This window comes from Mytilus californianus, unplaced genomic scaffold, assembly GCF_021869535.1.
Source record: "Mytilus californianus isolate M0D057914Y unplaced genomic scaffold, xbMytCali1.0.p SCAF_4, whole genome shotgun sequence".
In the NCBI taxonomy this organism is placed as follows: Eukaryota; Metazoa; Mollusca; class Bivalvia; order Mytilida; family Mytilidae; genus Mytilus; species Mytilus californianus.
In genome coordinates, this window is record NW_026262690.1 from 56,627,199 (window position 1) to 56,699,287 (window position 72,089).

The 72,089-nt window shown below is 32.9% G+C and overlaps 1 protein-coding gene and 1 long non-coding RNA gene across 3 annotated transcripts; one reads left to right on the plus strand and one right to left on the minus strand.

Annotated features, from left to right (window-relative positions):
- Positions 1-303: 303 nt before the first annotated feature.
- LOC127698455 (uncharacterized) lies at positions 304-53,593 on the minus strand. Of its 2 annotated transcripts, none has more exons than XM_052201908.1 (11): positions 53,555-53,593; positions 41,836-43,105; positions 40,429-40,573; positions 35,285-35,388; positions 24,725-24,872; positions 17,314-17,645; positions 16,687-16,807; positions 14,585-14,860; positions 10,979-11,059; positions 9,175-9,344; positions 304-7,018 (listed from the first exon to the last, which is right to left on the minus strand). In XM_052201908.1, the coding sequence occupies exons 2-10, from the start codon at positions 43,057-43,059 to the stop codon at positions 9,181-9,183; spliced, it is 2,595 nt and encodes an 864-aa protein (XP_052057868.1). In that variant the 5' UTR covers positions 43,060-43,105; positions 53,555-53,593; the 3' UTR covers positions 304-7,018; positions 9,175-9,180. The 2 variants fall into 2 exon arrangements, with proteins under 2 accessions (XP_052057868.1, XP_052057867.1); XM_052201907.1 differs by having other exon boundaries at positions 53,443-53,589.
- LOC127698545 (uncharacterized) lies at positions 30,164-46,399 on the plus strand. Its single transcript, XR_007980884.1, has 2 exons — positions 30,164-30,362; positions 45,212-46,399. It is a non-coding gene; the product is annotated as an uncharacterized LOC127698545 (long non-coding RNA).
- Positions 53,594-72,089: the final 18,496 nt, after the last annotated feature.

A 72,089-nucleotide genomic window follows, 5' to 3' on the forward strand; every position in this document is an offset into this window, starting at 1 on the left:
AATTCTTTGCTAGATGTGAATCACACTACATCAGTCATTGAAAAACACAGTTTGAAGTAATAAAATAATTTAAATCATTTCTGCAAAGAAATCTAACAAATACTGTGATAAATTGCCTAATAATCTTCCTGCAAACTATAGAACCAATACATACATTTGAACTTCAACATGTTCTTACGGTTATCCAATATGTTTAAAGGTTACTGTCTCCTTGTTGAATACCCCCACACATATTTTATGGTTCTCAAAACTATCAAGTGTTATCATGCAAAGACCAAAACTGATTAAAAACTAAAGAACAAATGTATTGAGAAGTCATTTAATATAACAACAAGTATATTTAACAATGCTGATAGAAGGATTAAGTAACACATAATGTATTACTGTCAGTCATAATAGATTCTACATCAGCACTATCATTCTATAAAACATACATCCATACTAATAAAATGGATCAATGGATTAGAAAGAATTGTCTTTTTTTTTATTTCTTATATATCAGAACATATATATTAAATCAGAAAGATTCAATATTATCAATTAATCAACTGAATGATTGAACATGATTTATATAAAAAAAAAAATCAGTTTTAAGGGTTTATGAAACAGGACTTTTAGTTTCTAAACATCTTTTATTTTCTTTGTTTAATAACTGAAAAATAATTTGCACATTCAATGTGTCTACTGAATTTTCACACAGGAACACAAATTTTGAGCTGATTGTAAAAAGCATTTTCAAGTAAATGTTAAACATGTATAAATGAAAGAAAAGCAATAAACATTAAATAATAAATAAAACATATATTAAAAGCTTTTAATTATCTGTGACATTATTTTTTTTATTAAGTTCTAGGTAAATACAGATAAATAAAATCACTGTTGCTTCTATACTAACTTTACATTTATTTTCTTGATTCATGTCCAGAAAATAGAATAATTTTAAAAATTAATGTGCATTAAGTTCTGTTAACATTATGTTGTACTCCATTAGACCTAACTAACTTGAAAACTATTATAATCTACTCTTTTCTGAAGAATTGCCACTTTTCTCAAATACATTTTATTGAAAGAATGCATTAACATGACGTCACATTGAACCTGCTGTTAAGATGTGCCTTCCCTTATAGGGTATGTGTTTGAAGTCCTACAAAATGGCATACTATGGATAGATATATGTATGAGGATTTATCAAAATTTTAGACTTTGTGCTCTTATCTAAATACTCACTGATATTACAAAACTAAATGTGTTATGGCTTCTAATGTTGAGGAATATGAACAAACTCTAAACATATTGTCATCACCAACAAAACAATCATATACTGGAATATCTGTTTTGATAAATGTGAAATTACTAGTACAGGAACAACAAACAATTCTTAAGATCAAAATTCTCATGTTCAAAATTCAATGTAATAGCATGAAAAGCATTCCCAAATTTTCTTGCAAGGATTTAATGAAACTGACTTTTGTCATTAGCTATTTAAGAAGTCCAGTTGTTCAACCCTAATGACCCAGATACAACTCAAATACATTAAAGCTAAAGTCACTTCAGTCAAGATGTTTCACCTAAGCAAATTTCATCGGAAACAAATAGACCAAAACACACCCATTCTGTTACAAGGCCAAGAATATATTTTGACTATATTTTCCAGTTTAGTGAAAAACGGATCGGCTATTAAAGCTAGTCAGATTAAAAAAAGCGTAATTAAGCAGATTAAGACATGATCAACTATCAATCATTATGAGCAGTTATTCATAAATATATGTTACACTGGCCTAATTTGAGTACATACAAAGAAATATCCAGGGTATACTTGTCTGTCTACAGTAAGTTCATTAAATTTAATGTACTGCATTTCTAAGGATATTTTAAGGATGTTCGCTCCTCTGTTTTAAAATAACAAGCTTTTTTAAAAACTGTTATAAATTGATAGTATATAAATAATCAAACACAAAAAGCAGAAAAAAAATGAAAATTTGGCAGAAAATGATTCTTTCTAGACTTTTCATTAACTTAACATTGGCACCTTTTTCCTATGAAAAAATAACAATGATTTTATAAGATTTTCAAAATTGGCTTTTTTAACTATATGTAATATAATTATGAAAAGAAAAACTAGGGGTAAGCAGGCAAAATTTTGATTGGCACTACATAGATAAAACTAGTAATTCCGAATATCTGACAAAAAGTCAAAAAGAAGTGTAGTGAACATCCTTTACAGAACATATGATTATGTATTTTATAAACAGATGAGCTATGTATATGTACATAAAATTACAAGGGTGATCCTTTCTAAAGAATTATACAATTTCATCGCTCATTTAAAAAATATGTTAAACCTATTGATAACAATCTTACCAATCAATAGGAATATACAACAACAATAATTGCACTTTTATTCTATTTTCATAACCTTTTAAATATATATGTAAATTAAATATAATACTATTATACATTTAGGGATTTTCCAAAATTTGCACCACAACTATGTATCTAGCACTAAGAAATTTAAGGATTGCTCATTGCCCAGCACTTTACAGTATCAAGCTTTTCTTACCAGTTTCTCACTTACTTGTTATGTCTTATACTTGAATCTAGTACTATAATTTTACCAGTTCCTAACTTATTTGTTATGTCTTATACTTAAATCTAGTACTATGATTAGAACAAAAATTCATTAAAATCCAATCAAATAGAAGATTCTATGAGTTCTGATATTTGGTCCCCATGGATTACTTGTATATCTGTAGCCACAGGAAATACTTTAATTATATTAAATTTAATGAGGGTAAAGATTGCATTTATTTTACAGTAAGCACTAAAAATTAAACATTACATTGAACTAAGCATTGGAAGGTTCAACTACAATAATGGACAAAGGAAGATACGGTGACTGCAATTTTAAATAGTACTTTAACATGACATCATTGATACTTTTAGAACAGATACTAGATTCATCCGCCATGCACACATTATGTAATTTTCTTAACAAGTATGGTTATACACATACACATCATTTTATAACTTGCATATCTGAGTATATATTTCATTGATAAATTTCTAATCATGTTCATGGATAGGATGTTGTGCTCAATGCACTATGTTTTTTTATCTCACAAGTAGTGATAAAATCTGGAAAATTGATTACTATCAAGTCAGCCACATAAAGGAATTGAATGCAATCTTTACCCCAAAAACTGTTAGGTGCAAGAAATAAAATAAATCTATATAAAAATAATCATGTTTGTGAAATGTTATAGGTGATAACCATGCAAACACACACACAACTACACAAAGCTACACATTATATATATGACTCAATTTATTGAGCGTTATTATTTACAAAGATTGTCCAAGTGTTAAGAATATAATTAGATATAGCACATTCCTATGGTAAAGCTAAGCATTAAATAAAGAAAATTCTACTATAAACTCTAAATCATCAAATTATAGTAACATCAATATAAAAATTACAAGAAGGTTATAATGGGTTTGAAATACAAGTAAATAGTATGTAACTCCTGATAAAAAGAATGGACTAGAAAGATGATCTTTTTGAAAATGGAAAAGATTTTAAAAAGTTACAAATATATGTAGTATTTCTATGATTTTCATTGACATTTTAATATAAACACAGAATGCACAATTTCTGGATAAAGCTAAGAGTGATGAAATATATAGTAATACCATCTGAGACCAAGTTAGAAAATCATTTAAAATATGTCATTGTTTTTTTCTATTACTTCAATTTTTTAAAGAATGATCACAGATTTGGAGAGGAATGAACATTTAACATTGTAATGATAAGGCACTAATTATTCCAGAAAAATGCCTTAATAGTGTCAAATTAGGAACATCTATTGAAAGTTCACAATTTTTAGCTTATGAAAGGGGTAGGGCAAATTTCCCATATATTTGTTTAACTCACAGGAAAAAAAATCTAAAAGTTGTCAAATCCTACTGGAAATCAAATAACAAGGAGTCTAAAAAAACTTTTTTCATAATTTTACATATTTCCAGAAAATCAAAATCTTATTCAATGCTGCATGTTGCTTTTTAAGGCATTTTGATGAGAAAAAAAAACAAATTTGTGAGAGTAGCATCATCTACATTATATGACGCTTAATTCCTTGATTTAACTACTGATAAAAAAGGCTTAAACTTACTTCTACCAAAATACTTAAAATTGAAGAATATCAATAATAATTCTTTGTAAATAAAGGCTTATTTCAAATTGAATAAACTCATCACTAATTTTCTAAGATGATGTAATTCTGCTTAAAACTTTAAAAAATAACAAAACCTTTCATGTGTTGTCAAATGTTAATATATTTCACACTCAGTTTATAAACCGGTATCAACAGTAACAAAAAAGAAAACAATGTATATATAGAGTCCAGGATAAAATTGTCAACAATAAATAGTAACAAGTTTATCACATATACTTTTACAATAATTTGAAATATTAACAATGTATACTTCTCTCTATTGCGTAAATCTACCAGTGAATATACATATTATCATATGTGTACACTTATTTAAACCTAGAATTATCCCTATAATATTTTCATTCCAATTTTTCTCACTAACCTAAATGAAAAGAATTTTCAGCTTATAAAAATCCTATGAAAATAAGTCTAATTTTAAAGTGGTATCGCAAAAGGTACCAACAAAAACAGACACCCCACTTGAGCAAACTTCTTTTTTAAAGAGAAAGTTTTCTTTGATGAATAAATCAGAAACTGATTAATGGATTATTTTTTTCAAGTATCATCAATCAGGAAATAGAAAAAAATGGGGTATCCGTTCTTGTTTTTTTTTTTTTATATATATCTTACAAAATGAAGTAAAGCTGGTAGGATCCCCCGGATACCGGATCAATTTAAATAGGGTGCAACTATTAATCCACCATTTTGCCTCTGAGGAAGGACTATGAAGGACTAAACCTGTCAGGCTATGGATCATCACCAGGTGCTAAAATTATGTGTTTTGGCATATTCTATATTTTTTAAAGCTGGCAGTTTACTGTTTGACAGTTCTATTTAGTTCCTTATCTCCCCTGAATTGGACATTTTGTTTCTTATCTCCCCTGAGTAAGTGATATATACTTTACTTCGCAAAAAGGTATTATTTTTAGTATAAAGAATATAATACTATGATCTTCTTTTTATTTACTTTTTAAAAAATGATCATAAATTCTCAGATTCATGTGAATGTATGCAAATTAAACAACAAACAAACAAACAAATAAGCAGCATATTTAAAATGACTGGCAACATGGTTACACAATTATTTAGCATTTACAAAACTAAAAAGAATATGCAACAGCTGAAAGAACTGATTTCATGATATTCTGCTTTGGACTTTTACATATGTATGCAAATGCAGTTATATACAACTACTAATTATCTATCAAAAAGACCTAGGTTAACATTGCTGTTAGATTAGGATGTAATTTCCAGTATAATAACACTTGTGTTATGTTTTTTTCAATACTGATCAAATCCAACTATAAAGAAACAAATATATTAATCACTATTTACCAATTACTCCATTTGGAGCAAATCATTTTTGTGTAAAGAATTCCAAGTACAGTATGAATTTTGAAAACCTTATAACAACAAAATTTCCAAAACCTTAATTTTTACCTTGCAACCATCTTGTGCACTGCTTAACAATCTAGATATAAGTAAAATCGATCTTAACTGATAAAAACCTAAATTCAAAGTTGTTTTTCATGACAACTTCCAGTGTGGACTATGTAATTAACATAATACTGCTCAGAAACTAACATGAGACAAAATTTATTATGTATCTATAATCACACAAGTACACAAAATCTTATATGATCTTTGATCTATAATCAGTGTAAAAAGGACTGACATGTTGGTTATTATAACATGTTGATTTAATTTGGGCTGGCAATAACAACCAACAGAATCAAATATATCATTACACACATCATTGTAAGTTTAAAGTGTTGGAGAAATAATATCAAATTTAACCATAGGTATTGAAGCATGAAATGTATGCAAGGATGGCTTACCGGTACTTTTATTTGGAGGTAGTTATGCTTCTACGGACCCCACATCTGTTTTATGGGTTAGTGTTAGATAAAAGATCAATTTGTATCCTAAAACTAAATTCGGAGGTTAAAGTTATCAAACTCAATAAGTTGTGAAAAGTAAGAAAGACCTGTCTTTTCAAATAGACAATGTATAAACATCACAATTATTAATAATAATCATAACTTTTCCAATGCCAGAGTGACTTACTTTTTGGTGGACTTCTACTATACACCACTATATGCATCCTTACAAAGATCACTTCTGAAAACTAAACTTAGGCATAAAAAGTATGTCAGGTGACTTATTGTATGTTAGAAGGCTATTTTACTCCCTTATACCATGTTATAAAACTGTGGGTCATTACTTCAAAGTTGAACTAAGTCATAAAGGTAAAGCCAATTATGTGTTAAATGCTGTTATACTGCCCTAGATGCACAACAGTACCTAATTACATTATGGAAGGTCAATGTATCTCACAACTGATTTTTTGTTTATTACTTAAAAGTCAGTTAAATAAGAGTAATGTGACATATAAAGTGTATATACCTATGCAGACCTAACCAGAGTGTTCTCACAAGGCCCCTTCAAATTTGCTGTGAAAAACTAAATAAAACTGTCATCAAAAATGGTTTATAAAGGCAAATAATCTTAATCTGTCAAATTGTATTTTCAGAAAATCAACGTCTGCTTTTTCCAAAATAATATTTTTGACAACCAAGAAAGTACAGAAGTTTTTGACCTTATAAGTCAAGCAGAAAGAAATCAAGTTTTTAAAACTTCTTAAAAAAATGTTCAACAGTAAATATTATAACATCAGTCTTAACAAATAAATACATCAGTAAATCTGTCATCAATCACAACTTCCTGTAGGATGATGGGTAATAATATCTTGTGGTTACTGTGAAAACCCGTAACTTCTGATATGTGTTTGATTCCAGTGAAAAGATCTGAAATAAATGTCATTACATCAATAATTCATGTGTAATATCTAAACATCATAATGCAAAAGAATTGCCAGATATATTCAAAAATCTAAAGATGTTCTTTGAAAGTCACAGATGCCCTTCACTCCAGTCCACAAAAACATGGATTGCTGCAATAATGACTTAAAAGAATAATAAAAATGTAGGTCATGGTGACTAACATGCTCTAAAGCTATATTTAGTGCATATAAGAAGATTGAAGTGTTTTACAAAGTTTAAATTTAATATTCATAAAATAACTGATTGAATGTCAAAGATTTTTTTTAATAATATGCAGACACTTTTGTTAAAATAAATACTCCTTTATCATCCAAGTAACTAAAATAGTTCTTCACCTTGCGTTTAATAAAGGTAATATGCATTATGTCATCACTCATGAAACCTGTGGGGAGAACTGTTGTTTCTGATTTTTTTTATCTTTTGTTTCTTGTCTTTTGATATTCAACTGACAGCTGTGGATACCTATGCTAGTATTCTGTAGAAGAGTGCATACTTTGACATTTCTTTCCGAATAATGTGGCATCTTTTATTTCCTTATTTAAGTTACTGGTCATCCTGTTGGTAGCTTGACTGTGCAGGTTTTTATTGAGTGTTTAACTTTTTATGACATATGGCAAAAGGGGAGGTTTTTGGGCACATACAATTGGTTGAACCCCACCCCATTAAGGCTATCAGGACCATCAGTTGTTTGTCCTTGTTTGTCTTTATAGCTGTCTATTTCCTCTGAGCAGGCAGATGTTGGAGGTTGGTGTGGACTGTTGTAATGTCTAGTATTTTTGGTAGTTCCTGTTATCCTTTCATGTATTATCAATATCCTAAATAAGCAACAATGTGGTTTAGTTTTGTTTAGATTTTTCTTTGATTGAAGGTGTGGTCATTGCATGAACATTGCTCAGTATTGGTCAAGTTTGACATAATCTGGAAGCATCTCAATTACCTCCCTTTTTCAGGCAAGATACCACAATGAAAAATGAGACGAGCAAGGAACTTTAGTGAGATTGAATTTACTAAAATGATATTGGATAAATATAACAAGAGTGCACAGGTTGAAATGTTTCACCTGTGTTACTTATGATTGAAAGTATGTTGAAAGCCTGTAATATGAAGTTTTTACTACAAGTATCACATACACTTAACTGCATCAACGAGCCATGAAAATGAGGTCAAGGTCAAATGAACCATGCCAGACAGACATGTATACCTTACAATCAATCCATACACCAAATATACAGGTCCTTTTGCTTTCTGTACCTGAGAAACAGACCAAAACACAAATTACTTATCACTGACCAATGAACCATGAAAATAAGGTCAAGATCAGGTAAACCCTGCCAGACAGACATGTACACCTTACAATCAATCTATACACCAAATATAATTGACTTTTGCTTATGATTGATTAATGATTGCTTTACGCCACATCAGTGCAAAACGGTTTTATTACGGCTAGCTTATTGTTTATAGTATCGGATAAACTGACAAAACCATGAAAACTTAACATTGAACAAAGAACCATGAAAATGTGGTCAAGGTTATATGAAACCTGCCAGACAGACATGTACACCTTACAATCATTCCATACACCAAATATAATTGACCTATTGCTTATAGTATCTGTGAAACTGACAAAACCATGAAAACTTAACATTGACCAATGAACCATGAAAATGACGTTAAGGTCATGTGAACCCTGTCTGATGGATATGTAGACGTTGCAAGGATCCCATTTACCAAATATGGTTATCCTATTACTCATAATATGTGAGCATTTCACATAACAAAAAAAACAATACATGTTTTAGAGGCAGTCACTGATCTATGAAAATAAGGTCAAGGACAATGAACATATGACAGACGGAAACTTGGCAACATAAGGTATCTGCATACAAGGTATGAAGCATCCAGGTCTTCCACCTTCTGAAATAGAAAGCTTTATACAAATAGTTTACAACATCGTCACAGGTGAGACAAAAAATCAGGTTCAGCAGGACTCGCCATATGTATGTTATAATTCATGATAAAGTATCAGTGTTACAGCAAATTAAGCTATTCTAAAGTAAACATGTAGCGTATCTAAAATAATTAGTAGTCCAGTGCAATCAGGCAACAAATAAACTTACCTTTATTTAAACATTGATAAACATCTCCCTGTATAACTGTGGCATACTAAGGAAAGGATAAACCCGTAACATCTCTCGGATACCTTCCAAATGTTGGAAAGCATAAAAATTTAATTCACTGAGTCTCACTAACACCAAACCATATCTAGAGGGCTGATCAGGATAGGTAACTGAAAATATAAATAAAATTCTTACAAAGTGGAATTTGTGGCAAATCAATATAGTTTTAGTGACCTGTTAATTGTTTACTTTTAAATCTGTGTAGCTAAATTGTTTTCAACTGCTTACTAGTCCATGTCAATTTCTTTGATTCTACAAGTGTGACTGCATGCATGGTACAATGTCACCATACCTAAAGATATCAGGCAAAAAAACAATTGATTGTGAATTAGCTGAATAATATGTTCATATTTGACCATCTGTAACCAATTAAGAATAAGGTGAACACAAAATATAACTTTGGATAAGAATTTAAAATCATCTTGATCCATTTTTTTTTTTATCTTTGCAGTGGAATCAGTCCAACTTTTGTTCTTGGGGTTGTTAAATGCTTTTTTTCGGGGGGAAGGGAGGGGGTGTGGTTATCAGAATCTTTCATTCTAGGGTTGTATCAATATCTATTGTTCTTTGGGTTGTATGGTTGTATCATTATCTTTTGTTCTTGGAATTGCATCAGTATTTTTTTGTTATTGGGGTTGTATCAATATCTTTTGTTCTTGGAGTTGTATCAATATCTTTTGTTCTTGGAGTTGTATCAATATCTTTTGTTTTTTGGGTTGTTTCAGTACTATCTTTCGTTCTTGGGAATGTATAAATATCTATTGTTCTTGGGAATGTATCAATATCTATTGTTCTTGGGAATGTATCAATATCTATTGTTCTTGGGAATGTATCAATATCTTTTGTTCTTGGGGTTGTATCAATATCTTTTGTTCTTGGGGTTGTATCAATATTTTTTTTTGTTCTTGGGTTTGTATCAGTATATTTTGTTCTTGGGGTTGTATCAATATCTACTTAAACTTTGCAATAAAATCTGAATGTTCCTATCTCCCAGAAACAGCATTCTTTTAAGTCAACACAGAAAATGAGTGCATGCTTCAACAACTAAATGTTTATTCTCCTATGCACAGGTAGATTCAGGGAAATGTCTTGACCCCTTGACTTTTCAACTAGTTTTGAATAATTTCTACAGAGAAACAAACTGACCTATATATGATTATACAGTGTACCTATAGATTGATACACACATTATCTCCATGGATGCATAGAAAAAACTTCTCAAGAACACATAAAACAACATGAAGATTGAATATTTCTATGCATTTAAAAAAATATAGTACATGTATATGCCAAAACACATTATTAACAGCGCCTGGTTAGGATCCATAGCCTGACCGGATTCAGTCCTCAGAGGCAGAATGGTGGATTAATAGTTGCACCCTATTTATATAGATCCAGTATCCGGCAGATAAGAGTTAAAGTTTATCCTAACAAAGGAAAATTCTAGAGTAAAGAAATAATACTTTAAACTATGTTATGATAAGCATATCCCAACTCATTATAAGAAATTGCTGAAAATTTCCTAGCTAAGTGGGTATAATGAAAATACAAAGTATCATCAGATGGGAAGCGACTGTTATGTAGATAAAAAAATCCTTAAGAAATTACAATTAAACATTATAAAATTCTAAACCAAATATCATTTTATTTCTTCATACACAAGCTGAGTAATATGTAACTTATGTTAGACAGATAAACAGACACACTCTATGAGTGTGTGTATATTAAATAAGTATATACTAACTTGATAGATAATATTCTAAAAAGTCTAACAGTTCTGCTTGAAGCTGTCTAACTTTTTCTTTGTCTATAAGACCAGGCACATCTGAAATAAGTACATTTATATCTGAACAATAATATAAATACAACAGAATTTTTTTATTTCTGTAAAGAGGTAGGGCCATTTTCCTGTGATTTTTTTTCATTTAATTAGACAGGTAAATTATGTTTTAAATAGATGCTAATTATAGTACACATCATCATTTTTCATACCTTGAAAGGTATTTCTACAATAAACAAGGCCAAGACTATTGTTTTTTTATTTATCATTTTTAAACCGATATCTATTGTCTAATAACGACCCTGAGGGGAATGAAAAATTCAAAATTAGTTGTTTATAAAAAAAAACATGTTGCTTAAGTTAGCTTTAGTTATCTCTGTAGCGATGTAATGCATTGGCTTTATGAAAATAAAGATATATATCAGTTAATTTTGGTAGGTGATTTGTAGCGTACATGTATTTTATAGCTTTGTTTTATAACTTAAAACTAGCAAACCGATAAAAAAACGGGGGTTAAATATAAGTACAAAACACATCTAATAATCTAATTATCTGAAATATACTAATCTGATTCAAGATCGGTCTATAATATCGGACGCATTTAACTGGGGTGTTGTTTTCCTCGATCTGGATGTATCTATCTCTGTCCCGGTTTTTTAGGTTTAACCATTTAAATGAACAGTGCAACATCTTACACCAGTTGGTACAAGAAAACTTTGTGTTACAAACACATGTAATCTGGCCTTTTCTAGCATTGTAAGAAATGGACCCTTTTTGTGTTACAGATGCAACACTATCTTGATGTTTTACCTACAGTCACGCTTGGTAGTGTAATTGATTTTTTTTTGTGTTGTTGTTTTATTTTCTGATGACCTTAGTCCGTTGCAGGGACGGTGGTAACAATGTCAGTAATAGTATCTACACAGTTGGTGGATTGGCAATAAAATTGCTGTCTTCATTTGTTACATATGATACCATTTTCAAAAACGTGCTTGTTCAAGGTTTCGATAAATTGTTTTTGTTGTTTTGAAATTTTTCTGCTATGGCCTTTTTTCTTTGTGTGTATATTACACACACAACCTCCGGCCTTCTTTGTTATATATAATCAATTCTCGTGTTATTGGTTATGTACAAGCATCTACTTCAGCTTGACGGCAATTGTTCCTTGCATATGCTATACTAAATGTAGCAGAAATAGGAAGTAAGTTTAGAGTTTGGATAGTTATAGGAACACACACAATAAGCAACACACTATTTTTTTTCTTTAATGAAATGATATATAGTCAAATTGATCCATAATGACTCTATGAAGTAAACAAACATCCGAAAAAATATGAGAGAAACATTGCAAATTAATATTTCAACACAAAAAATGCGAAAATCTGCGTGAGATTTGAACCCATTCTTAAAAAACAATCAGTCATTAAGAGATCTATGCGCTACCGTTGGAGCTAACGGCAACTCATGGAGACAATAGTTTTATTAAGCACTTATATAGATACAATTTAGTGATGTTCCACTTTTTTATTAAAAAAGTAGTTTTTTAGGTGCAATAGAAGATTTCTTCTTGAAACTTTTCAAAATTCGAAATTTGAAAAATTCTGAAAAAAAAATATGAATCCTTTAAAAAAATTGTAAACAAAAAATCCCCCCACCCCCAACTTATTTAAACCCCCCTTGGAGCAATAACCCAAAAACTCAATTCCAGCCCTTCCTTTGTAGTATGGAATCTTGTTGTATAATTTCAGAGAAATCCACACACTTACACAAGTTATTGTCTTGAAACTAGAAAAATGCTTCTTTTTGGCCCTTTTTTGGCCCCTAATTCCTACATGTTTGGGACAATTAACCCCAAACTCAATCCCAGCCTTCCCTTTGTTATATGGAACCTTGTGGTACAATGTCTGAGAGATCCACTTACACACAAGTTATTGTCCGGAAACTAGAAAAATACTTGTTTTTGGCCCCTTTTTGGCCCTTTATTCCTAAACTGTTTGCCCCATAACCCTTAAAATAAATCCCAACCTTCTACTTGTGGTATTAAACATTGTGGTACAATTTCAGAGCAATTGAAATACTTATACACAAGTTATTGTCCTGAAACTAGATAAATGCTTGTTTTGGGCCCCTTTTGGGCCCCTTATTCCTAAACGGTTGGAACCATCATCCCTAAAATCAATCCCAACTTTCCTTTTGTGGTATTGAACCTTCTAAAAAATTTCATAGAGATCCATTCACTTAAACTAAAGATATTGTCCAGAAACAAATTTGTCTTCGGACGATGATGCAGACGACGAAGACGACGACATCACACCATTATATGATCCCAAAAAATTTTTTGCGGTTGTATAAAAATGGAAACAAGCAATCATTTTTCAGTTGTAATTTTGGGGAATTGTGTAATACAGATGTTGTGTAATCACTCAGCTGGTTTATTTTATTCTCATTTATCATGAGTAGACCAGTTGTACTCTTTGGTAGGATGAAGGGTTGATGGGAATTCAATCTGATTATAATACAATTCATGTGTCCATGCTTTGATTGTAAGTATCTGTATTTCAATCACATTGGTTTGGGATTTACTACGGCTTTCTTGCTTTCTTGCATTTAAATTTGAAATATGAAAATTATGTACCTACCAGTTGAGAGATAATTTGATTGCAAGTACAACACACGATAATAATGCATGATCAGCTGATCATTGTCATTTTGTATCACAAAACATTTGGTTTATATGCAAGACAATTAAAAACTTTCTTTGATAAATAAATTGCTGTTTTTAGGTTAATTAAGTGATAGACAGTTGTCTTGGCTGACATTTGTCAGATTCTCAAGTTACAACTGGAAAACTGTTCCTTCAATAAGATTTTACAAAATTAGGACAAATTGTGGGAATTAAAGAACTAAATCATCCACAAATAACAGATCAACAGAAACGTATACCCTATGATGCTGTCCTTAAATTTCTTGTCATGAATTATAGTCTTAATTCTAACAATTAACGCACACACCTAAAACACAATTCTCCCCTACTATAGTAGGCAGGGCAAGAAAATAATAAGATATGGCAAAGAATTACAGTCCAGATATGATCATGTCAAAAAATTAAAAAGCACTATCTTGTGTAGTTGGGTGGAATTATCTGGCTAGCTAGAAATACTTACTTTTTTTTAATCTTTATTCTATTACTGAATCATCAACAACTTAAGATAATGTGAGATAATAAATTTGTTCCCAGTATTTTAATCAAAATTAAAAATGTGAGTTTTAATTGTTGCAATATTAATCCTGTTACATTAACTTTGGCCAAGGAGGGTATTAAAAGACAAATGTTCATTTTTTTTTATAAAAAGAAATGATTATAAAACATAAAAAGTGAAATGAAAAATGTTGCTGTACTAAATTACAAGTCCACGTATTGCTATTCATAATCTTCTGTGATAGACAAACCAAAAGTACACAAACTACATGTCTACCTGCAGAAAGTGGAAGAAACTATTGCTTCCTAGCATGAACAATTATGATCATTAAATATATGTGCAATTAAAAATGTTTTATTTCATAACTCACCTGGATTGAGCAAAACAAGAGTTGAAAGAATTGTAAATTCATCATCATCTAAACCAAGTAACTTCACATTATCACCGGTATTTTCAAAATGTTCCCCGAGAATACGATAAAAAGGGAAATATTTCCAAATATGTTCCCTCTCTACCACTGACCATCCAAAATAGGAATATTGTTTTGTTTCCAAAATGTAATATCTACAGTGGTTCAATATACTTATTGGATAAAGGGCCTGCTGTAGCATCCGGACTTGATCTTCCAGTGCAAGTTTACGGAATGCTGAAAAAGTACAATATCATTTAATGCCTTCTACCATAACTACAACATTAAGATGAATAAATTGTGAATATGTCTATGGGACACAGATGATGCCCCCGCTTGCATATAACGATATAAAGGGACATAACTCAAAGTGACGCTACCCAAAATTTGTAGTTGATCTGAGTTTTGTGGTAATAAGCATTGTTTATAAGTTTCATAACATTTAGTTGAGGTAAACTTAAGTTAGAGAACAGAAACGAATATTTCAGCAATTTTTCCATTTGTAAAGGGGCATAACTCTATAACAGTTAAAGTGACGCCACCAAAATTTGTACTTGATCTGTGTTTTGTGGTAATAAGCATTGTGTATAAGTACAAGGGTACTATAAACATAATACATTTGGATGGAAAGTTGAAGAAAAAATACTTAAAAAGGCAATTTCTTCAGCACACAAGTTACATTTACGAAAAAATTTTGTCGACTAAAAACCTCCTGATCCGAGTCCTTATCTCCTTACCAAAATTTCCCAATCTCTTGATCTGAGTTTCACAGTCCATCACATGTATGTTAATGACCCCTCCACTATGGCAGGGGCATAATAAAATAGCAGTTCATATTCGTTGAAAAAGTGAGGTTAGGACCATTTGTAATTCTGGATACCAAATTGCTTGAGTAAATTCTGGATACCAAATTACTTGAGTAAAAGTCCAATAAATTGAGAATATTATATGGCTTTTCCAATAGCACACATATATAAACCTGAGACACCAATGTAATCCAAAAAGCTCTGCTGGAGGGATAATATTGGTTGATGCGTGATTTTGAAATAGGCATATCATACATGTCATACTCACTTTGTTATATACTTACAGCTCTTCTATAAAAGCATGCAAAGCAAACCTTTGATCAACTTGCTTGCTAGGTTTGCTTGGATGTTTGTAAACAATAGGTAGGCGGAGTGTCAGTCTGTTTTGTATATACTGGAATTTGATTAGACAATAAAAATTGACATGCAATGAAGTTAATGTTTATTGTCCAATCAAATTTCAGTATATAATAAACAGACTGAAACAGACTACCTACCTTTTGTTTACAAACATCCAAACAAACATAGCAAGCAAGTTGATCAAAGGTTTGCTTTGCATGCTCTTATAGAAGAGCTGTAAAACAGATGTTTTATTCACATGACATGACTTCATAATGATTTTTGGGTTTAACAAAGCTTTAGCAACTGTGACTGATATCAGTATCATCACAGATGGCTGATATAGAACAATTGTCATTGATTGTATTACACATAAATTTTTTTGTATTTACTTCTATAAAAGTAAATAATAAATACCAGTATGTATTTTGCTTATTCATTTTCAATAATATACAGCTTCATTATTTTCAATAATACACAGCATTAAATTATTGTGAAGCAGTTAATTTTGATTGTTGTTTCCAAAAAATACTCTATCCCCTCAAACATTTCTAAGCTAAATTTTTGGCCCTTTTTAATCTTTATTTGGATTCAATTAATAATTTTTCTTAACCATGTTGGGTAACACCATTCAGTTTTAAAAGTTTCGTTACATAACATATAGGAATTCAAAGAGAAAAGGTTTGAGATAACTGTTGTTGAATAGTACAGACATCAACTACAAATCATTTGGACTTTACTTCCACCTCCAATCCTAAATATTTTTTTTATTTAAATTTTTTTCTGTTAAAATTGAAAACCAAAAAAAATGTAGTCCTTGATTTCAATATATTTATCTGTGTTTTTTAAATAAATAAGAAGGTTTTTGCACAGAAAAAAATCAAAATATTACAAAGTAATATTTCCTTATCGACTTACGTTGACATTTTTTGGCAAATTTGATAATAACAGAAGAATGGTAGTAAAATGGTTTGACAATTTCTTCCCAAATCTCTGCCACATCTGTTATAATTAAAATATTCTTCTCACTATCCCTCTTCTGAAAAAAAAGTTGAGATTAAGTGATGTCAATTTTTTTATCAACTTAAATTGTTATTTTGTCAGCAAGATTAGTCTCTGGATCAAATTCATTTATAACATCCAATTTTTCTTGGTTTCCTCTGATTGTGCTATTGAGACTTCAAAAAAAGGCAACAACGTTTTGCAGCAAAAAAAAGCAATGCTTATGCTCTTGGTCAAGAAGTTCTTGATAAAACAAATCATCACAGACATACTAGAAGTAAGTTTTCTTTACTTTTTTAAACAAGAATCCATGTTCTTTTTTATGCATTTTCATTTCTCAGAAACTTGTGGGGATAAACATGTAATATGACACAAATACAATTATCTTGTACTATCAAATTGAATTGAAATGTCAGACTTAAATTATGACTCACCACTGGCCCATGAAAATGCCTTTTTTAACCTGGAGCAGGATATATATACAGGTGGATATCCACAGTCATTCAATCGTATAAAATTTTGTGCATTTAACAATTGACTTACAGTTATCTGAATACTTTTCAAATCTTTATCACAATCTTCAATCCATTTTATTGTCTCCTCATAATCTGCTCTACACACAGGTTTAAACACAGACATCTGCTTGGCTATCTTCTGTGGGGAAGAGCCATCTTCTTCATTACTTTTATTATGTGGTCTCTTGATCTGAACAGATTCAGGAGAATCTATTTCAGTTTTCACTACAGAATTACTACTCAAGTCTTCTAATGAAAACCCTACTCTGTCATCCCCTTCTGTTCTTGTCCCTGATTGGTTTTTAACTTCTAATGAGATCGCATATTTGACTGCATTTGGCTGTCTTCCAATTCTACTTCCTTCAAATAAAAAAGAAAAGTAATCAAGAGTCACAGATATCCAGTTGAAATCATACTATAGAATAGCTCTTTGATACAGAAGGTAATAAAATGCTTCGCTGGGGCGCAGCTTGATACGACCGCAGAGGTCGAACCCTGAACAGTTGGGGCAAGTATGGACACAACATTCAAGCTTGATACAGCTCTGAATTTGGATTGTTATTAAATATTTGACACAGCATAGGTTTCTGACACAGAAAGAATGTGGTCTAAGAACTTGAATTTTTTTAATTTACCTATTATGGTCCAATGTCCAAAATCAAAATACATGGTTAGATTCAGCATATCAAAGAATCCAAAGAATTCAATTTTTGATGAAATCAAACAAATTTTAATTTTGGACCCTTTTGACCTCAATATGAACCAATTTGATGACGGGGCCCAAAAATCAAAATACATGGTTAGATTCAGCTTATCAAAGAATCCAAAGAATTCAATTTTTGATGAAATCAAACAAAGTTTAATTTTGGACCCTTTCGACCTCAATGTGGACCAATTTGATGACGGGGCCCAAAAATCAAAATACATATTTAGATTCAGCATATCAAAGAATCCAAAGAATTTAATTTTTGATGAAATCAAACAAAGTTTAATTTTGGACCCTTTTGACCTCAATATGAACCAATTTGATAGCGGGGCCCACAAATAAAAAATCTAAATTCATGGTTAGATTCAGCATATCAAAGAACCCCATATATTCAATTTTTGTTGAAATAAAAAAAAGTTTAATTTTGGACCCCGACTTGGACAAACTTGAAAACTGGGCCCATAATCAAAAATCTAAACACATGTTTAGATTCAGCAAATCAAAGAACCCCAAGAATTCAATTTTTGCTAAAATCAAACTAAGTTTAATTTTGGACCCTTTGGACCTTAATGTAGACCAATTTAAAAGACGGGACTTAAAATTAAAAATCTAAATACACGGTTAGATTTGGAATATCAAAGAACCCCAATAATTCAATTTTTGATGAAATCAAACAAAGTTTAATTTGGTCCCTTTTGACCTCAATATGAACCAATTTGATAGCGGGTCCCACAAATAAAAAATCTAAATACATGGTTAGATTCAGCATATCAAAGAACCTCATATATTCAATTTTTGTTGAAATCAAACAAAGTTTAATTTTGGACCCCAATTTGGACCAACTTGAAAACTGGGCCCATAATCAAAAATCTAAATACATGTTTAGATTCAGCATATCAAAGAACCCCATATATTCAATTTTTGTTGAAATCAAACAAAGTTTAAATACTGGACCCTATCTTGGACCAACTTGAAAACTGGGCCCATAATCAAAAATCTAAACACATGTTTAGATTCAGCATATCAAAGAACCCCAAGAATTCAATTTTTGTAAAAATCAAACTAAGTTTAATTTTGGACCCTTTGGACCTTAATGTAGACCAAATTAAATAAAATGCTCCGCAGGGCGCAGCTTGATACGACCGCAGAGGTCGAACCCTGAACAGTTGGGGCAAGTATGGACACAACATTCAAGCTTGATACAGCTTTGCATTTGGATTGTGATTAAATATTTGACACAGCATAGGTTTCTGACACAGAATGAATGTGGTCTAAGAACTTAAAAATTTTAAATTGGACATTCACCTATTATGGTCCAATATCCAAAATCTAAATACATGGTTAGATTCAGCATATCAAAGAACCCCAATATATTCAATTTTTGTTGAAATCAAACAAAGTTTAATTTTGGACCCCGATTTGGACCAACTTCAAAACTGGGCCCATAATCAAAAAACTAAATACATGTTAAGATTCAGCATATCAAAGAACCCTAAGAATTCAATTTCTGTTAAAATCAAACTAAGTTTAATTTTGGACCCTTTGGACCTTAATGTAGACCAATTTGAAAACGGAACCAAAAATTAAGAATCTAAATACACGGTTAGATTCGGCATATCAAAGAACCCCAATAATTCAATTTTTGATGAAATCAAACAAAGTTTAATTTTGGACCCTTTGGACCTCAATGTGGACCAATTTAAAAACGGGGCCCAAAATCCAAAAACTAAATACACGGTTAGATTCAGCATATTAAAGAACCCCAAGAATTCAATTTTTGATGAAATCAAACAAAGTTTAATTTTGGTCCCTTTTGACCTCAATATGAACCAATTTGATAGCGGGTCCCACAAATAAAAAATCTAAATACATGGTTAGATTCAGCATATCAAAGAACCTCATATATTCAATTTTTGTTGAAATCAAACAAAGTTTAATTTTGGACCCCAATTTGGACCAACTTGAAAACTGGGCCCATAATCAAAAATCTAAATACATGTTTAGATTCAGCATATCAAAGAACCCCATATATTCAATTTTTGTTGAAATCAAACAAAGTTTAAATACTGGACCCTATCTTGGACCAACTTGAAAACTGGGCCCATAATCAAAAATCTAAACACATGTTTAGATTCAGCATATCAAAGAACCCCAAGAATTCAATTTTTGTTAAAATCAAACTAAGTTTAATTTTGGACCCTTTGGACCTTAATGTAGACCAAATTAAATAAAATGCTCCGCAGGGCGCAGCTTGATACGACCGCAGAGGTCGAACCCTGAACAGTTGGGGCAAGTATGGACACAACATTCAAGCTTGATACAGCTTTGCATTTGGATTGTGATTAAATATTTGACACAGCATAGGTTTCTGACACAGAATGAAAGTTTAATTTTGGACCCCAATTTGGACCAACTTGAAAACTGGGCCCATAATCAAAAATCTAAATACATGTTTAGATTCAGCATATCAAAGAACCCCATATATTCAATTTCTGTTGAAATCAAACAAAGTTTAAATACTGGACCCTATCTTGGACCAACTTGAAAACTGGGCCCATAATCAAAAATCTAAACACATGTTTAGATTCAGCATATCAAAGAACCCCAAGAATTCAATTTTTGTTAAAATCAAGCTAAGTTTAATTTTGGACCCTTTGGACCTTAATGTAGACCAAATTAAATAAAATGCTCCGCAGGGCGCAGCTTGATACAACCGCAGAGGTCGAACCCTGAACAGTTGGGGCAAGTATGGACACAACATTCAAGCTTGATACAGCTTTGCATTTGGATTGTGATTAAATATTTGACACAGCATAGGTTTCTGACACAGAATGAATGTGGTCTAAGAACTTAAAAATTTTAAATTGGACATTCACCTATTATGGTCCAATATCCAAAATCTAAATACATGGTTAGATTCAGCATATCAAAGAACCCCAAGAATTCAATTTTTGATGAAATCAAACAAAGTTTAATTTTGGACCCTTTTGACCTCAATGTGGACAAATTTGATAACGGGGCCCAAAAATCAAAAATCTAAATACATGGTTAGATTCAGCATATCAAAGAACCCCATATATTCAATTTTTGTTGAAATCAAACAAAGTTTAATTTTGGACCCCGATTTGGACCAACTTCAAAACTGGGCCCATAATCAAAAAACTAAATACATGTTAAGATTCAGCATATCAAAGAACCCTAAGAATTCAATTTCTGTTAAAATCAAACTAAGTTTAATTTTGGACCCTTTGGACCTTAATGTAGACCAATTTGAAAACGGAACCAAAAATTAAGAATCTAAATACACGGTTAGATTCGGCATATCAAAGAACCCCAATAATTCAATTTTTGATGAAATCAAACAAAGTTTAATTTTGGACCCTTTGGACCTCAATGTGGACCAATTTAAAAACGGGGCCCAAAATCCAAAAACTAAATACACGGTTAGATTCAGCATATTAAAGAACCCCAAGAATTCAAGAATAAAACCCCATTGAAATTGGTCAAGAAATAAGCAATTTATACGAAGTATCTTCTTTTGCACAATACTGTGCAATTAAATATTTCTTGCTATTGCGCAATACTGTACAATTGACAATTTCTTGCTATTGCGCAATATTGTGCTATTGGATATTTCTTGCTATTGCGCAATACTGTGCAATTGAAGATTTCTTGCTATTGCGCAATACTGTGCAATTGAAGATTTCTTGCTATTGTGCAATACTGTGCAATTGAAAATTTCTTGCTATTGCACAATACTTATTATATAATAATTTACACATCCTGTTTGGTGTGTATCTCCTACCATATCATTATTATTTGCTTTTAAATATAAATCAGAAATAACCAACTTAAAATGGAAAATTTTAAGAGAAAAAAAAAGGAAAAAAAGAAAAAAAAGGAAAAAAAAAAAAAAAATCCCCCCCCCCAAATTTTTTGAACCCCCTTATGATTCATCATCCCCAAACTCAATCCCAGCCTTCCCTTTGTGGTATGGTACCTTGCAGTACAATTTCAGAGAGATCCATACACTTGAACACAAGTTATTGTCTGGAAACTAGAAAAATGCTTATTTTTGGCCCCTTTTTGGCCCCAAATTCCTAAACAATTAGGGCAATTACCCCCAAACTCAAACCCAGCTTTCCCTTTGTGATATGGAACCTTGTAGTACAATATCAGAAAGATCCATACACTTACACACAAGTTATTGTCCTGAAACTAGAAAAATGCTTGTTTTTTGCCCCTTTTTGGCCCCTAATTCCTAAAATATTGAGGCAATTACCCCCATCATCAATCCCAGCCTTCCCTTTGTGGCATGGTACCTTGCAGTACAATTTCAGAGAGATCCATACACTTGAACACAAGTTATTGTCTGGAAACTAGAAAAATGCTTATTTTTGGCCCCTTTTTGGCCCCCAATTCTTAAACGTTTCAGCAATTACCCCCAAACTCAATTCCAGCTTTTCCTTTGTGATATGGAACCTTGTAGTACAATTTCAGAAAGATCAATGCACTTACACACAAGTTATTGTCATGAAACTAGAAAAATGCTTGTTTTTTTGCCCCTTTTTTTGCCCCTAATTCCTAACATTTTGAGGCAATTACCCCCAAAATCAATCCCAGCATTCCTTTTGTGATATGGAACCTTGTGGTACAATGTCAGAGAGATCCATACACTAACACACAAGTTATGTCTGGAAGTTACAAAAATGCTTATTTTTGGCCCCTTTTTGGCCCCTAATTCCTTTACTGTTGGTACCATAACCCCCAATTCAATCCCAACCTTCCTTTTGTGGTATTGAACCTTGTAGTAAAATTTCATAGAGATCCATTCACTTAAACTAAAGTTAGAGTGCGAAAACCAATGTGTCTTCGGACGACGCCGGACGACACCAGACGACGACGACGACGACGACGACGACGACGACGACGCCAACGTCATACCAATATACGACCACAAAAATTTTTTTGCGGTCGTATAAAAACGGGACCCAAAATTAAAAATCTAAATACACGGTTAGATTTGGAATATCAAAGAACCCCAATAATTCAATTTTAGATGAAATCAAACAAAGTTTAATTTTGGACCCTTTTGACCTCAATATGAACCAATTTGATAGCAGGGCCCACAAATAAAAAATCTAAATACATGGTTAGATTCAGCATATCAAAGAACCCCATATATTCAATTTTTGTTGAAATCAAACAAAGTTTAATTTTGGACCCCAATTCGGACCAACTTGAAAACAGGGCCAAAAATCAAAAATCTAAATACATGTTTAGATTCAGCATATCAAAGAACCTCATATATTCAATTTTTGCTAAAATCAAACAAAGTTTAATTTTGGACCCTTTGGACCTTAATGTAGACCAATTTGAAAACTGGACCCAAAATTAAAAATCTAAATACACTGTTAGATTCGGCATAACAAATAAATAAATGTGATCAAAGATTTTACAAATCTAATGCGCCATACTGTGCAATTAAAGATTACTTCTTGAAATTTTTCAATATTTGAAATTTGAAAAAAAAAATAATATTTGAAGAATAATTCTTTTTAATTTCTGAAATCTGAAATGAGAAAAAATTGACCCCCCACAATTTTTTTTTATTCCCCCCCCCCCCCCCACCCCACCTTTTTTCCCCCAAAAAATTCTTTCCCTCAAGATATGGTCATAATCTCAATTCAAATTTCCAATGGAGTTGGCAACCATAATTACCCATTTAAATTTACCATAGTGCTAACTTTATCTATTATATGGATTTTTTTGTAAAAAAAAAAGATGCAACATTTGCAGATATTTTTACTGGTCTTCCTTTATAAATATGCATTTCTTTAAACATAATTTAAAAGCAGTGTAAGGGAAGTAACCAAAGCGTTGTATTTGGATTACCTCCCTTACACTGTTTTAAATTATCTTTATTGTTCATTAACCATTACTTTATACATAATTTAAAAGCAGTGTAAGGGAGATAATTTCAATGATGTATTTGATTTATCTCCCTTACACTGCTTTAAATTATGTTTTGTACTAAAGTATTTGTTCATTAACCAGGACAACCTTGTTTTTCCCCCTTTTTTGCCCTTAATTCCTAAACGGTTTGAGCCATAACCCCCCAAAGCAAATCCTAACCATCCCTTTGTGGTATGGAAACTTGTAGTATAATTTCAGAGAGATCCATACACTGTTGCACAGTTATTGTCTGGAAACTAGAAAATGCTTATTTTTGGCCCCTTTTTGGCCCCTAATTCCTTAACTGTTGGTACCATAACCCCCAAAATCAATCCCAACCTTCCTTTTGTGATATTTAACCTTATGGTCAAATTTCAAAAAGATCCATTCACTTAAACTAAAGTTAGAGTGCGAAAACCAATGTGTCTTCGGACGATGACGCCGGACGACGACGACGACGACGACGACGCCAACGTCATACCAATATATATTTTCTATAAAAATGATCAAAATGGAATATTTGGATACAGAAATAATCTATTCCCATAGCCATAAAAAATTTATTGTAGCAAAAAAATTTTAATTTGATTTCATGTTATATATAAATTATAGTATAATGACCACAAACATAATGAATTATTTCAAACAAAGAAATTATAGTAATATAAAAATTTGGTTGGTTCAAACATCTTTATACATGTATCTTGAAGATACATACTCCTGAAACATGTTTGTGAGCACCCTACCCTCCCCTAGCCTCATAAAGAATATAAATTACCTTCTATAGACATGCCAGCATCAACACATTTCTTATATCTACAACTTTTACACAGATTTCTGGTGGAGGTATTAATTTCACATGACCCTGTTTTTGAACATCTGTATTTACCAAGCTCCCTCTCCTTTGCCATTCTTCTAAAGAATCCCTGAAAATATATACAGTAAGTGTGAATGCTCTTACACGCGCAACTCTCATTCTAACATGACGTTCTTCAAACGCTTTGAGTACACACCCGTGGTAAAATATGAATATATTGTTTGGGCTGTTCTGAACGTACTCCCGCGTCATATGCTTTTTTATGAATGAGCTACCTGACGTCATAGAACGATGACGTAAGAATATAAGCATTTTACGGGAAAATACACGCTTGTGAAACCGAAAATCATCACAACAAGGAAATGTAAACAAACGATGCTAAAATGTGTTATATAAGCCATTTTTTGTATACATATAAGACATATAAGTACAATTATCATTTAGATTCATCCAAACCTATCTAAATATGTTATTGTAAAAAGTTTAAGCATGTCATTTATTCAGTTTGCTTGGTCTTTTACATCAATTTAATAGTGCGTTTACTTATGGGAACGGCAAATAATGCCTTCATCTAGAGCGCTTCGATCCAAAACAATTGCCTTATTTGTCCTATTAGAATCGAAATAATTCATGGGGGCTTGAATATATCGTGATTTTACCACGGGCTGTCCCTTTATGCCGATATTTTACCCCTCGCTATCGCTCATGGTAAAATATTTGTCATAAAGGGCCAACCCTTGGTAAAATCACGATATATTCAAGCCCCCGTGAATTATTTCTTAATTATATTCTAAACAGCTGATGCATTTTTTCTTTTAACACCTTCATTCAGTTCTACAGGAATTTCTCCAAAGGCCTCAAATCAAATTTTATTTTATGATTAAAGAATTTAGTAAACACGCTCACATAACTCAAATACCCACATCAATAGATAAAAGTCCTGCCTTCAAGAAATAATTTCTCATTTCTTATAAGGCCAACTAAATCAATTACCGGTAGTAGATTTTCATCCAACTTGTAGAAAAAATTGAGGCGGGTGGTAGGGTTTATTTTTTTATTTTTATTTCCTCTAAAACCTTTTTGAAATGAGTTCTTCCTGTGTTAGGGTAATAAAATTATCTTATATAAAGAATTCTGCATACTTTATCAACTATTTCCAAATTCTGAAATAATAATTCTGATTGGCAACCACTATTCTAATTGCTCAAGAAACCAATTTTCAGTCAGTAGCAAAAATGTGGAAGAATACTATCTTCTAGACTACTTGCATCAATTTTCTTTGGCTTTCTGAGCTATGTTTGTAGTGCCCATAAAATGAAGCAGTGTTTCAGGAACATCAAGGGTCTGATTGTTTGAAGTGCTAACCATCCACATCAGATTGATAAACCCCCATGAATGATATTGAAAGAGCAAGAATGACGACACAAATTAGTATGAAAAACAAGTATATTGAGTACAGAGGGAATATAGATGAAAACCAAATATGTGTTGAAAATACTAGAGCTGATGCTTTGCAGATTCTTATGCAAGATGCATCAACTGCCTAAAAACAAGAAGTGATTCAAAAGAAGTTGTTAAATGACTTTCTTGAGTGGCCTGGGTTAGAGGGTATTAAGAGGGTTTTTATCAACAAATATAATTTGGAAGTAAATCTAGTTATACATTGGCTGATGTCTGTACTCCAAGTTTTATACCATCCACCCTGAGATTACTTTAACACATTGTAGTCTCAGATCCATTGCACAAGTTTATACTACTCAAGTAATTTTGTTCATACCAATGTGTGTGATTATTCTTGCACTTTCGATATAATTCATGAGGGTTTAAGGTAAAAATTTCCTGATACAAAATCATTGTATAAATAAAGAATCCACGGTTTTCTTATCTGAAAATTTGTGATGTACCGCGATTTTTGTTCTTTTACATTGCTAATTACCTGTAACCCAAAAATTTCGAACTTTCTAACTAATCTCTCCTACTAGCAATGTAACTTGGCCATTGTAAACCAACTTAATTAACTATTCTAGTTTAACCACTCGAAGAAATATGAAAACCATGTCAATATTTGTAAAACTTATTATCAGGCCGATTACCAGTAACGGAAACGAACAAAATTATAATTTTAACGGAAGCAAACAAAAATGAAAGGCAAAATTCAGGGACATGAATAATCATAATAGTTTCTTATTTATTTGTAGATAAATGCAGTAGTCTTGAAGAAAAGTAAATTATGTCACATGATTTTAGTCATTATTGAAAGTTTCCTGTGTAAAGTAAAGTCTCTTGTCGTTTTCATCCACATCTAATGCTGCTCAGGCAATGTAAAAAAAGAGTTTTAATATTAAGTTCACCAATGGAGGACAGAAAAAAACAGTTTCAACTATTCTGCAATGTTGCCAAAGTAGATCAATTTGAGGACATTATTTTCATTTTTGTGATTAAAAAGCTTACTTTCCTTAACGGTGGCATTTTAAAATGACAATGAATTAATCAAGACTCAAACAGCCGGTGGAAAACAGGATATAAAAATGTCTGGCTAGATCAATAGTTTTTGGAAACCCTGCATACAGCATGCTAAAATAATCCTCTATATCCCTCCTTTTTATCAATAAGTTTTGAATATTTATCTCAGTTGTTATGCTAATTCAAAATGAAAGTTATAACTGACAAATATGATTCTTATATGACAAGATATTTATGTAGAAGATGTTTTAAAAAAAGTTGATATGATATTAAAGTTTTCTGTTGTAACCATTGTCCCAAAAATTGTGCAGAAAATCACCACTTTTTGGTCGATAGATTACAATCTCTGGGAGGGTCAGTGCAATTAAATGTGTGTGTTTGCTGATTTCCAAACGACAAAGAAAAGTAAAAACAGTGCACTGTGGATTAAAAAAAAAATCATTGGAATTGTTCTGAGCTTAAAATTAAGGGCTATACCAAACACATGGATTCCCTGACATCCAAACAAGAAAAAAAAAAAAAATCATGAAAAGGAACTAGAGGCTCTAAAGAGCCTTTGTCGCTCACCTTGGTCTATGTGCAGTATCAAACAAAAGACACTCTCCAACATTGTAGACGAGAATAGACCATGACAAAAACCTCTATTTTGTTGATCTTCTATTAGTGATCTCTTAGTCTGTTTAGTTTCTCTCTATCTTCTTTAGTATTTGCTCAAAACACAAAAGAGGGTAAAAAAATCCTCATTTAAGGGCAATCACTCCTATGAAGAGTGACAGTCTACTAACTATATTGGCAAAATTTGACTTTTTAATAGATCTTGCCGTGCTGATCATTTTTGTGATTTAAAGTGTTTATTTATCTATTATAATATAAATCATATAAGGCATAACGGAAAAAAAATGTTTCTCTCTAAATATCATAGTTTTCATGATAATATGCAAAAAAATGCTTCGCTGAGCGCAGCCTGATATGACCGCAGAGGTGAAACCCTAAACAGTTGGGGCAAATTTGGACACAATATTCAAGCTTGATACTGTCTGAATTTGGATTGTGATCAAATTTTTTACATAATATAGGTTTCTGACACAAAATAAATGTGGTCAAAGATCTTATAAATCCATTGCACAATACTGTGCAATTGAAGATTTCTTCTTGAAACTTTTCAAAAATTCGAAATTTTAAAAATTTTGAAAAAAAAAATATGAATTCCTTAAAAAAATTGGGAAAAAAATCCCCCCCCCCAACTTTTTAAAACCCCCTTGGAGCAATAACCCCAAAACTCAATCCCAGCCTTTCCTTTGTAGTATGGAACCTTGTAGTACAATTTCAGAGAGATCCATACACTTACACACAAGTTATTGTCTGGAAACTAGAAAAATACTTGTTTTTGGCCCCTAATTCCTGCATGTTAGGGGCAATTAACCCCAAATTCAATCCCAGCCTTCCCTTTGTTATATGGAACCTTGTGGTACAATGTCTGAGAGATCCATACACTTACACACAAGTTATTGTCTGGAAACTAGAAAAATGCTTCTTTTTGGCCCCTTTTTGGCCCTTAATTCCTAAACTATTGACCCCATAACCCCTAAAATGAATCCCAACCTTCTACTTGTGGTATTAAACATTGTGGTACCATTTCAGAGCAATGGAAATACTTATACACAAGTGATTATCCTGAAACTAGAAAAATGCTTGTTTTGGGCCCCTAATTCCTAAACGGTTGGGACCATCATCCCCAAAATCAATCCCAACCTTCCTTTTGTGGTATTGAACCTTCTTAAAAAATTTCATAGAGATCCATTCACTTAAACTAAAGTTATTGTCCGGAAACCAATGTGTCTTCGGATGACGACGCAGACGACGACGATGACATCATACCATTATACAATCCCAAAAAATTTTTTGCGGTCGTATAAAAATGAAAAAAAATGAAAAAATCTGTCATTTATGGGCAATAACTCCTATAAGAATTTGTCTAACTGTTTTGACGTATGTGGACAATTGGTAGAGCTCATTATTCTGAACATTTTTGCTCCTTTCAGATTTTCTCTATTTATAATGGTTCAAAAAATAATAGATAAAACTGGCATTTTACCCCTATGTTCTATTTTTAGCCATGTCAGCCATGTTGGTTGGTAGGCGGGCTCATTGGACACATTTCTTAAACTAAATACCCTAATGATGATTGTGGCCAAGTTTGGTTAAATTTGTCTCAGTAGTTTCAGAGGAGAAGATTTTTGTAAAAGATTACAAAAATTTACAAAAACTTGTTAAAAATTGACTATAAAAAGGGCAATAACTCCTCAAGGGGTCAATTGACTATTTTAGTCATGTTGACTTATTTGTAGATCTTACTTTGATGTACATTATTGCTGTTTAGTTTATCTCTATCTATAATAATATTAAAGATAATACCCAATAAAATGCTCTGCTGGGGCACAGCTTGATACGACCGCAGAGGTCAAACCCTGAACAGTTGGGGCAAGTATGGACACAACATTCAAGCTTGATACAGCACTGAATTTGGGTTGTGATTAAATATTTGACACAGCATAGGTTTCTGACACAGAATGAATGTGGTCTAACAACTTAAAAATTTTTAATTTACCTATTCAAACCATATCATTATTATTTGCTTTTATATATAAATCAGAAATAACCAATTTAAAATGGAAAATTTTAAAGAAAAAAAAATCCCTCCACTAAATTTTTTGAACCCCCTTATGATTCATCACCCCCAAACTCAATCCCAGCCTTCCCTTTGTGGTATGGTACCTTGCAGTACAATTTCAGAGAGATCCATACACTTGAACACAAGTTATTGTCTGGAAACTAGAAAAATGCTTGTTTTAAGGCCCCTTTTTGGCCCCAAATTCCTAAACGTTTAGGGCAATCACCCCAAAACTCAAACCCAGCTTTCCTTTTGTGATATGGAACCTTGTAGTACAATTTCATAAAGATCCATACACTTACACACAAGTGATTGTCCTGAAACTAGAATAAAATGCTCCGCAGGGCGCAGCTTGATACGACCGCAGAGGTCGAACCCTGAACAGTTGGGGGAAGTATGGACACAACATTCAAGCTTGATACAGCTTTGGATTTGGATTGTGATTAAATATTTGATACAGCATAGGTTTCTAACACAGATTGAATGTGGTCTAAGAACTTAAAAATTTTAAATTGGACATTCACCTATTATGGTCCAATATCCAAAATCTAAATACATGGTTAGATTCAGCATATCAAAGAACCCCATATATTCAATTTTTGTTGAAATCAAACAAAGTTTAATTTTGGACCCCAATTTGGACCAACTTGAAAACTGGGCCCATAATCAAAAATCTAAATACATGTTTAGATTCAGCATATCAAAGAACCCTAAGAATTCAATTTTTGTTAAAATCAAACTAAGTTTAATTTTGGACCCTTTGGACCTTAATGTAGACCAATTTGAAAACGGAACCAAAAATTAAGAATCTAAATACACGGTTAGATTCGGCATATCAAAGAACCCCAATAATTCAATTTTTGATGAAATCAAACAAAGTTTAATTTTGGACCCTTTTGACCTCAATGTGGACAAAGTTGATAACGGGGCCCAAAAATCAAAAATCTAAATACATGGTTAGATTCAGCATATCAAAGAACCCCATATATTCAATTTTTGTTGAAATCAAACAAAGTTTAATTTTGGACCCCGATTTGGACCAACTTGAAAACTGGGCCCATAATCAAAAATCTAAATACATGTTTAGATTCAGCATATCAAAGAACCCTAAGAATTCAATTTTTTTAAAAATCAAACTAAGTTTAATTTTGGACCCTTTGGACCTTAATGTAGACCAATTTGAAAACGGAACCAAAAATTAAGAATCTAAATAAACGGTTAGATTCGGCATATCAAAGAACCCCAATAATTCAATTTTTGATGAAATCAAACAAAGATTAATTTTGGACCCTTTTGACCTCAATGTGGACAAAGTTGATAACGGGGCCCAAAAATCATAAATCTAAATACATGGTTAGATTCAGCATATCAAAGAACCCCATATATTTAATTTTTGTTGAAATCAAACAAAGTTTAATTTTGGACCCCGATTTGCACCAACTTGAAAACTGGGCCCATAATCAAAAATCTGAATACATGTTTAGATTCAGCATATCAAAGAACCCTAAGAATTCAATTTTTGTTAAAATCAAACTAAGTTTAATTTTGGACCCTTTGGACCTTAATGTAGACCAATTTGAAAACGGAACCAAAAATTAAGAATCTAAATACACGGTTAGATTCGGCATATCAAAGAACCCCAATAATTCAATTTTTGATGAAATCAAACAAAGTTTAATTTTGGACCCTTTTGACCTCAATGTGGACAAAGTTGATAACGGGGCCCAAAAATCAAAAATCTAAATACATGGTTAGATTCAGCATATCAAAGAACCCCATATATTCAATTTTTGTTGAAATCAAACAAAGTTTAATTTTGGACCCCGATTTGGACCAACTTGAAAACTGGGCCCATAATCAAAAATCTAAATACATGTTTAGATTCAGCATATCAAAGAACCCTAAGAATTCAATTTTTGTTAAAATCAAACTAAGTTTAATTTTGGACCCTTTGGACCTTAATGTAGACCAATTTGAAAACGGAACCAAAATTTAAGAATCTAAATACACAGTTAGATTCGGCATATCAAAGAACCCCAATAATTCAATTTTTGATGAAATCAAACAAAGTTTAATTTTGGACCCTTTGGACCTCAATGTGGACCAATTTAAAAACGGGACCCAAAATCCAAAAACTAAATACACGGTTAGATTCAGCATATTTAAGAACCCCATGAAATCAAGAATAAAACCCCATTGAAATTGGTCAAGAAATAAGCAATTTATAGGAAGTATCTTCTTTTGCACAATCCTGTGCTATTAAATATTTCTTGCTATTGCGCAATACTGTACAATTGACAATTTCTTGCTATTGCACAATATTGTGCTATTGGATATTTCTTGCTATTGCGCAATACTGTGCAATTGAAGATTTCTTGCTATTGCGCAATACTGTGCAATTGAAGATTTCTTGCTATTGTGCAATACTGTGCAATTGAAAATTTCTTGCTATTGCACAATACTTATTATATAATAATTTACACATCCTGTTTGGTGTGTATCTCCTACCATATCATTATTATTTGATTTTAAATATAAATCAGAAATAACCAACTTAAAATGGAAAATTTTAAAAGAAACAAAAAAGGAAAAAAAGAAAAAAAAGGAAAAAAAAATAAATCCCCCCCCAAAATTTTTTGAACCCCCATTATGATTCATCACCCCCAAACTCTATCCCAGCCTTCCCTTTGTGGTATGGTACCTGGCAGTACAATTTCAGAGAGATCCATCACTTGAACACAAGTTATTGTCTGGAAACTAGAAAAAAATGTGTTTTTTGGCCCCTTTTTGGCCCCAAATTCCTAAACGTTTAGGGCAATTACCCTCAAACTCAAACCCAGCTTTCCCTTTGTGATATGGAACCTTGTAGTACAATTTCAGAAAGATCCATACACTAACACACAAGTTATTGTCATGAAACTAGAAAAATGCTTGTTTTTTGCCCCTTTTTTGGCCCCTAATTCCTAAAATTTTGAGGCAATTACCCCCAAAATCAATCGCAGCATTCCTTTAGTGATATGGAACCTTGTGGTACAATGTCAGAGAGATCCATACACTAACACACAAGTTATGTCTGGAAGTTACAAAAATGCTTATTTTTGGCCCCTAATTCCTTTACTGTTATTACCATAACCCCCAAAATCAATCCCAACCTTCCTTTTGTGGTATTGAACCTTGTGGTAAAATTTCATAAAGATCCATTCACTTAAACTAACGTTAGAGTGCGAAAACCAATGTGTCTTCGGACGACGCCAGTTGACGCCGGGCGACGACGACGCCAACGTCATACCAATATACGACCACACAAATTTTTTTGCGGTCGTATAAAAATGCTTGTTTTTTGCCCCTTTTTGGCCCCTAATTCCTAAAATTTTGAGGCAATTACCCCCAAAATCAATCCCAGCCTTCCCTTTGTGGTATGGTACCTTGCAGTACAATTTCAGAGAGATCCATACACTTGAACACAAGTTATTGTCTGGAAACTAGAAAAATGATATTTTTGGCCCCTTTTTGGCCCCTTATTCCTAAACGTTTTGAGCAATTACCCCCAAACTCAATTCCAGCTTTCCCTTTGTGATATGGAACCTTGTAGTTCAATTTCAGAAAAATCCATATACTTAAACACAAGTTATTATCATGAAACTAGAAAAATGCTTGTTTTTTGCCCCTTTTTTGGACTCTAATTCCTAAAATTTTGCGGCAATTACCCCCAAAATCAATCCCAGCATTTCCTTTGTGATATGGAACCTTGTGGTACAATGTCAGAGAGATCCATACACTAACACACAAGTTATGTCTGGAAGTTATAAAAATTTGTAAGGGTTCCGCGGAACCCAGTGTCTCGCCTACTTTTTCTGTTAATCGCAGGCTCAACAAAAATGAGGAAGTAAATCAATAAAAATATTCCTCTTGATACTATCTTTTGATTGTAAGAAGCTTCTGTCCAAGTTTGGTAAAAATCCAGGATAACTTATGAATCTAATAAATGTTTAAAAGCTTTAACTGCAGACTGAATGTAATGTTAACTGATAGAAAACAAAAATTTCCTTCTAGATACTAGCATTTGATCATAAACAAGCTTCTGTCCAAGTTTGGTACAAATCCAAAATAGTATAAGAAAGTTATTAAAAATTTTAAAAACTTTAACCACAGAGTGAATGTGTTGTTTCCTGGCAGAAAATCTAAGTCCATTTAAAAGTAAAATACGGAAAAAATAAATTTATTTTTTTACAAAATTTCCTTCTAGATACTAGCTTTTGATCATAAACAAGCTTCTGTTCAAGTTTGGTACAAATCCAAAATAGTATAAGAAAGTTATTAAAATTTTAAAAACTTTAACCACAGAGTGAATGTGTTGTTTCCTGGCAGAAAATCTAAGTCCATTTAAAAGTAAAATAAGGAAAAAATGGATTTTTTTTTTTACAAAATTTACTTCTGGATACTATCTCATGATCATAAACAAGCTTCTGTCCAAGTTTGGTAGAAACCCAGGATAGTTTAAGAAAGTAATTAAAATTTTAAAAACTTTAACCACAGAGTGAATGTAATATTTCCCGGCAGAAAAACTAAGTCCATTTATAAGTAAAATACGGAAAAAATGGAATTTTATTTTTACAAAATTTACTTCTGGATACCATCTTATGATCATAAACAAGCTTCTGTCCAAGTTTGGTAGAAATCCAGGATAGTTTAAGAAAGTTATTAAAATTTCAAAAACTTTAACCACAGAGTGAATATTTGTGGACGCCGCCGCCGCCGACGACGACGCCGACGCCGACGGAATGTAGGATCGCTATGTCTCGCTTTTTCGACTAAAGTCGAAGGCTCGACAAAAATGCTTATTTTTGGCCCCTTTTTGGCCCCTTATTCCTTAACTGTTGGTACCATAACCCCCAAAATCAATCCCAACCTTCCTTTTGTGGTATTGAACCTTATGGTAAAATTTCATGGAGATCGTATAAAAACTGCAAAATTTTCTTAAAATTACCAACTCAGGGGCATCAACCCAACAACGGGTTGTCTGATTTGTCTGAAAATTTCAGGGCAGATAGATCTAGACCTGATAACAAGTTAACCCCCCATGTCAGATTTGCTCTAAATGCTTCGGTTTCAGAGATATAAGCCAAAATCTACATTTTTCCCTTATGTTCTATTTTAAGCCATGTCGGCCATCTTGGTTGTTGGGCTGGGTCATTTGACACATTTTTTAAACTAGATACCCCAATGATGATTGTGGCCAAGTTTGGTTAAATTTGGCCCAATAGTTTCAGAGGAGAAGATTTTTGTAAAAGTTAACGGACGACGATGGACGACGGACGCAAAGTGATGAGAAAAGCTCAATTGGAACAGGTAAGTGTATAAGCATATCTACATTTATTCATCCTTACCTTACACCCCTCACAGGTTAGAGCTCCAAAATGGAATCCTGATGATGGAGCACTACAAACACGACAAGGAATATCTCCTACATTTTCTTTTTTAACATCACTTCCTGAAAAACAGATAAAGTTATGTGTCACATCATCAGTTGTATAGATATCTGAGATTTGAATGTTACTACTTTCTAACACATACAGAACAAGCCCATACCATACAGAGAATCCCTTTTAACATTATAGAATGACAACAATTTAGGTAGTCACATTAAAAGTATATAAACTAGAAAAAAATGCGCTCCACCTGGAGCAGCTGGATACGACCGCAGAGGTTGAACTCTGAACAGTTGTGGCAAGTATGGACACAATATTCAAGCTTGATACAGCTCTGAATTTGGATAGTGATTAAATATTTGACACATTATAGATTTCTGACACAGAATAAATGTGGTCAGATAACTTAAAAATTTGAAATGGGACATTTAATCTACTTAATGATTCAATATCCAAAATCTAATTCCATGGTTAGATTCATCATATAAAAAAAAACCATGAATTCAATCAAAGTTTAATTTTGAATCCTTTGGACCTTAATACCGACTAGTTTGAAAACAGGGCCCAAAATTAAAAATCTGAATGCACAGTTAGATTCAGCATATCATAGAACCACAAGAATTCAGTTTTTGATGATATTGTGGCGATTTTGGACGATAGCAGTGCCACAAATTTTGTCGATATTGTCTATTTTTGTGGGAACTATTATTTACCTTGTGAATACTTTGTGTATAATGGAGACTTTGTGTTTTAACTTAAATATGTTTACATTGTTTTGTCTATATTTCTGCCAACTGTACTTTGTATTATAGCAGTAAATGTGTGTATTTTATTACATACATGTAGTTACCTATTGTATAATCATTTTTATATCATTTGATCCAGAATGAAAGAAAACATGTGTTTTCTTACCGGCAGCATTTGATCAAAGGTACGTTACTTTCACTTTTGTTTTTACCGGCAGTAACGGGTATTGTTATAAAAATTATGTCAAAAGAAATCGTCTAATTTTTATACTGTATTGAAGTTATATTTGTGTATGTTTTTCGAACTAGTGATAGATGTTAAAGTATTTTATATAAAGTTAATGTAGAATGAAGTTTTATTTAGATATAAGAAATCATTCCATATGATCTATTTTTGCACCGACGTTGCGCACCTTTTCAGCGGTAATAGGGTTGGAATGACGTCATTTACTTTGACGCTAATGTCAAAGATATTTGCTTTCTAAGGAAGTTTCCTTATTTGGTCATACATTTTAACCATATTTGGAATTTCATACACGCCAAACAAAACAATTGCGTAAGATTTATAGTATTTTACTTCAGTTCCAGCTTGTCCCTATCGCCTGTTAGCAGCTTAATAAAAGTGTCTGAATAAATTTGAAGGCACAGTTTTTCTAATACAGAAGTTTAAAGTTCCTGAATATTTTATAATTATTTGTTTCAGTTCCTTTAAGGGAATCTAATTGTTCCAGTTTCCGGTTTTCAAAGGAGGCATAGATAGAACCTGTGTGTTCCTTGAATGTCGCTTTTTGGTGTATCTGTTTTATAGTATTATCTGTTCGTCTAATCTATACGGAATATTGTTAATTGTTAATTGTTGATTGCTGCTTTAAGAAATTTATATCTGTTAACTCGTGTTACAGTTGTTATTAATATTATGCCAGTCTCGTAAATAAAAGTTATTACACTTGATGCGGTTTTGTGTTTAAATTCAGAACATCAACGTAAATTCTAGTGTGATACTTTATTAAATTATCTTTAAAAATACAATCCGTCTTACACACACACAAACAGGAGATTTTGCGCCAACCAAGAAACTATACTAGGCTGTTTGATGTGTCGAAAGTTTATGTAATAGGTAGTAGTAATTATCTTGAGTGTTTATATTTCCTATTAAATCATTTTGGTTCATTGTTGGTTCCTGTTGGTGTCTGTCTGTTCTTTTAAGTGAGTTAGTTGGTTAGAAAGGTTCTCACCGGTTTGCGAACACGTTACAATATCAAACAAAGTCTAATTTGGGACCCTTTGGATCTCAATGTAGACCTATTCAAAAATGTCCAAATATCCAATATAGTAATACATGGTAAAAACCTCAAACAATTCAAAACTTTAAAATTAATCCTCAATGAAATTGGTTAAAAAATTTGTATTTATTTTCAATTGAAGATTTCTTGCTGTTGTGCAATACTTGCGCAATACTTAGTAAATCTGTTTACAAACTAAATATAATAATTTACACACCCTGTTTGGTGTGTATCTCCTGCCATATCAGTATATAATGTTTCTTTATAAATTTATGTTAGAACCAGCTTACCAGTATTAGAAAAGTCTTGTTTTTGGCCCCTATTTGGCCTCTAGTTTCTTAACGATATTAAAGCCACAACCCACAAAATCGACCCCAACCTTCTGTGTGTGGTATGGAACCTTGTGGTACAATTTCATAGAGATCCATTGACTAATACTTAAGTATTTGTCCGGAAACCAGAAAAACCTTGTTCCTCCCCCCTTTTTGCCCCTTATTCCTGAACAGTTTGAGCTATAACCCCCAAAATCAAACCCTACCTTCCCTTTGTAGTATGGAACCTTGTGTTTCTATTTCATAGAGATCCATAGACTAATACTAAAGTAATTGTCCATTAACCAGAAAAACCTTTTTTCCCCTTTTTTTGCCCCAAATTCCTAAACGGTTTGCGCCATAACCCCTAAAGTCAATCCCAACCTTCCCATTGTGGTATGGAACCTTGTGGTACAATTTCATAGAGATCCATACACTTATACACAAGTTATTGTCCGGAAACTAGAAAAATGCCTTTTTTGGCCGCTTTTTGACCCCTAATTCCTATAGTTGGGACCATAACCCCCAAAATCAATCCTAACCTGTTCCGGATTGCACATGAGATGTTCCCTCTACCGCTCTCTATGTATACGACGTCACCTTTGCTGTGACGTTACTTATCTCAGAGTTCCAATACAAGTATCATTGCAAGCACACGTTCTTATTACTTAGCCTTAATTTGTGTCCGATACAACCACTCTACGATACAACCTTCCTTTTGTGCTATTGAACCTTGTGGTTAAATTTCATAGAGATCCATTCACTTATACTAAAGCTATTGTCCAGAAACCAAATGTCTTCCGATGAAGACAGAGCCATGATAGCAATATACGAATGCAAATTTTTTGCGGTCGTATTAAAACTGTGCAGAGGGATAAAAATTCATACCAACACCTTGCATTTGTATTGATATGATCCTGGATTGCTATAAAAACAAGAGGCTCTGAAGAGCCTGAATCGCTCACCTGTAATTTTTTGCTTAAATCTTTCATCAATGATTGCTTAAAAATTCCATTGAGATGTTCTTTGTATCTGTCATATTTTCTTCAAAAGCAAAGAAATACATTTTACCCCTATGTTCCATTTTAGCCATAGTGGCTATGTTTCTTGACATACAAGAAAATAAAATACAAAATTTATACTAGATACTCTGAAACTCATTCAGCCCAAGTTTGGCTGAAATTGATTCAGCAGTTTCAAAGGAGAAGATTTTTTAAAGTAAGCAAACAAGATGAACAAATTGTGAAAAATTGTCTTTAAAGGGCAATAACTCCTTAAGGACTCATTTGACAATTTTGGTCATATTAACTTATTTGTAGATCTTACTTTGCTGAACATTTTGCAGTTTACAGTTTATCTTTATCATTAATACTATTCAAGATAATAACCAAAAACTGCAAAATTTCCTTAAAGTTACCAGTTCAGTGGTAGCAACCCAACAATGGGTTATTAGATTCATCTGAATATTTCAGGGCTGATAGAACTTCACCTAATGAACACTTTTACCCCATGTCAGATTTGTTCTAACTCCTTTGTTTTTTTAGATATAAGCCAAAAACTGCATTTTACCCCTATGTTCTATTTTTAGCCATGGTGGCCATGTTTTTTGACGAAACAAAAAATAAAACACAAACTTTATTCTAGATACCCTAAGGATCATTCAGCTTAAGTTTGGTTGGAATTGGTTCAGTAGTTTCAGAGGAGAAAATTTTTTAAAGTTAGAAAACATGATAAACAAATTGTGTAAAATTGTCCTTAAAGGGCAATAACTCTTTAAGGGGTCAATTGACAATTTTGGTCATATAAAACTTATTTGTAGATCTTACTTTGCTGAACATATTTGCTGTTTTACAGTTTATCTTTATCATTAATACTATTCCAGATAATTAACCAAAAACTGCAAAATTTCCTTAAAACTACCAATTTAGTGGTAGCAACCCAACAATGGGTTATTAGATTCATCTGAAAATTTCAGGGCTGATAGAACTTTACCTGATGAACACTTTTATCCCCGTCAGATTTGCTCAAACTGCTTTGGTTTTTGAGATATAAGCCAAAAACTGCATTTTACCCCTATGTTCTATTTTTAGCCATGGCGGCCATGTTTTTTGACGAAACAGAAAATAAAACACAAACTTTATTCTAGATACCCTAAGGATCATTCAGCTTAAGTTTTGTTGGAATTGGTTCAGTAGTTTCAGAGGAGAAGATGTTTGAAATAGTTCACACCAGACAGACAACGGACGACGACGACGATGGACGCCAAGTGATGGCTAAAGCTCACAGTTCCTTCGGAATGGTGAGCTAAAAAACTGGTCATGCTGGTTATGAGAAGTTGAGGATTTAAAGAACAGATACAACATTCACTTATAACCACACACCATCCTGCCATATCTTAGCCTGCTGTATGAGAAATCAAAGAGGAACAATTCAATTATTAAATTCATGATTCAGTAACTTTTATTCAATTTCATAATCAATTTCATAACTCGACTGAGCCGTCTAAAGTAATTGGTTTTAACAATGTAAATTCCATGGGAAGTTGATTTAGTTAAGGCAATTCATGAACTGTCATTTATAAAATATATACTATTACTACCAATTTGGCCTTAGCTTCCAAATTTTTTTTATCAAACTAGACTTGATAGAAAAACACTAGTTTTGGACAATAGACAATAAGTCTTTGTGAGAATACACACATAAAATGCACATGAGTATGACCAATGTCAAGAATGATTTAAATGCTTTATAAGGAAATTTACCTGGACTATACATGTTTAGAGACAAACATTTCTGTAGACGACAGTACTGACACTGGACACGACTTTCAGCTGTCATCTGACATTTCTTATCACGTAAACAAACATATTTTGTCTTGTCATTCCTGCAAGATCTCATGAAGAATTTCTGAAATAAAAAAAAAGAAATGTTTGTTTATACATCCTTTAAATGTTTCAGACAAATGTTATTAGTCATAAATCTTCTTACATGTATATAAATATTTCATCTAGGTACATGTACTCTTTAGTCTAGACTGCAGTTGCTGAAAATTCCTAAAGTCAGAGGCCAGGTGCCTGCCAATCAAGGATTTTGGCCAACCATATATACATTTTTTTGTAGATCTACATGTATTTAAGCAACATAGCCCTGAGCACCATTGATGAGTCTTTTGTAGACGAATCGAGCATTTGGTGTACAAAATTTGAATCCTAGTATCTATGATGAGTTTATTCACAACCACTGGGTCGATGCCACTGCTGGTGGAGGTTTCTCCCCTAGGGTATCACCAGCCCAGTAGTCAGCACATCTGTGTTGACATGAATTATCATTGATATGGTCATAATTATAAATTAACTGATTATAAAACTTTGAATTTTTCTAAATACTAAGGATTATCTACCCCAGGAAAAGATAACCTTAGCTGAATTTGACAAAACCAATCAGAATTTTGGTTCCTCAATGTTCTTCAACTTCATACTGTATTTGGTCTTTCTAATTTTTTTGATTCGAGCGTCACTGATGAGTCTTTTGTAGATGAAACGCGTGTCTGGCGTACAATATTTGAATCCTGGTATCGATGATGAGTTTATTTGCAAACCATGGCTAAGTAGCTAGGACAATGCTTCAAGTACATGCACATTTGAAATGAGATCTCTTAATAATTCACTTGAGATATTATGTGGTCTCATGTTAATCTAATCAAAATACATGTAATTTAACTGTTTTTGTTACAATGTATCTATTATACAGTAATTCTTTATTTGAGTGCTTGTCCAGGGTTTTTTGTATGTTCAATAATGTATGTTTTGTTAATCTACTGATCCAGATTAAATAGAGGTAGGGTTAAAATAAAAATGAACAGGTCATAACCCTGCCACATTTCAACTAAGGAACCTCACCAGTAGTTGTCATATATGTCATTTCTTCATATTTTTTCTTCTAATTTGGAGAATATGATGTTAATCTTTGGTTGTTCTGTTAAATTGACAACTTTATAGATTTGGGACAATATTGAGCTTGGCATATATTTTATAAACAGGTGTCTATTGTTGAAGACTATATGCTTACCTCTAGATGTCTTTTTGGTTATTTTTTGAGTTCTCTCATAAATGAGTGCATACCCCTCATTTCCTTTTACACATATCTCTAATTACAAAATATAGATTTACCTTACAAGCCTCACAAGCAAAGGCTCCACAGTAAAATCCAGCTGCTTTATCACCACAAACCTGGCAAATCATATCACCTTTCATCCACTTTTTACCTTGCTTCTTTTGTGGTGTTACATCACTATTTTCTTGGTTCATTTTAGAATCACTAGAAGAAACTTTGTCTACACCAACATTTTCTAAAGGAAATGATGTCTTTAAAATCTCAGACTCTATCAAATCATCCAAATCATCATCATTTATTGTTTGTGTTGAAGTCATCTGGGAATTAGACATTGTCTCCAAATCAAAATTTGTTGATGAGACTTGATTGTCATACTGGTTCCCAGGTGATAAATGGTGAAGGGATATATCCTTGACTAAACCAGGTCTACTGACTGCAGGGTTGTCCATTACCTCCAATTTCAATTCTAATAAGTTTATATTCCTTGCACTATTCTTTGTACTATGTATACAGCTAATGGGAATAAGATTTTTCTGTTCTTGATTATCTTCATGAAGATGTTCTTTAAGAGACTGAAGAGAAAATTTTTCAATAAAATGAGAACCTTCCTTGAACAGTTTTTCTTTAAGGATATCTGCATATGTTGTTTCTGAGGTTTTCTGTTTCTGATTCACGGTCAAATTTATTGCTTCATCACTTCTTTCGTATCGAGTGATTTTTTCTTTTGGAAAAGAGGATCTATAATCCTTGAAGCTATCTAAAGGAACATTTCCATCACTGTAACCATTTACTAGAATATTGTGGCAATTGTTTACTGTGATACTACTTTGTCCACAATAATCAAAGAGATCATCAGGTTCAGACTTTATAAAAGATGTATCAACTGAAGTTCTATTCAACTGATGAATATGATTCAATTTTAGAGTTCTCTTTTCCTGTAAACTTTCAAAACTACTCCAACCAATGGATCTACTGTCATCAGAAAAAGTCAGACCATTTGGTTGTTTAAGGGTTGTGTAAAATTTAGTAGTTTCATTATCAGTAGTGCCATTCAATAATTTTGTGGTAAAACTATTTGAACTGTCCTCTACAAATCCTCCGTTATTCAAAGGCAAGAAAGACCTTGAATCATGAAAATTGATGTCAATGGAAGACGGTGAATCTAAGAAACTATCGCTATTAAAATATTGTGCCCAATCCTCAGATCCTGATTCCTCTCTTACCCTTTTCTTGAAAAGCTTCTTTGGTGCATAAAAAGCTTGATTTAGCTCTTCATCCATAGCTGATGAAGAGCCTGTTTATCTTAACATCTGTTAGTTTATTCATCTAAAAGAAAAGAAAATTACATGTATTTATTTGGGTTTACTTTCAGTGCATAGAAAAATATACTGAAAGATTTGTGACAATGTATTTTGCTACTTAAATTCATATACTAAGTATGTAATATGGTGTGAAAGTTTTCTTAATAAGACTTAATAATTAGGTATTTTTTGTCCTACATTAACAGCTTATGAATTTGCAAATAAAAAGTTATAACACATTGTGGAAAGATATGTTGTCACCTGATTATTATTATTTCGTCCCCGATTTGGTAAAACTTATCGTTTCCAAACAAAGTAATATAAATACATGTAAGCTTGCTACTTTCACAAGTATTAAAAATAAAACATGTTTATAAAGGAGTAAATAAGGCCCTTATTTGGCCCAAATATTACTGAAATTTAAAAGTTATCATACATATTCTTAAATTTGCCTTAATTAGACTATAAGGTATTCAGAAAAGAAAAAAAAATCACTTTCCTTGTTTCTCATCAAATTTTAAGTTTATTTTAGATTGGCAAAGTATGTGCGCAACCAAGAAACAACTTTATATTTGATGAGATTTTGTCAATAGTTATAATAAAGCTTCTCTTAAATTATTTTGTTGTTTCTGGCTGCCCACGATGATTCCACAATGGAAATAACGATGGAAAACTGCATGAATTCTGTATTTTTCATGAAAACAATACATATTATGACATAATTGAGATGTCATCAAATATAAAATCTCATGTTTTTCATTTATATTTCTTGACTCTATGCATTTTTTGAATATCATCAAAAGGAGTTCCTGTTTAAAAAAATTTGAGATAAACTATAAATTTCTGACGAAAACTAGTACCGGAACAGTACCTTATTTGTCTGCTATTCCTGACTATCATACTAAATTTTGATGCCCCAGAGCAAAAATGATTATTGTATGATGTCAATAGGCCAAGTGTTGCAATACTTCAGGTCTGACATGAGTCATAGAATCCCAACAATACCAATAAGGTTTATGCTGTTAAATGCCAGATTTCTAACTGATCATTTCTAACCAGTGAAATAAAAAGAAAATTTTACTAGAGCAGAACATATAAATATTGGGAGTCCTGGTATTGGTCCTATACTGCGTGCATTGACAAACATCTTCTTTCAAAAACAAACAAAAAATGTATCAATACACTGGTATAAATCAAACACCAGATTTAGTACATGTAATTGAAAATATTGTGTGAAAATATTTATATATTATAAAGTATATACATGTATATAAGTTAACTACAATTTCTATCATTTTTGGTTATTCAATTTATCTGTTTACACAAGCTTAAGGTTAGTAAAGTTCTGAAAACATGTTTGTTGTCATACAAATGTAGGCCCACTGAACTATTGGAAAGTCATAACAAGAGGCTGTCGAGTGACAGCAAACAGGATTTTCCTGCAGAGGTGGAACCCTGAACAGTTGAGCAAGTATGGACACAACATTTAAGCTTAAAACAGCTCTGAATTTGGATTGTGATTGAATATTTAAAATAGATTATTATCTAATTAATAATGAAAATGATATTTGCAAATCTCAACCCCAAACAGGATCATGTAAAAATTAAACATTAACACATACAACAAAAATGAAATACCACATAATAACTATTACATCTACCTTCAGAACACACATGACTTAAAAAAAAATAGTTATAAAGAAATTATGATGTTATCATTACTGGTTCATGGAATAAGTTTGAGTTATTTCCCTTTGAACAGAAATATGGTTTAACATAGTACGTTAACATTAGATATGATTTAATATAGTTCTCTAAAATTAGATATGATGTAACACAATGTATATCTATTTTCAAATTATAATCAATTATAATCAATAGTTCCAAATATTTTTTCTTTCATTTGTACCAATCTAATATAGATCTGCAGCTTATCTATCAAAGTCAACAAATTTTTCTACACAATGTAATGTAATGAAATATATCCTTTAATAATAAAATGCTCCGCTGGGCGCAGCTTGATACGACCGCAGAGGTCGAACCCTGAACAGTTGGGGCAAGTATGGACACAACATTCAAGCATGATACAGCACTGAATTTGGATTGTGATTAAATATTTGACACAGCATAGGTTTCTGACAGAATGAATGTGGTCTAAGAACTTAAAAAATTTTAATTTACCTATTCAAACCATATCATTATTATTTGCTTTTAGATATATATAAATCAGAAATAACCAATTTAAAATGGAAAATTTTAAAGAAAAAAAAAAGGAAAAAAATGAAAAAAATATCCCTCCCCCAAATTTTTTGAACCCCCTTATGATTCATCACCCCCAAAATTCAATCCCAGCCTTCCCTTTGTGGTATGGTACCTGGCAGTACAATTTCAGAGAGATCCATACACTTGAACACAAGTTATTGTCTGGAAACTAGAAAAATGTTTGTTTTTAGGCCCCTTTTTGGCCCCAAATTCGTAAACGTTTAGGGCAATTATCCCCAAACTCAAACCAAGCTTTCCCTTTGTGATATGGAACCTTGTAGTACAATTTCAGAGAGATCCATACACTTACACACAAGTTATTGTCCTGAAACTAGAACGGTTGTATATATATGCTTGTTTTTTGCCCCTTTTTGGCCCCTAATTCCTAAAATTTTGAGGCAATTACCCCCAAAATCAATCCCAGCCTTCCCTTTGACGCATGGTACCTTGCAGTACAATTTCAGAGAGATCCATACAATTGAACAAAAGTTATTATCTGGAAACTAGAAAAATGCTTATTTTTGGCCCCTTATTCCTAAACTTTTTGGGCAAATAAACCCAAACTCAATTCCAGCTTTCCCTTTGTGATATGGAACCTTGTAGTACAATTTCAGAAAGATCCATACACTTACACACAAGTTATTGTCATAAAACTAGAAAAATGCTTGTTTTTTGCCCCTTTTTGGCCCCTAATTCCTAAAATTTTGAGGCAATTACCCCCATAATCAATCCCAGCATTCCCTTTGTGATATGGAACCTTGTGGTACAATGTCAGAGAGATCCATACACTAACACACAAGTTATGTCTGGAAGTTACAAAAATGCTTATTTTTGGCCCCTTATTCCTTAACTGTTGGTACCATAACCCCCAAAATCAATCCAAACCTTCCTTTTGTGGTATTGAACCTTATGGTAAAATTTCATAGAGATCAATTCACTTAAACTAAAGTTAGAGTGCGAAAACTAATGTGTCTTCGGATGACGACAGCAATGATGACGCCAACGTCATACCAATATACGACCGCAAAATTTGTTTGCGGTCGTATAAAAATAGATTATTATCTAATCAAAGGAGTTCACTTCATAAAAAAACAAGAGTGCACACGCTGAAATGTCTCGCCTTCTTTACTAATCATTGATATTATGTTGATAGTCCTAAATATAAAGCTTTATTACAACTGTCACATAAACTTAACATTAACCAAGTAAACTAAACATTGACCAATGAACCATGAAAATGAGGTCAAGGTCAGATGAACCATGCTAGGCAGGCATGTACAGCTAACAATTCTTCCATACAACAAATAGAGTTGACCTATTGCTTATAGTTTAAGAAAAACAGACCAAAACACAAAAACTTAACACTGAGCAATGAACCTTGAAAATGAGGTCAAGGTCAAATAAAACCTGCGTGACTGCCAAATAGATCATAAAATATTTCCATACACCAAATATAGTTGAACTATTGCATATAGTATAAGAAAAACAGACCAAAACACAAAAACTTAACTATAACCACTGAACCATGAAAATGAGGTCAAGGTCAGATGACACCTGCCAGTTGGACATGTACACCTTACAGTCCTTCCATACACCGAATATACTAGACCTATTGCTTATAGTATCTGAGATATGGACTTGACCACCAAAACTTAACCTTGTTCATTGATCCATGAAATGAGGTCGAGGTCAAGTGGAAACTGTCTGAAGGGCATGAGGACCTTGCAAGGTACGCACATACCAAATATAGTTGAACTATTGCACATAGTATTAGAAAAAAAGACCAAAACTCAAAAACTTAACTTTGACCACTGAACCATGAAAATAAGGTCAAGGTCAGATGACACCTGCCCGCTAGACATGTACACCTTACAATCATTCCATACACCAAATATAGTAGACCTATGGCATACAGTATAAGAAAAACAGACCAAAACACAAAAACTTAACTATAACCACTGAACCATGAAAATGAGGTCAAGGTCAGATGACACCTGCCAGTTGGACATGTACACCTTACAGTCCTTCCATACACCGAATATACTAGACCTATTGCTTATAGTATCTGAGATATGGACTTGACCACCAAAACTTAACCTTGTTCATTGATCCATGAAATGAGGTCGAGGTCAAGTGGAAACTGTCTGACGGGCATGAGGACCTTGCAAGGTACGCACATACCAAATATAGTTGAACTATTGCACATAGTACTAGAAAAAAAGACCAAAACTCAAAAACTTAACTTTGACCACTGAACCATGAAAATGAGGTCAAGGTCAGATGACCCCTGCCCGCTAGACATGTACACCTTACAATCATTCCATACACCAAATATAGTAGACCTATGGCATACAGTATAAGAAATACAGACCAAAACACAAAAACTTAACTATAACCACTGAACCATGAAAATGAGGCCAAGGTCAGATGACACCTGCCAGTTGGACATGTACACCTTACAGTCCTTCCATACACCGAATATACTAGACCTATTGCTTATAGTATCTGAGATATGGACTTGACCACCAAAACTTAACCTTGTTCACTGATCCATGAAATGAGGTCGAGGTCAAGTAAAAACTGTCTGACGGGCATGAGGACCTTGCAAGGTACGCACATACCAAATATAGTTATCTTATTACTTATAATAAGAGAGAATCTAACATTACAAAAAATCTTAACTTTTTTTTCAAGTAGTCACTGAACCATGAAAATGAGGTCAAGGACATTGGACATGTGACTGACGGAAACTTCGTAACATGAGGCATCCATATACAAAGTATGAAGCATCCAGACCTTCCACCTTCTAAAATATAAAGCTTTTAAGAAGTTAGCTAACGCCGCCGCCGCCGCCGCCGCCGTAGCCGCCGCCGCCGCCGCCGCCGCCGGATCGCTATCCCTATGTCGAGCTTTCTGCGACAAAAGTCGCAGGCTCGACAAAAATTATATATATAGTATTCAGAAAATTAGTTTATACAGAATAACAAACAAACCGACCACAAAATTCTTCAAACAATTTATCAAAGAAAAGAAAAATAAAAACTGCTTCGCTGAGTGCAGCTGGATACGCCCCAAGAGGTCCAACCCTGAACAGTTGGGGCAAAAATGGACACAATATTCAAGCTTGATACAGGTCTGAATTTGGATTGTAATTAAATATTTGACATATTATAGGTTTCTGAATAAATGTAGTTAAAGAACTTGAAATTGGTTATATGAATTGAATTTATATTCAATTAAAAGATTTCTTGCTGTTGTGCAATACACTGTGCTGTTGCGCAATACTTAGTAAATCTGTTGTCAGACTATAAACAAATAAAGTTCAATTAATTCTCAATGTCATATTAGAAATTTATGAAAATGTAAAGGGAGCTTACATCAATGGATATAAACAATTCACCAAAGTTTCATGAGAATTGCTGACAGCATTTTAGAGTTATTGTTCGAAAACTGGGAAATCCCCCCTTTTTTAAGGAATAAAACCCCATAACTCAGAAATGATTTATGAAAAATTTATAAAATTCTAAGCGGAGCTTACATCAATAGATATAAACAATTCACCAAAGTTTCATAAGAACTGCTGAAGTTATTGTCTGAAAACTGGAAAATCCCCCCTTTTTTAATGAATAAAACCCCACAACTCAGAAATGATAAATGAAAAATTTATAAAATTCTAAATGGAGCTTACATCAATAGATATAAACAATTCACCAAAGATTCATAAGAACTGCTGAAAGCATTTTTGATTTTTTGTCTGAAAACTGGAAAATCCCCCTTTTTTTATGAATAAAACCCTGTAACTCGGAAACGTATAATCTAAAATATATAAAATCGAAAGGGAGCTCATGTCAATAGAAATAAACAATTCACCACAATTTCTTGCAAGTTGGTGAAAGCATTCTTGAGTTAATGTCCGAAAACTGGAAAATCCCCTTTTTTTTTAATGAATAAAACCCCATAACTCGGAAACGTAAAATCTAAAATTTATAAAAAACGAAAGGGAGCTCACGTCAATAGATATAAACAACTCACCAAAGTTTTATGTAAAATTGATTAAAGCGTTTTTGAGTTAATGTCCGACATGTTGACGGCGGACGGACAGACGGACGGACAATGGCATACCATAATATGTCCCGCAAATGGGCGTATAAAAAATCCAAATGAAATGTCATGTATCATAAATACAATGTCTTTTAAAAATCTTTTAAAAAATGAGTTATTTCCCTTTGTACAGAAATGGATTAATTCATCAAAAATTCAATTCTTCGGAATTGGCTGAACAACCAGAAAAGCTAAAATCGTGAAAATTAAACTTGACCTTCATTTAGTCACAGGAAACAACATATCTAAATTTGAAAAAAATTCTTCAAAGCATTTTCATGTAAATGAACGGACACTGTTTGGCAGCCACCCACCCGCCCGCCCGCTGTACATCCCCAAATCAATAACCGATTTTTACTTTGAAAATCCGGTTAAAAACCATTTTATTAATTAAGGACATATCTGAATCATTTTATGGAACATTTGAAGAGGGTTTTAGGAATAAATGTAAAAAAAAATTTTTTTTTAATTTTCAATAGAGATAAAAAAGGACAAAAATGATGGCAAAATGTTAGCCAGGTATAGGCAATTATGTATCCCTGGTACCCAGAGCTTCTTTTTCATTGTGATTTCCACTCCATGGGGTCATGGGAGAAATCAGTTCACTGGTACATAAAGGTAACATACATGTATGAGAAAGTTCCATAACGGCACAAATTCGTATAAGATGAGTACATTAGAAAATTCAATGGCTAAGGAGATTCTTAATATAGCAAATACACGTATCCTTATATTTGGAAATGATCTGTAAATATTCTTTTTAGACGGTACAATGTAAAAACAAACAACACAAAAGACAAAAGCATTACAATATAAACATGATTTATAAACAGTTGACACAGACATATGTCTTAACATTATGTTATTTTGATAGTACATGTATAATCATGACAATGCAAATGTTAAAATTAAAATGGCAATACTTTAACGTGTACACTATACAAAACATTTGAAGTCAATGAACCAGGCCAAATAACCTCCATGAAAATGAGAAATACTGATGCTGATACATGTACAACTGGATACCATAAGGGGTTCCTTTTAATCTGACCTCACACAAACTTCACCATGTAAACTATGTAAAAGTTTCAAAATCAATGAACCATGATGAGGGGGTGGGCCATATAATATTCCATGGTAATGAGACATACAAATGCAAATACAACTGCATACCATGCATACCAAATATTATTGACTTACCATTAGTGGTTCATCTTAAACTGAATTAATAACTTTAACATGTAAAGTAAACAAAAGTTTCAAAGACAATAAACCACAACTAAGAGGGCTAGGCCAAATAATCTCCATGGAAATGAGATGTGCCAATGCTATTACAACTGCATACCGATTTCATTTACATATACCTACCACTAGTGGTTCCCGTAAAACTTAACTAATCACAAACCAATTGACACAGTCAACGGAAACAGCACACCTAAATCTTGCTTTCTTGATTTCATGTAGGGGACAAAATATATTTATACAAAAAGATGATTGACATTTCACAATACAATGGTACGTACATGTACATAAGCATAACTCCAAATTGCAAGCTAAAAAGCATAGAAAATATTTTATGTCTAGCAAGCAAGAACCCAAATGAAGCAAAGCAAAGAAAGATCTGCTATAAACAGTACCTTTAAATAATATCTAACATTCTGCTTCACATGACAGACAATTTAAGTGGTGCAGTCATGACATAAAAAGGTAAATACTGTAAGTTCATTTACATGTGCATTTGTTATCTTGAATCCCTGATGACCATGATTCAAAATGGAAGATTAATTGAAAGTTGTTGTTAGTAATCATTACTGAAATAAATGCAATTGCATTTTTTTGTTTATGCAATTTTTTTTTGAAATAAATTAAAACATGACAAAAGTGTCCGAATTCACATAAGCCAATAAATATATTTGCTGCAAAGTACCAGGTAATTGGGCTATATTTGGATTTTGATGAAATTTGTACACATTTAGAACTTGTTGAACTGCATCTGAATATAGAAAAAATGATACATTTGTACATGAAGCATTTAAAATACTAGAGATATGATAAATTAAAATTTATGAAAAGGTCTATGAATCTATAAAATGAACATAAAAAGCAGCAAAATAATGTATTTTTTATGCCCCTAGGTGTAAAAAAAATTGGTAAAAATATGATTCACATTTTGGTTTTGCTCATTGTTGAAGGCTATATGGAGACCTACATGTACATGTATAGTTGCTTACACCCACATCATTTGGATTTTAATCGATAGTTGTCTCATTACCAATCATACATGTACCATACATGTATACATCTCCTAATCTTTATACATGTACATGTATTGTAGGAGTGATTTCTCCAATTAGGAGAATATTGACAATTTTAATCATGTTGAATAATATAAAATAGAGAGAAACTTAATAAACAACTAAAGAGATCAGCATCACAAGATCTACATTTAGTTTTCAAGAAAACATGAAAAAAATGCTAAAATTTGTCAAAAAGCATCCTTTATGTACATGTATAAGCAGTAACTCCTGTATGGATGAGCTTACCAATTATACATGTAGTCTAAATAGAAAGTATACATGGTACATGTAGGTACAAATCTAAATCTTGACAATCTTTTCTCTATCTTTATCATTTTAATTTGCATTTACACTTATGTTAAATTTTTAACCCATATTTTTTGCATGGCAGACATACATCCACTTTATTTGAACTTTGGTGGATAGTTGTCTCATTGGTAATAATACCACATCTCCTTATTTTTATATAAGGCCAAAAAAAAATGTATGTCTGTTTACGGTTACACGACCGACCCTACTTTTGAGCGCCGACCCTAAGTTATTTTATTTCCGTCGTAAAGTGAAAGGAAAGGCACTGAGCTCAATACACTGAAGGTTGAAAAACCCTGCATTTCATCAACTCGCGAAAACATGTTGAAAAAATAATAGAACTTACTCACAATAAAAAACAAAATTTGAATCCTCAAAACAAGGAGACCGTTTGCAAATATTATAGACAAGAAATGCCCTTTGGCATAAATTTTGTATGCATTTTCTGAGATTTCTTATTCAGACATATGAACATGATGAACCAACAATGATTGGCGGTCTAGTGGTTAAGACCGATGGCTACAGTGCTGAAGGTCCCGGGTTCAATCCTGACTCGAGGTGCTGTAAATTTCAGTACATTAGAAGGGTGATTTTCATTCTCCCACACACATCTCTGGTACCCATACAGGAGTTTAAACTAGAATGAGTACTTTAGGGGCCTTGATTGGTCGAAGTGGCCCCCCGACTTTGACCAGGAGATCAATCTTCAGATATCTCTTCGGTTTGTTTGTTCCCGCAGAGTTGTCCGGTGGTTCTCTCCAAGTACTTCGGCTTCCTCCACTATAATAACAGACTTCCTGGTGTCCTAAAACTCCTGTGGTGTTGGGTTGGGAATTTGTCCTTGGTGGTTGGTTGTACATATGTTAGTGACACATCTCCATTAATCCTGTTAGGGAGTGTTCATAGATACCACTGTACACTCACAGCTTTCGAGGGGAGCTCTGAATAACGGAGGTATCAACCCGAACATACATTGGCAACGAGGAAGGCATTTCTGCCAAACCATTATTATTACAATATTTTAGATTTATATGCTTTGAAGGTCAACAGACTTACAATATAGAAGTAGTTCACTGTATAAAAGATTCCCTGAGAATTCCAGTCCACCAGACAGATAGAGCACAAAATTTACGGGCATACATGTACATTTTTTGGAAAATTTTGTTCGAGAAATAACTAACCTGGAAATAAATGACTTTCATTATAGGCATAAAATTTGTCATCTAATAGTAAGAAAATATATCGTTTTGTTAATTTAGTTAACAAAGACTGTCTTCAAAGTTAAAAAAAAATCGGTCAGTAGGGGTTGTAATCAGTAAGATAAATATATCCACTGAGGTACAAGGTCGAAGAAAAAGTAGGTCAATGCAAGTGAATAAAAATCAGTATTTACCGCTGTGACACTACAGAATATAAAATTTAAGCAACTATACTACACATTGCTGACTTTATGACATTGAGTGAAAAAGGTTGTCTTTAGAATGCACCACAAAGTGTTTGTTTACACGTTCTCTGCTGTCACGTTCCAAATCATCGGAAGTCTTTCTGACGTATTTTGATACCACCATAAACCAAAGCGTATCTCTAAATGCAACGTTCCTTAAAATCATGAATATATTGAAATAAACTCGAAATGTTGCCACGCCCAATGTTTGTATAGTGACACTATACAAATCCTTGCCACGCCGAAGAAAATTACTACCCGAACTACAAAAACGGAGGCTTAATCTTTATATGAAATTTCAGGACCGAAGAATTCCAGTTTACCAGATAGATAGAGCACATTTTTTGGAAAATTTAGTTGAGAAATTCAGTTCCAAAATCTTGTTGCCTTTTAGGGAACGACCATTTAACTTCAAAAGGGGGAGGACTGGAGGGGTTGTGGTTTTTACCTAAAAAAATATCCCGATCCCCAATTTGATGAAAAAATATATTGTGGTCAAGCAGATGACAAAAAAAAGAATATTCTGAATCCAGATTTTCCCCATACCTTATAGTGTTAAATTTTGAAAAAAATAATTTGATTGATAGCGCCGAAAAACTACAAAAAAACATACCCCTCTTGAAGTTAAATGGTTTCTCCCTTATGGGCCCTGTAATTTGGGAAAGAAAAATATTCTATTCTAATTCTATATACAGACAGAGACATATAATACATTATGTATTATATGTCTCTGATACAGATAGGCAACTTCAACAGTGGTCAGCGAAATTCAAGTCAACGTTCGCGGCCCGCGTGACTTTCACACTTTCTCTGTTGCAGTCCATGGGCAGGATAAGACTTTAAAAAGGGATAGACCCCTAAATGATAAACTGAGTGTCCATAAATGACTGTAAACCTATTTGGTTTATCGTTAGGGGTCCAATCGGAAATAAACTACTAAGGAAAGGGGAGGATGTTCGTATTTTTTATCGACAGTATCTGGGTTTATCCGAGACAGTATAATAGTCCCAGTGTTTATCAACCAAAATTTGTATTGGGGCTGAGATCAAAAATGTATATCATTGACTTGAAAGATTATGATACTAATTAAGAGTCAAACAATTTTTTGGATGAAATTAATATTTGTCAGGAAGATGTGCTAAAGAAACTTAATAAATTAAAGACAGATAAATCTGCAGGACCTGATGGTCTACATCCGAAAGTTTTATATGAAGTAAGACATGCAATTTGTTATCCCTTGTTTAAAATTTTTGATAAGTCTATCAAAGAGGGTAAAGTTCCAGATGAATGGAAAAACGCCATAGTGTCACCAATATTTAAGAAAGGGAAGAAGCTGAGCCCTGGTAATTACAGACCTGTTAGTTTAACATCCGTAGTATGTAAGATCTGTGAATCCATTATTAGAGACAATATTATGAAGTATATTCTCATGAACAATCTTTTTACAAGTAGTCAATATGGCTTCCGACCAGGTAGATCATGTGTTACTCAACTCCTGGAGGTTTTGGATGAGTGGTCAGAATTAATTGATAATGGTTTTCCACTAGACTCAATTTACCTTGATTTTTCCAAGGCATTTGATACCGTGCCTCATCAGCGCTTATTTTTGAAACTTGAAAAACTTGGAATAAAGGGATGCATTTTGGATTGGATAAAAAGTTTTCTATCCAGGCGCAAGCAATGTATTCGTATAAATAATACAACTTCAGCATGGTCAGATGTTGTGAGTGGTGTACCTCAGGGGAGTGTTCTAGGACCAGTTCTTTTTTTAACATTTATAAATGACCTTCCTGATGTAGTAGAGGGCATAGTGAAAATGTTTGCCGATGATTGTAAAGTATATTCTAAAGTCTCGTCAGATAATGAGCGCTGTAAGTTACAGGAAAATTTGGACAGTTTATGTGAATGGTCAAATACGTGGAAATTGAAATTTAATGCTGCTAAATGTAAAGTATTACATATTAATCCTGACAATGATCAACAATATCGTTATACCATGTTGGATGATACAGAAAATTTTATTGCGTTATCTAAGGTGAATGAAGAAAAGGATCTTGGAGTAACTTTCGAGTCAAATTTAAAGTTTGAAAAACATAGTACTATTGTTAATAAAGCACAGAGAGTTTTATCTCTTATTCATCATTCCTTTGACTACATGGATCAGGATATGTTTCTTACTCTTTATAAGTCAATTGTTCGTCCACTGTTGGAATATGCTACATGTGTTTGGTCTCCGCACCTTAAAAAAGATATTCGTAAATTGGAATCTGTCCAAAGAAGGGCCACTAAACTCGTAAAGAATATATAAATCATTTAAGTTATGAAGATAGATTACGCTCATTGGGATTGCCAACCTTGGAATATCGTAGGGATAGAAATGATATGATACAAGTATATTAAGCGTTGCATGGTATAGATGATATAAACTGGATGAGCTTATTTACTTTAGCACCATCTAATAATACTAAGAGGTCACTCATTAAAACTCTTTAAGAAACAGTGTAAGACGACACATAGACTAAATACTTTTTCAATTAGAGTAGTGGATCAGTGGAATAACCTGTCAGATTTAACAGTGACGGCAAATACTTTGAATAATTTTAAGTCCGCGTTAAATGGCAAGAATTGGAACCCGTATAAATTTATATGTTCATGTTAATTGTTAAGCTGCGCACACCTAAATAAGTTCTATTTTTATAAGTATAATATATATAAATATATTATTATGCGATTATTATGAGAGGAGAAATTGCATTACGACAATCCAAGATGAGGGGTCAGTAGAAGCCTTTGGCTTCTTTTAAGGACCCGAAGATAAAGGTATAAACAATGCATGGCATCAGCTGGCCCTCTAAATCTGGGACTATATTATACTAAGTTCGTATAATAGTCCCAGTCTAAATTAATTTTCATATTTTTTTGTTATTTAATAATTTTTTTAAGAAACAGTCGCATCCATGTTTGATGGTAATTATGTCATCAACCGTACTTTTTTTTTTAAATAAAATGGATTACATGTTCATTATCTAATTCGGTAGGAATAGATCAATCTCAGTATTTTTCTTGATTTTTAACAAAATTTTCTATTTAAGTAACGATGGCAATCATCATGGTCTTGGTGTCATCTACGATAATTCTTATAAGGTTTCTTAAATATATATATTTAAGAATACATTTTCATCATGACAAATTTGGAAAAAAATGGTGCCTCGCATATTTTTATATTTTATTTTTATGATTTGTTAATTCCATTTTCTGAACAACATTTATATTCTCCTACTCTCAGATGGTGACTGCCATGTTAGTGGTGGTTATCATCGAGGCCAGAAATCAACATAGTAATACTACATTTATAAATATAAAGTAACGCAGACAGTCATGTTTGCTGTGAATGAGTTGTATAGTTGAAATTATCAAAAGTATTTTTTTTCAAAGGGGGTTCATGACGGATTTTTTAATTACTCCGAAATTGGCAGTGATTAGTCTTCAAATGATTCTATAGATTTTGTTGAATTGAGAGTTTTGCCAAATCTATTTTAAGTAAGAATACAGCTATTATATAAAGTGAATGTACTATCTGTGCTGCACAACATTGATTGATTGATTAATTAATTAATTGATTGATTGATTGATTGATTGATTGATTGATTGATTTTCAACGCCACTCTCAGCACTATTGCGCTATTTCGTTGCTGTCAGTTTTTATTGGGGGGGGGGGGGGGGGGGGGGTGCTGAAGTTCCCGGAGAGAACCACCGACCATCGATGGGAAAACTGACAATCCTAGTCAATTAAGATTCAGTCTATGATTTTGATTTTTTGATCTTTGGTGTTTTAACGCCACTTTTAAGCACCGCTTTTGGGCTATTTCGTGGCGGCCAGTTTTTATTGGTGAAGGAAGCCGGAGTGCCCGGAGAAAACCACCGACCTACGATAGGAAAAATGACAATCCTAGTCAATTAAGATTGGAGTCGAGTGCACCCGCACGAGCGGGGTTCGAACTCACAACCTCGGGCGAGTTTATTTATCTACTAGGGTAAGTAGTGGAGTAACTCGAGTGAAAATCAAACGCATAGAGTACGCACTCGAGTGACGTCATCGACTTACTCTCTTCAACCCACCACTCGACCACGATTCCTCGAGTTCCAAGATGGCGTCTGAAGAAGAAAACATGTAAGATGCAGTTGTTAAAATCTGCACAGTATGTTAATATCTTTGCAGATTATCGATTTTACTCGATAAAAAACAAATACGTGTGATGTGGCATATTTATTATTTTAACCTCATCATGCAAGAGAAATGTACGTACCTGATCACGTACTTAAATTATAAAAATTCGTAAGGGTTCCGCGGAACCCAGTGTCTCGCCTACTTTTGGTGTTAATCGCAGGCTCAACAAAATTGAGGAAAAAAATTAATAAAAATATTCCTCTCTATACTATCTTTTGATTGTAAGTAGCTTCTGTCCAAGTTTGGTAAAAATCTAGGATAATTTATGAATCTAATAAATGTTTTAAAAACTTAAACTGCAGAATGTATGTAATGTTGACTGGAAGAAAAACTAAGTCCATTTATAAGTAAAATATGGAAAAAATGGAACAAAATTTTATCAATATTTCCTTCTAGATACTAGCTTTTGATCATAAACAAGCTTCTGTCCAAGTGTGGTACAAATCCAGGATAGTTTAAGAAAGTTGTTAAAATTTTAAAAACTTTAACCACAGAATGAATGTAATGTTAACTGGCAGAAAAACTAAGTCCATTTATAAGTAAAATACAAAATTTACTTCTGGATACTATCTTATGATCATAAACAAGCTTCTTTCCAAGTTTGGTAGAAATCCAGGATAGTTTAAGAAAGTTATTAAAATTTCAAAAACTTTAACCACAGAGTGAATGTAATGTTTCCTGGCAGAAAAACTAAGTCCACTTATAAGTAAAATACGGAAAAAATGGAATTTTTTTTTTACAAAATTTACTTTTGAATATAATCTTATGATCATAAACAAGCTTCTGTCCAAGTTTGGTAGAAATCCAGGATAGTTTAAGAAAGTTATTAAAATTTCAAAAACTTTAACCACAGAGTGAATGTAATGTTTCCTGGCAGAAAAACTAAGTCCACTTATAAGTAAAATACGGAAAAAATGGAATTTTTTTTTTACAAAATTTACTTTTGAATATAATCTTATGATCATAAACAAGCTTCTGTCCAAGTTTGGTAGAAATCCAGGATAGTTTAAGAAAGTTATTAAAATTTCAAAAACTTTAACCACAGAGTGAATATTTGTGGACGCCGCCGACGACGACGACGACGCCGACGCCGACGGAATGTAGGATCACTATGTCTCGCTTTTTCGACAAAAGTCGAAGGTTCGACAAAAATGAGGCAAAAATTTCTGACGAGTTGCCAACAACTGAACCGATAGAAGATTTTCGAAATACTGCTATTGAAATATATGAGGCAAGCAGTCCGAAGAACTTTGTTTCGGCCTCTCTCCACAGTTTATTTGATAAAGAAATTAATATGTGCACTGTAGATTTAATTTGGTTAGACAATATAGATCTTCTTATTATGCATAGCTATAATTAGTCTGTAGTTAGACTGATAACTTACGTAACAGAGATTATCAAGTTAATGTAGCATTTACAACTGTCTTGATTACGTTAAAAAATGAAGCCTTGCATATGTAACAGCCAATATGTTCCGTCAGTTACTTTGTTCCGGCGGAACTTTTCAACTAGTTATTTCGTTCCGATGGAACTTTCCAACTAGTTGTTTTATTCCGAGTGCAGTCGAAAAGTTCTGGAAAAAAGTAGCTAGTTGAAAAGTCCCGGAACAATGTAGCAAACGGAATAAGTTGCATTATCATGCCAATTTAGTATTCATAGTACCATCAAGAGAGGGAAGAATACCCCCCTCCTCATGTGGGTACTTTTAAAAATATCAATTTCAGATTAATGTATAACAATAAATTAGAAATTATTCCGTTATGAAGGCAACATTCTGACCGAATTAAGTACCATAATAATGAAGAGGGGGGAGAATGAGGATCAGTATATAAGACACGTTTGTTCCCCTTTGAAAAGGTTCAAAGATAATATGTTGCACTTTTACTTTGCATCAATTCTCCAAATGGAACTTTGTGTCTGGTTGATAAGTTCCGTTAGAACTTTTGGGCTAGTTTGTTAGTTCCGGTTTTGACTTATTTGCCAAAGAGGAACTTTGTGGCTAGTTGATAAGTTCCTTTTGACTTTTGTAATCAGTATCTTGGTTTCCCTTTGAAATGTTCAAATATAATATGTTGCGCTTTTACTTTGCATCACTTCTCCAAATGGAACTTTGTGACTGGTTGATAAGTTCCGTTGGAACTTTTGGGCTAGTTTGTTAGTTCCGGTTTTGACTAGTTTAGCAAAAAGGAACTTTCTAACTAGTTGATATGTTCCGTTGGAACTTTTCGACTAGTCACTTTGTTCCGGTGGAACTTTTAAACCAGAGGAAGAACAAAGTAACTAGTTAATAAGTTCCTCCGGAACTTTTCGGCTAGTTAGTTCTTTCCGCCCGGAACTTTCCAACGTCGGAACAAAAGAGCATTTACACAGATACACCAAAATAGTGACCAATTTCGCGATGTGACTCCATATATGCCATATAGCATAAACATATAAGAAGTTTTTTGTCTGGTGAAATGGGCTCTTTCCCTCTCTCAATATCTGGTACGAGATAGTTTTTTACAACATCTAATATTTGTTCGAATGTTTCTGCGCTGATTCTAAAATGAGATTGAAAGTCAACAGTAGCAAATATTGTAATAACTGTTTCTGCGTAGCATGTAATCCGTGAAACATGGGGTCTACGGAGCAATGATGCTATGGTAATAGCTAAATTATTCATTTGCGTCATGTGTCTAGCCATTGCTAGATTGTCTAGGCCCTTCATATCCCATATGAACATGAAACATTGCATGTTGTCAACTTCGTCCTCCATGTTGAGAGTTACTCTAGTATCGAGTTTTCCGTTCACGTAAAACATTGCGCGCGCACAGGCACTAGAATAACCAGAGTAAGTGTAGAGTAGGTAAATAAACTCACCCCATAGTGTTGACTGGCTAGTGATTACAGTAGTCACTACTTAGACCACTCGGCCACCGAGGCCCCATTCAGTCTATGAAAAGTTCGAATCGAGAAAAACGTTTCTTATGTGGAGCTGCGATATTTTCTAATATGAAATTGTAAATGTAGTATGACGTCCATTATCACTGAACTAGTATACATATTTGTTTAGGGGCCAGCTGAAGGACGACTCTGGGTGCGGGAGTTTCTCGCTGCATTGAAGACCCATTGGTGGCCTTCGGCTGTTGTCTGCTCTATGGTCGGGTTGTTGTCTCTTTGACACATTCCCCATTTCCATTCTCAATGTTATACTCCATGAGGAAAAGAGTGTTTTTTGCAATAAAATAATGTTTGATATTGAAATATATAAATACGTTCGGTCCGGAATTAATTCACCCGTCAAACAGAAGAGTTTAAAGTATTTCCATTAATCAATAGAGTGTGAAATCGATTATTACCCGCCTTTCAAGGTCGTTTTAAAGGATAAAAGTCATGTGGACCTGTTAAATGAGCTACAAGTTGAGATTTCTTTATGGGCATAAAAACTGTTAACCTATTATTTAAATCTAAACGAAAATTTAGTCTTGAAATATGCTCAATGTCAAAGTAATAGCAAAAGTTTATGTCCTTGTAAAGATTGTACTGCTACGTTTTTCTTTTGTAAATTAATAATTAAATGCTATTTATTTTATTGTAAAAGCGATATTTTTTTAATGTAGTTGCAGTATGTTTTGATTGTTACTATACATTTCATGTTATATGAGGTAGCAGTTGTTAGCCCACTGCTTAACGTCAAAATGAACTTTTGAGACATCTTTCGAAATTCTTAATTGTTCTTCAAACATTTTTGCATTAGATAAAAGTTATATGGTAGATGTTCTCACTTGTTCCGTTGATTGATAGCGTTTTATGTTGTCAGTTTTAACGGACTTCTCCCTTTTAAATTTGCCTTGCAGTTCGGTATTTTTTATGCTTGTTTATATGTGAAGAATACAATCAAGTTATGTTAAACTTTCGTTCAGATTTGGTGGCATCGACATAACATCTATCAAATGTGTTTATGAACACGTCCACAAAATACATTTCCATTATCCTTACTACATATAAACATATTTAACATTTTCAATTTCACATCATGTTAAGATTGAAGAAAGTGTTCAGGATTGTGTTAAGGACCACTTTTAGCTTAGAAATAAGTGTTAAGTCCTAATCTTTGAATTCTAAAACATATTTAAAAGTGTATATATTCGAGACATCTGTACATTTAATGTGTTTACTTAGAAATGTGTTAAGATAATATCATAATTCTCAACACGAGTTTTCAGGCATGTCAAATAGATGATCGCTGGAAAATAAAACTTACTTTAAGTAATGGAAAAGAAAAACGATCCCTGGATAACAGCTACAATATTATGTTCTTACTTTCCACATTTTAACCTATCGAATACAGTTCTTGACCTTTTAAATCTTCATGCATAATTCGATAAAATGCAATAACATTACATTAAATATAGATTTTCCAGATCAAAGAGGGCGAATAAAGGTTTGTATAGATATTTTTTGTCTCGCCTGTACAACGTAATGAAGGCGTGCTGTTTCCTGTGGCGTCGGCAGCGTCAAATTTTTTTTCCTTTGTGATAAGGTAAGTTCTTTAAAAGGGGACCCCTACCGATAAGTCAATGGATATTTGGTATGCATTTGTATAAGCATTGGTATATTTTATGAAAGTTATGCCTCAGTAACAGTTAAAGTTTGTGATTAGGTCAGTTTAAGGAGAACCTTTAACAATAGGTCACTGATATTTGGTATGCAGTTGTAACAACATTATCATATCTCATTTCCAGTGAAATTATTTTGCCCTGCAACTTCGGTCATGTTTCATTGACTTTGAATGTTTTGCATAGTCTTCATAATAAAGTATCGTCATTATTAAAATTACATATAGACATGACACATGATACACTGCATACATCTGTGTCAACACTTTTATTATTCTAGACTGACACTGGCAGATATAGTTTTTCAGAGGAAGTTGGAAGTTATAGAAATACTGTGCAATATTGATTGGAAACCCCAAAATTATTCGACGCGCAGGGGATATTGAACATCACGTCTACTTCTTTATAAGCGTATAATTGGTTTATTATGTACGTACATCATCCGTTCGAAATTTCAATGATATTTTACCTGTACCATCGAATCTGTCATGAATAATTGTCGATGCTTCTACTTTGTTTGGATGTATTGTCCATATCATCGTATTTTTCATATGAAAAAAAGTTTCGCATTTCTATTAGAAAAATATCGCATCGGAAAAGTTTTTTCATAATAAACGCATATCGCTATTCTATTAGAAAAACGTCGCACTCATATAAGAGACTATATATATCATTATTATCTTATTTCAAGTGATTATGGCGAAGAATGCAATCGAATAAGTTCAATGCCATTCCAATCTTTGGTATACATAATTGTCAAGGTATTTAGACACCTGAAAATTATAGATGGTGCAAATATGATTCATTAAATGCAAATGCATATCTACTCGTATTTATACAACATACTTGGGATTAAAGGTAAAAAAATACATGGCAAGTCGTATATACGTTTGTCCTGTTAAATACATCTATGTTTATAAAAAAATAAACAAGCACTTTCCGATGAATTTTCTTTTATTCCTACAAATTTCAGCATTCGTCTGAGATTTCCCCACAATGCATCTCGTTTACAAAAGAAAATATCGCTAATCCACATAAGAAACGCTTTTCTCGATTCACACTTTCCAGACTGAGATTGGAGTCAAACGCACCTGCCACGTGCCGCATTCGAACTCACAACCTTAATTACTGTTGACAGGCTAGTGATACAGTAGTTCGACGGGGTAATTCTTATTATTGAACTATTTGAAGTTATTGGCAAATATATGCTCAACATAGGAAAAAAATGTCAAACATTAATAACAAGGCTGAAAATGATATATTCCTACCGAAATAAGTTGGGTATGTGGTCTTATAAAGTTCTTAAAAAAACAGTTTTTTCCGGAGTCGGTTTTTATTTTGCGTTCTTAAATAAACCCAAAAATGCATTTGGCTCGGTTCAAACACCTATTTGTTTGTTCAGAGGGTTTCACGTCTATCAAACGTTTTTGTGTTTTTGTTTTGTGGGAGAGTGTTTTATTTTTTTGTGTTTTGATGTTTTGTTGTTTCCAGAGTTGTTGTTGATGGTATTTGTGTGTCTTTTTTAAAGAATTTTGGTGTTTCCGTTATTTGATGATTTGAACATTTCGTATCACGCCTTTCTATCATCAATTCAGTCACCCTATAATATCAAACACCTGACAAATACATATATGTGGAGACAGTAGAGTGCCTCCCCGTGCTTCAGGTTTATAAGAGCATAAACCTGAAGCACGGGGAGGCACTCTACTGTCTCCACATATATATGGAGACAGTAGAGTGCCTCCCCGTGCTTCAGGTTTATGCTCTTATAATATACTAGATTATGGAGTGTGTGTCCGAGCGAGAACTTCTCTATGTTCATTACTTTAGGAATATTTATCAAAAAGTAGTATTTCACATTCAGCCCCATTCTTCTATTCAGTTAGACGTCAGTCGCTACCCTGATATACCCTATCTTTTGTTTTATTTTTCGGGTAATTTATGACGGATAGCGTTTGACGTCTTTAGCCGAACATTTTTATCATATCCACATAATTCAATTTATTGTGTGCTGGTTCATATTCTGGACGCCAGTCTTTGCTCCTTTCTAATAAAATCCACATAACAAAAAACAAATATGAAGCTTAGAAATGGAAAAATATTAAATACAAAACTCGTTCAAAGTGTATCTACACGTCTCAATCTTCAAAATCGCTTATCTAAAAATACTACCATCGCTAACATTTTTAACAATAAAAATCGTGGTTACCCTTCTATCGATAAGTGTCATGCCAAAAAATGACTTACATGTCCCCGTCTTTCCACCAACAATACGGTAAGGTCTACGTTTAATGGTCGCACATTTTCTTTAAATTTTGAAACTGATATAACTTGAAAAACAAACAGTATTATTTATTTACTCACATGAAACAAACCGGGATGCGGTATTCAGTACGTAGGTGAAACTGGACGATATTTATCTAAACGCACGCAAGAACACCTGTATCGCTTTAAAAGACCCAATAAATTCAAAAGTATCATTTATCAACATCTTAAAAAGCACAATCATCCTATTAAATATTTAACAGTTCAACCTTTAGAAGTAGTAAATAAGCAGCCTGGTGAATCTCATTCAAAGTTTGTACGATCACGGAAAATAATTGAATTAAATTGGATTAAAAAATTACAGACAGTCTACCCTCTCGGTCTTAATGATAATATCATGGGAATTGGTAATATATCAAGAACCGATTCTGTAAACATTTTGGATATAGTTTCTAAAACTGTTCGTAAAAACCGTTCTCATGGGTGTAGAAAAAATCGCAATCAAAGAAAATTTCGGACCAACCATACAAATATTTCCGACCTAATTTCTATTTCAAAAAACAACGGCAGACATTATCTATTAACCAAGCTCTGTTCTTTACCTATAAATAAATTAAATAAAATTTTAGAGGATTGCAACACAATTTCATATTGCAGTCCTAAGTATGAAATCGTTCAAATTATAATGGCATATTGTTATTCTAAACTGTTTCCCAAAATTGATCGCCCTGAAGATCATAAAAAACATTTTATTAAAATAAAGTATGTCAATAAAGGTTTTGATTTTGTAAATATTGCCGGTATTTTTAACGACCATTCTGTTAAAGAACAAATTCCGGGATATTTTGATAATACTGAACTCCCTCTTATTTGTTATATTTACAAGAAATCTACCCGAAAATTTGTGTTTAATTATAGCCAAGTCTGTAAAGATGTAAATATCGGTGAAAATACACCTCCGTCATGTAATTGTAGTAATTCCGAATACACTTATGGCCCCATTTCCCATGTTATAACAGAAGACCTTAACATCGTTCGCGACCGAGAGTTAAAATCATTCCTCAGTAAAGGACCTAAATATCGTCCCCCGTCAATTATTAATTGGAATGAGTGTCGTAATATCATCCACGACTCACTTCGTGCTTACTGTTTGAAATGGATAAAACGGGAAAAAGCTGACAAAAAATCTTTGGACTCTTTTTTTTATTCAGTAATGAAGATAGTTGATATACGTATACAACATTTTAAAGAACATTTTACTCTTAACAACAACCATAAAAATCCTATTTCTCGTATCAAACATAAACTAAAAGAACTAGCCAAGGAATTTGTTTTTGTCACGGCTGATAAAGCTGCTAATAATATCATTATAGTTTGACGTAAATTTTACATTGAGGTTCTGCAAAAGGAAATCACGAATTCACCAACATTCCAACTGACTTCATTTTCAGAAAACGATATCTGTAACAAACATAAACTATTAGCTACTTCTTTACAAGCAGAACCAAATACAATGAAAGTCCCAACTATGTACTGGCTTCCGAAGCTACACAAATCACCTTACAAATATAGATTTATTTCGTCTTCAAGTCATTGTTCCACTACTAAATTGTCTATTATACTTACTAGTACACTTGGTACAATCAAAAACCTGATAATAAATTGTTCAAATAAGGCCTTTGAAAATAGTGGAATTAACTACTTTTGGAGTGTCAAAAACTCGTTGGAAGTACTTGATAAATTGCATGCATATATTGGTGATTTTGAATCTGTTCAAAGTTTTGATTTTTCTACCCTATATACCACTTTGCCTCATATTCTTATTAAGAAAAAATTCACACACCTAATTAAATGGCCATTTAAAAAGTCGGAATGCGAATACATATGTTCAAACTCTTTTAGGTCATTTTTCAGTAGCAACAAACAAAAGAGCTATGTCAATTGGACATGCTTTGATACTATATCTGCCCTTGAATTTTTACTTGATAACATTTTTGTTCGCTTTGGAGATCCCGTATATCGTCAAGTTGTAGGAATTCCAATGGGGACTAACTGTGCACCACTTATTGCGGACCTGTTTTTGTATTGTTATGAGTTACAATTTATGACTAAAATCAGCAAAGACCCATCGAAACAACATCTGATACAAAAAATTAACAATACTTTTAGATATTTGGATGATATATTGGCTCTCAATAATGACGACTTCAGTATGTATACTAAAGAAATTTATCCTGTTGAACTTACTTTAAATAAAGCTAATACTAACAATGACCACTGTCCTTTCCTCGATCTTGATATCTATATCATTAACGGGAAGCTTAATACAAAAATTTATGATAAAAGAGATGATTTTTCATTTCCTATCGTTAATTATCCATTTTTAGATGGTGACGTTCCCTTGTCGCCATCTTATGGTGTTTATATATCTCAACTTGTACGATTCGCTCGTGTATGTAACAACGTATTAGATTTTAGCGAAAGAAATTTATGTATTACTGAAAAATTATTACACCAGGGTTTTCGATATCATAAACTAGTCAAAACATTTACTAAATTTTATCATCGGTATAAGGACATCATTCGTAAATATAACTCAACATGCAGACATCTTATACGTTCGGGTATTTCACATCCAATCTTTTATGGTAATATTCTTTACAAAGCACAAAAATGTCAGTATTCACCTCAAAAGCTAACAAAACCTTTAAACAGACTTATTAAGAAGGGATATAGTTACGATACTGTTGTCAGGTCATTAAAGATTGCATATTTTGGCTTTAATATTGATTCACTTATAGGGTCTTTGCATCGGAATTAAACATATTTATTCTAAAACCAGTTGTTGGCATGACACGGGTTATGTTTTTCTCATATATTATATGACGGTATAATACTAAACCCCTAACAGGAGGGATTGTGCCTGATATTCATATGATGAAGACATAATCTTTCAATCAGTTTAATTGAAGTCTGGAGCTGGCATGTCAGTAACTGCTAGTAGTCTGTTGTTATTTATGTATTATTGTCATTTTGTTTATTTTCTTTTGTTTCCTATTCTGACATCGGACTCGGACTTCTCTTGAACTGAGTTTTACTGTGCGTACTGTTGTACGTTTGTTTTTTCTACATTGGCTAGAGGTATAGGGGGAGGGTTGGGATCTCAAAAAATATGTTTAACCCCGCCGCATTTTTGCGCCTGTCCCAAGTCAGGAGCCTCTGGCCTTTGTTAGTCTTGTATCATTTTTGATTTTGGTTTCTTGTGTATAATTTGGAGTTTAGTATGGCGTCCATTATCACTGAACTAGTATACATATTTGTTTAGGGGCCAGCTGAAGGACGCCTCCGGGTGCGGGAGTTTCTCGCTGCATTGAAGACCCATTGGTGGCCTTCGGCTGTTGTCTGATCTATGGTCGGGTTGTTGTTTCTTTGACACAATCCCCATTTCCATTCTCAATTTTATATAACTCTTCAACTAAAGTCGAAACATGTTTGTTTGGATTCTATTTATTACCTTTTGTAAAATGTACGAATTTTCTTCTAAAGGTAAGAGACCAGCACTAATCTCTAGTTAATTTTATTTATTTGTATACACTAGTCTTACAGTATCATGTCGGTGCTCCTAAAATGTAATATTTGCAAGAATCCGTAGGGGGTCTGAAGTGCATCACCCATTACACATTGTCTTGAATATAATTTTGAGCTCTGTTTCCTTCGTCTTAATTTGTTTTTTTTCTTTGTATTTTTTGGTATACGTCAAACAACTCTGTCGTGGCTCACTTGATTATATTTCATCATTAGTATCAGAGACATATAATACAATATTATACAGTATTATATGTCTCTGTTAGTATATATATATGTGAAAGCCTTTAATTAACATCTAGATGGATGTTTATTACATCATGGAAAGTAAAATATAATACTTCCAAACGAACAGTGGCGAATCATAGCCGGAGTTTGAAAAGGGGACTTTTTTATATGGATGAAAGTAAAATATATATAACTGTATTAATTGCTCCTAATGGTCGTGAAATCATCGCAAATATATAATTCTTCCCTTGGAAATGGTGGGTCCATTATTATCACTGTTATTATTATTTTGTTTTGTATTGTTTTGTTTTGTTTTGTTTTTAGATGAGGGTGTATTGAAACTTTTCGGATCCATTCAAGGATACAAGTTTTCCAATTCGTCTTTTTACTATTTACATATAAAAGCGAATTTAACGTTGGGATGTGGATTAGAATGTGTCAACCATGAATAGTACGATTTCGTACAACAATTTGTCAAATAACTGTTTCATCTCTAGTTTATTTGCAAATGGAATTGGCTCCTTGATAAGTGACTCAGAGTTTGATCACTACCAGTACCGAAAATTTGGTAAGTTGAAAAATATATGTTTTATTTTTTTCAGATACACCAGTCTCTAAGCATTATAACGTTTAGATAAAATCTATTTATGCCGAATTACATGTATATCCACTGAAAACAAAACATTTCATAGCTGAACAAATAAGTCCTCAAAATGATATTAGTATTCCCCTATAAAAACAAATCAAGAACAGTTACACACAACCAAACCAACACACAAACACAGAACAAATCGACAGTATGAAATCACCATGCATGCAAACTATCCTCTTTTTGTTTGTTTGTGCATAAAGAGAGCGCCTATATGTTACAATCACATCTGAAATTTAATGACAGAATCAATGACCAAAATGGCACTCCACTGAATCTCACCTACCATGCACTCACATTGAACTCGTCTTTTTCATTAACCGAAAGCTTAAGAGAATCACTTTACTTTATAATTACTATGACTCTCCTTCACCACCAGAAATTGCTTCAAAAGACACAATACATTCAAGACATGATAGCTTTAATATAAGTTATAAACTGCAACTCCTGTTCGAAAAGTAAAAACAATAATGTAAACTGTTTTTGCTCCCAACACCAAAAGTTCATTTATCAACACAGTCACAGAGCAACCGCTTTATTTTATTACATTATGAAAAGAAAAGGCTATGAGTCACTAAGACAGCAGTCCAACAACAAATACCACAAAATATCTAGAGGTCGAAATTTGATCTTCAACAACAGCCTATTAGACAAGCATCTATACAATGTGTCAAGCTCTAAATTGCCCCGATTTTATAAAAGTGTAAAATAAATATAACAGAGACTATCAAAGTTCTGCCATTGAAAACAAACTACCTACATGAAAAAACCCTAAGATGTAACACAAGACAACCAGTGACTAGGTTATTTACTTGGAACAGATACATGAACATGTGTAAAGATGTAACAAAAGACAACCAGTGACTAGGTTCTTTACTTGGAACAGATACATGAACATGTGTATAGATGAAACAAAAGACAACCAGTGACTAGGTTCTTTACTTGGAACAGATACATGAACATGTGTAAAGATGTAACAAAAGACAACCAGTGACTAGGTTCTTTACTTGGAACAGATACATGAACATGTGTAAAGATGTAACAAAAGACAACCAGTGACTAGGTTCTTTACTTGGAACAGATACATGAACATGTGTAAAGATGTAACAAAAGACAACCAGTGACTAGGTTCTTTACTTGGAACAGATACATGAACATGTGTATAGATGTAACAAAAGACAACCAGTGACTAGGTTCTATACTTGGAACAGATACATGAACATGTGTAAAGATGTAACAAAAGACAACCAGTGACTAGGTTCTTTACTTGGAACAGATACATGAACATGTGTAAAGACGTAACAAAAGACAACCAGTGACTAGGTTCTTTACTTGGAACAGATACATGAACATGTGTAAAGATGTAACAAAAGACAACCAGTGACTAGGTTCTTTACTTGGAACAGATACACGAACATGTGTAAAGATGTAACAAAAGACAACCAGTGACTAGGTTCTTTACTTGGAACAGATACATGAACATGTGTAAAGATGTAACAAAAGACAACCAGTGACTAGGTTCTTTACTCGGAACAGATACATGAACATGTGTATAGATGTAACAAAAGACAACCAGTGACTAGGTTCTTTACTCGGAACAGATACATGAACATGTGTAAAGATGTAACAAAAGACAACCAGTGACTAGGTTCTTTACTTGGAACAGATACATGAACATGTGTAAAGATGTAACAAAAGACAACCAGTGACTAGGTTCTTTACTTGGAACAGATACATGAACATGTGTAAAGGTGTAACAAAAGACAACCAGTGACTAGGTTCTTTACTTGGAACAGATACATGAACATGTGTATAGATGTAACAAAAGACAACCAGTGACTAGGTTCTTTACTTGGAACAGATACATGAACATGTGTAAAGATGTAACAAAAGACAACCAGTGACTAGGTTCTTTACTTGGAACAGATACATGAACATGTGTAAAGATGTAACAAAAGACAACCAGTGACTAGGTTCTTTACTTGGAACAGATACATGAACATGTGTAAAGATGTAACAAAAGACAACCAGTGACTAGGTTCTTTACTTGGAACAGATACATGAACATGTGTATAGATGTAACAAAAGACAACCAGTGACTAGGTTCTTTACTTGGAACAGATACATGAACATGTGTAAAGATGTAACAAAAGACAACCAGTGACTAGGTTCTTTACTTGGAACAGATACATGAACATGTGTATAGATGTAACAAAAGACAACCAGTGACTAGGTTCTTTACTTGGAACAGATACATGAACATGTGTAAAGATGTAACAAAAGACAACCAGTGACTAGGTTCTTTACTTGGAACAGATACATGAACATATGTAAAGATGTAACAAAAGACAACCAGTGACTAGGTTCTTTACTTGGAACAGATACATGAACATGTGTAAAGGTGTGACAAAAGACAACCAGTGACTAGGTTCTTTACTTGGAACAGATACATGAACATGTGTAAAGACGTAACAAAAGACAACCAGTGACTAGGTTCTTTACTTGGAACAGATACATGAACATGTGTAAAGGTGTAACAAAAGACAACCAGTGACTAGGTTCTTTACTTGGAACAGATACATGAACATGTGTAAAGGTGTAACAAAAGACAACCAGTGACTAGGTTCTTTACTTGGAACAGATACATGAACATGTGTATAGATGTAACAAAAGACAACCAGTGACTAGGTTCTTTACTTGGAACAGATACATGAACATGTGTAAAGATGTAACAAAAGACAACCAGTGACTAGGTTCTTTACTTGGAACAGATACATGAACATGTGTAAAGATGTAACAAAAGACAACCAGTGACTAGGTTCTTTACTTGGAACAGATACATGAACATGTGTATAGATGTAACAAAAGACAACCAATGACTAGGTTCTTTACTTGGAACAGATACATGAACATGTGTAAAGGTGTAACAAAAGACAACCAGTGACTAGGTTCTTTACTTGGAACAGATACATGAACATGTGTAAAGATGTAACAAAAGACAACCAGTGACTAGGTTCTTTACTTGGAACAGATACATGAACAT

Excerpts from the sequence above, each read along its gene's own strand:
- LOC127698455 (XM_052201908.1), bottom strand. The coding sequence starts at position 43,059 with ATGGATGAAGAGCTAAATCAAGCTTTTTATGCACCAAAGAAGCTTTTC. Across the intron at positions 35,389-40,428 it reads TCTAAACATGTATAGTCCAG|GAAGTGATGTTAAAAAAGAA; the intron begins GTAAATTTCCTT and ends TCTGTTTTTCAG. Across the intron at positions 16,808-17,313 it reads TGAAAAGTATTCAGATAACT|AAGAGGGATAGTGAGAAGAA; the intron begins GTAAGTCAATTG and ends CTTTTTTTTCAG.